General features: G+C 36.1%; 3 protein-coding genes and 1 pseudogene across 3 annotated transcripts; 1 reads left to right on the forward strand and 3 right to left on the reverse strand.

Annotated features, from left to right (window-relative positions):
* The first annotated feature begins 12,999 nt into the window (after positions 1–12,999).
* LOC131597776 (calcium-dependent mitochondrial ATP-magnesium/phosphate carrier protein 3-like) lies at positions 13,000–21,235 on the forward strand (annotated as a pseudogene).
* Positions 21,236–22,872: 1,637 nt separating this feature from the next.
* Positions 22,873–25,168, reverse strand: LOC131597777 (uncharacterized). The gene is made up of 2 exons (XM_058870449.1): positions 24,267–25,168; positions 22,873–24,100 (listed from the first exon to the last, which is right to left on the reverse strand). The coding sequence occupies exons 1-2, from the start codon at positions 25,166–25,168 to the stop codon at positions 22,873–22,875; spliced, it is 2,130 nt and encodes a 709-aa protein (XP_058726432.1).
* A 435-nt stretch (positions 25,169–25,603) lies between these two features.
* On the reverse strand, positions 25,604–26,410 carry LOC131597778 (uncharacterized). The gene has a single exon (XM_058870450.1). It carries the CDS (start codon positions 26,408–26,410, stop codon positions 25,604–25,606), a length of 807 nt encoding a protein of 268 aa, XP_058726433.1.
* Positions 26,411–27,447: 1,037 nt separating this feature from the next.
* LOC131597779 (uncharacterized) lies at positions 27,448–28,428 on the reverse strand. Its single transcript, XM_058870451.1, has one exon. The coding sequence runs from the start codon at positions 28,426–28,428 to the stop codon at positions 27,448–27,450; it is 981 nt and encodes a 326-aa protein (XP_058726434.1).
* Between the last annotated feature and the right edge of the window lie 43,661 nt (positions 28,429–72,089).

The raw sequence follows: 72,089 nt of genomic DNA on the forward strand, positions 1-72,089 counted from the left end.
ATATATGATATGGACATATTTTTGAAACTTAAAACGTGAAACCATTACAATGCAATTAATCTCAAAACCAATCCCCAGCAACGGCGCCATTTTGTTGAAGCGGTAAAGCGGCAAGCAAAAAGTAATAGGTTTATTATTACTGGGTGATTTAGGTTATATCGTATCGTAGTCCACAAAGATTTGTAGAGAAAAACTGTCATTCAACTATCTCACGTTCTAAGTTTCATGATTGGGTTTGCGGAAGGTAAATGCGGGAAAAGTAAATAAAAGCAAATAAATATTCTATTGTAACTTAAGAGAAATCATTTTGGAATCATAGTTCTACATAACCCGTCGAATACTTAAATATGAAGATCTTATCGCAACACACTCACAATACGCATCAAAATTACCAGGCATCATTCGAGATGCCACATTAGTGTCCATTTCTAAAACACCAACAAAGGCTCAACTGTACTATTCACATCAGCGATTTCCCAACCGACACAAATAACACAGAGGCATTAAACTCGATACCCATTACGATTATTAGCCCTAAATCCATGTATGAAATCTAGAAACTAACAGATATCATTCCTACACAAGAGCTATAATGTCCATTTCTGAAACAACATAAACCCGAAGCATTCAAGCAAAAAGATCAAGAAAAACACCAATAATGATTTGTAAAGCAAATATATATACGATCCCAAGATCGAAAAATGTACACACAAGAGAGGAATAATATTAATACAAACCCCACCATTGGAATGAGTCATAGGGAAGAAGAAGAAGAAGAACAAATGGAAACTTCTCGTGTTGTCGGCACAATCGGAGACCACCCGAGCTCTATCGACATGATGAGTAACCCAAAGATGTTGCTTGAACCTCTAAACTATAAAGAATGGATCAGAGCTCAACTTTGTCAAAGAGATGATAAAAACTAACAAAATGTGATTTTACAACATATATACAATTCTGAACTCGCAGACCTCGCTAAGCGAGCTTTCACTTATCTATACACTATTCGTAGATATTTTACACTAAATGACAAAAATGATCTCGCTGAGCGAGCTATATCTTGCTAAGCGATCTTGCGAAGCTTCATCTACTGCCAAGGGAAATAGAATCAGGCCATAGCTCGCTAAAATTTGCGCTCAGCGAGTTTGACAGAACTTTGGCTCTTTATTTCTTCAAAATGCGCATCCGAAGCCGTGTCTTCGACACTTTATTACTCGAGCCTCCAAATTAACAAGAATACCTACAAAAAGACATTAAAACTATCGAACAGTACATAATTACACTAAAATACAATTATCGGTAAAGTAAACATATTTACAAAAAAATCGATGTTTATTCAAACGATATTGTCAAAAAGAATAGATAAGTGTAACAAAACTTATACACAAAAATAGATACAATTTGCACTTATTAAAAACCTGATGGAAAAAGTGATGAAGAAAGGTATTTATTGCATAGATAACTTTGTGGTTATATTCGCCAATGGATGGATGATAATGTTTTGAATCACGTGAGGTCGGTGAATCATGCTCGCTTTCTTTGGACCAAAATTGAGGAGTTGTATGAAAGAAAGACAGAGAACAATAAGTTGTTCTTGTTCATGCAATTGATGGTTCACCAATGACCGATCACTTGAACACTTATCAAGGGATTCTAAATCAATTGTCAAAAATAAATCTTACTTTTGATGATGAAATTCAAGGTTTGTGGCTTCTTGGTACTTTGCCTAATTCTTGCAAGACTATTAGGACATCCTTGTCTAACTCCTCTTTGAACGGTATCATCTCGATGGACTTGGCTAAAAGTAGTGTGCTGAATAAGGAGTTGAGGCGAAAGTCACAAGGTTCTACTTCACATTCCGAGGTGTTAGTTACTGAATAAATGGGGAGACATCAAAGTAGAGGTTCAATTAATCGCGGTATTTCGCGTGGTAAATTACAAGGAGGATCTACTAGATTCTCTCATATTGAGTGTCATCATTGTGGGGAAAAGGGGCACATAAAGAGGTATTTTCGTAAGTTGAAGGGAAAATAAGAAGAAGAACTACAACATCGACAAAAAGGAAGGTGACAATAGAAGATGATGTTATTGTTGATGATTTCTTTATTATTTGTGATAGTTGTGTAGAGAATGTAAATCTATCATGTGATGAGATGGAATGGGTGGTTGATATTCGTGCTTATACTCATGCAAGATCAAGACGAGATATTTTTTCAACTTACGAGATCGGCGACTTTGGGGTTGTTTGTATGGGAAATAATGGGCAAGATAAGGTCATCGGAATGGGAGATTAGTGTCAAAACTAGCAATGGGACTACTCTAGTTCTCAAAGGTGTGAAACACATTCCGAAACTTTGATTCAATTTTTTATCCGTTGGAAAACTGGATAATGAAGGATATGATAATTCGTTTTGGGCAATATGAATGGAAGTTAAAGAAAGGCTCAATGGTGGTTGCTAAAGGAAAAAATAATTTGAACTCTTATGTCATCCAACTTGGGGTTTCGAAGGGCTACATCAACACTTGTGACATTGATAGCTCATCCAAATTATGGCACGAGCGTTTGGGTCATATGAGTGAAAAAGTTTTAGTATATTGGCTAAGAAGAATATGTTGTATGGTGTTTCCGATGCAAAGTTGAGAAAGTGTTCACATTATTTGGCCGGTAAGAAAAGGTGAGATTCATTTAGGTTATCCGAACCAAAGAGGAAATCAGAAGTGTTGGATTTAGTATATTATGATGTGTGTGGTCCGGTGAAGACACATTCACTTGACGGTGCATATTAATTTGTGACCTTTATTTATTTTTATTCTCAGAAAACATGGGCTTGTACCTTAAAGACGAAAGAACAAGTGTTAAATACCTTATAGTCATTTCAAGCATCGGTTGAAAGAGAAACGAGTAAAAAGCTCAAGTGTATCCGAACCGATAACAAGGGAGAGTACATAGGACCTTTCGACAAGTATTGTCAAGATCAAGGTATATGTCATCAAAAGTCTCCTCCAGAGACACCATAATTGAATGGGTTAGTCGAAAGAATGAATAGAACTTTGGTGGAAAGGGTGAGATGTTTACTTTCTCAATCAAAGTTGCCGAAATACTTTTAGGGAGAAGCATTGAGCACAATTGTGCATCTTTTAAACCTGAATCTATGTGTTCTGTTGAAGTATCATATTCCAAATCATGTTTGGAGTGGTAAAGATGTTTCATGCTACCATCTTCGGGTGTTTAGGTGCATGACTTATGTGCATATTCTGAAGGATGAGAGATCAAAATTGGTTGAGAAGTCAAAGAAATGTGTGTTTGTTGGGTATGGACTTGATGGGTTTGGGTATCGATTCTTTTATCCGGTTCAACGGAAGTTTGTGCGTAGTCGTGATGTCGTATTCATAGAGGATTATACCATTGAGGACATCGACAAAATTGAGAATAAAGATCTGATTTTCGAAGATGAAGAAATGGTTGATACAGACTCAACTACTATTGCTCCTACCCCTATCACTTTCGAAGATGTTCAAATTGAAAATCAAGGTATGGATTTGAATGTTGGTAATGTTTTAAATCCTAATGATATTGTTGATGTAGGTGCTACGAAAGACGTTTTTGAAAATGAGGTTTATCAAGAGATTGAAAGACTGCTTCTAATGAGTTGAGGCGGTCTATTCGTGATAAAAGGCCTTCCGTTTGATACCCCTCGAACGGGTATGTTTTTCTTACCGTCGATGGAGAACCATAAAACTTTAAAGAAGTTTTAGAGGATGAGAAAAAAAAGGAGTGGATGAATGCCATAGAGGATGAAATGCAATCACTTAGTGAGAATAATACCTTTGAGTTATTAAAGTTGCCAAAGGGTAAGAGAGTATTAAAGAATATATTAGTTTATCGGATTAAGCAAGATGAGTATACTTCTCAAAGAAGATTCAAGGCTCGTTTGGTGGTAAAAGATTTTAAACAATTCGAAGGTGTTGATTTTGGCAAAATTTTTGCTCCGGATGTGAAGATGCAGTCTATTCAAATGGTTCTTGGTCTGGCCGCTAGTCTTGATTTGGAAGTAGAGCAAATGGATGTGAAGACGTCTTTCCTTCACGGTGATCAACATGAAGAAATTTACTTGGAGCAACCAAATGGATTCGTAGAAAAGGGAAAAGAAGACTATGTTTGCAAGTTGGTAAAAAGTCATTATGGTTTGTACAAGACCCATATTGCTCATGTCGTGGGATTTGTGAGTCATTATTTCTCGAATCCGAGAAAAGATCATTGGGAGGTCGTGAAGTGGGTGATGAGATATTTGCGTGGCACTTTAAATTTGGACTAACTTTGGGATGCAAGAAGACTATGTTGGTTGGATATACAGATTCAGATTTGCCCAGAAGCTTGAATGGTCGAAAAATCTACTTCGGGATATAGGGTGACTTTTGCCAGGGGAGGCGTGGCTTGGAAATCATTGTTGAAAAAGTGTGTTGCACTCTCTACTACAAAACCGAGTTTATAGCTGTCGTGGAAGCGCCAAAATAGTTGTTATGGTTGTGGAAATTTGCAATGGAACTTGGTGTGAAATAAGAAAATAATGTCTTATTTTTGTGATAATAAGAGTGTCATTCACTTATCGAAGAATTCCTCCTTTCAATCGAGGTCGAATCATATTGAAGTTCATTACCATCAGATCATATGATGGAGTGTGGTTGAAAGAAATTTGTATGTTTGTAATAAAAACACATAAATTTTTTTATGATTGGAGAATGTGTGTTAACCTTTGATATTTACATATTAAACTTAAATTATTGGAACGTTTTACCGCTCGCGTGTTTCGAGCCGTAGGTGTTTCCGCTTGTTGTATGGTGGTTGGAGTATCCCCTATACTCCCTTGTTTAATTCCATTGCTTATTGAAAAAAAAAATATTAAACTTTAAAAAAAAATGGCCAATTTGACGCATTTTTTTTGAACCAGCTAGTTTACAAAACTGGCTCCGGTTATATGGTTCGTATTGTTTAGGATGATTCAATCCGGTTTTTTCGTTTCTACTCCAGTTGTACCCACTAGCGATTTTGAAAGGTTGACCCAAACAGATTCATCTCTGATTCACGGTCCAACCAGTTGAACTGGTTGGTTTTATCTGGTTTTTAAAACATAGATTTAAATAGCTATAGTAAATCAATGTTGAAAGAACAAGCTATAACGACCAAAGTGGGTAGATTTTTTTTCATAGGACAAAATAACTCGTTGACGAAAATAGGTTGTCCAATTTTTTTATTTTGCTACTAACTGTTTTGCATCGCATATTGGACTCGGAAATATGCATGAGTCTGTAATAAATAAGAATTATATTTCAAACAAAACCAACAACCGCATTAGATAAACACAAAGACAATAATATTCGGTATTCAAAATTGGTCCCTATGGATGATAACATTTTATTACTTTGATATTGCAATACATATGCATGTTCAATTGCCCGAGGTGAAAAGTGGTGTACTGGGTCGTCGTTACCTCGCACCCCCACCTAAGGTAAAATTCTTTTTTAAACCAAGGTAAAAATTCTTTTTTGTAATAGTGACTAGGGGTGATAACAGTGCAGTTTAAGTGGTTTTGACGTCAAAATCATCTGAACCGCACGAGAAAAATACACAGTTCGATTTGGTTAGATTGACTTTTAAAAATAATACTAAACTAAAACAAACTAAACTAACGCGATTTGATTTTATTAGGTTGCTTCAATTTCTTTACAAGACTTTTATTGATCACACATACACTTACAATATATATTTGTATTTAGTCATTTATACTTTGCTATAAAATAAGTTTATAATTGTTAAAATAAGTCTGTAATTTCATGCATAAATGTGAATTGAATTTTACAATTTTATCTTATATATAGAGGATAATATACATGAAATTGAATTCTAACAAATTTAAAATATTATATTGCATAATTATTAGGAATTGAATGCATGTGACTATCTAACTTGATAACACTATAATCTTTTTTTATCAATATTTTTTTTTTAGTAAGCAAGAATTCATTAAAAGGAGAACTAAGGGTTCTCCAAACCGCTTACAAAAGAACCGGGAAGACCCGACAAAAAGGAAAGATTACAAACCAATTACAATCACGAGAGATAATACAAAGGGTCCATACTAAACTCGTAGAAAGAATAATTGGGATGTGTAATTTTTCCATAAAACGACCATTTCCACACCAAGAGCTTTGATGTTCCAAACCGTATTGTTTACATTCCAAGCCTCCTTCCGAAAACAATTACCATTTCTAACCAAGCAAAGAATCCAAGTAGTCGCAACTCCCAACTTTCTATCCTTCACCTTTTTACTACGAAAAAATAGGTGCCACTCCATAAAATTCGACCGACACTCCTCTTCAAAAATAACCCCTTTACCCATCCAAAAAGCTATCTCCCTCCAAATATTTTTCACCACCAAACAACTAAAAAAGAAATGGTTCCTACATTCCATACTATATCCACAAAATATGCACTTCAAAACATCCAAGGGAAAAGACATACCTCGAGCCATGAAAAGATCTTTCGTCGGAAGCCTATTATGAAAAAGTCTCCACCCGAAAGCTTTTATCTTAAAAGGCACTTCCATCCCCCACAATATACCGAACACCTCCGCGTGATTAATAGGAGGACCATATGGTATACGAAGCCTCTCATAAAAAGCATAACAAGAAGCTACCGAAAAACTCAAATCCGGATTTCCGGGCCAACTGACGGAATCATGCCCACACGACCACCTACTAAAAACTGCTACTTTTTCCTTCAAAACCAAGACCTCCTCCATTCGAACCCCATTATCCCCAACATCCTCGGATAGCCCAAAATCAACCCACTTCCACACACCATGCACCCACCCTCCCATGGCCGCTACCGAAACATTCTTTAAACGGGAAACAAGAAACAAATTCGTGAAACATTCTTTTAAAGCGATGTCTTCCAACCAAATAGAATCCCAAAAAGGAGTATTATAGCCATTATGAACAATAAACTTACTACAACTAGCAATAGGATCACGAGAAAAAGAAGAATTAATCCTTACTATATCCTTCCACAAAAAAGAACAAGAAGAGGAAACTTTCTTTTCCGTGCCACCACCAAGCACTTTAGAAGCTAAATCACCATAACGTGATTTCAACACACTTAACCACAAAGAACTTTGACCTTGAAGAATCTGCCACCTCCATTTGTTAAGAAGAGCCAAATTAAACAAAGCCAAAATTTTGACACCTAAACCGCCTTTGTTCAAAGGTAAAGTCACATCCTCCCACTTTAACCAATGAATTCGCTTTTTATCTTCCGATCCGCCCCACAAGAAATTGCTTTGAACGCTTGTAAACTTTCTCACCACCTTTTTCGGCATCTTGTAAAAAGACATAGTGAAAATACTTAAGGAACTAAGCACGGATTTGAGAAGTATGATTCTCCCTCCAAAATTTAAGAAACGATTCGTCCATCCTTCCAACCTATTCTTCATTTTCAACAAGAGTGGATTCCATGTGGTTTCCTTCCTTGGATTAAAACCAATTGGAATACCCAAAAAATAAAAGTTGCTATCTTCCAACTTACAAGAAAGAAAGTAAGAAGCCGCCTCTAAAAAACGTAAATTAGTATTAATGTCAATTAACTTACTTTTTTGATAGTTGATTCCAAGCCCCGATACTAATTCAAAAGCCCGAAGAACCGCTCTTAACGCCCAAACATGCTTCCAATTACCATTACCCACAATAAACAAATGTAATTTAAATTAAACATTTTTATAATCTTATCCTTATCAACATTAACAAATTAAAAATAAAAACAAAAATGAATATATAGCAATTTAATTTCAAATAAAAATAATAGAATTTATAAATAAGTATTATTTTATTTTTTGTTGTTATATAAATTGAATTAAATATTTCGTATATGATAAAATATATACTTATACTTTTTGATTTCTATAAAAGAATTAAAAATATCTATAGTAATGAATAAGATTTTGTAATATAATGTGTTTTGAAAAATATAATGTGTTTTGACTTGGTTGTATGGTTTGCAAAATGTATATTTTCATTAAAACTACCTGTACATTTCCTGTCATTACTTTTTATCTTCTATCATCAAACAAATTTAATTCAAAGAAGTTTAAGCCACGGTAACTGGTTGTACAGTTTAAAAAATTTATTTCTAATATTTGAACATTTCAAAATGGCAATAACTTCTATCGTTAAACAAAATAAAATAAAACAAATCATAGCAGATATAATTTTCTCTGGTATTTTCAAGATAAATGTCCAAATACCTAAATACATGTGACCTAAACTTCCTAAGAATTGCATGTTACATTCCTTGTACAATACACGATGTCACTCTGTGTTATATATATATATATATCGAAGACCATGAACTATGTCTCCTAAGAAAGAATTAGAACGCATATTTGTATTTGGATACTAAAACAATTTCATAACCCAAAAAAAAATTACAAAATGGATGGTATGGCTTACGATGGTGGTGCTCCTTCTACTCCTCCGGCAGATGGTATGAAGAAAAATCAACTTCAGATGAATGGTATGATCTATGATGGTGGTGCTCCTTCTGCTCCACCGGTGGCTACAGATAGTGTAAAAAAAACTCAGCCACTAAATGCTCAAGATGCCAACCTATCTTATAGCAAAACTTGATATGACCAACACAAACTTGTTTTTAAACTTTCTACGAAACCTTGAAAATGGACGGGTGGGATTTGTTGTAAGAATATATATTAGCTACAGTTTCTAATTTGTGGTGTTTAATAATAAATGATGCTAGTATGCTTATCTGGCTTGGTATAAGAAGTAAAAGATTGTAAAAGGAGTTTGTTTTTTTTTTTCTTTCTTTTTCACTTTCAAGATCTCTATGTATTTGTACCAAAAAAAAATTCTCTATGTATATAATATAATGATTATCATTGTTTAAGGTTTTTTTTCACCTTATCACTTGATGTTTTGATGTTTTAAGGTATACTTTTATAATTCTTCACTTTATTTTTCACCTTATCACTTGATGTTTTGATGTTCTAAGGTATACTTTTATAATTCTTCACTTTAATTTTAAACGAATGATGATATCAATTTATCCATCAATCACGTTGTTGCATTCTCTAAATTAGAGATAATTTAACAATTATGATCGAGTTCAAGTTATACGCACGATCTTTAGTCTAGCCACTTGAATCCACTTTCAACCATCCATTTTTTCTTGCTAAGATAGTCTAGCAAACACATAAGTAAGATTATTCAACCATCTTTGACTCCCCTTTCTTTCAAATGATTTCGTGAAGGTTCTTGTATCTGTGTTTTGGAACCTTCTTTATGCATATTGTTGAGCTTTATGTTGTCTTTTTACTTTTCAGCACCTCCAATTGTTATTTTTCAGCACCTGTAATTGTTACTTTTCAACCTCCCTTTCCTAGAATAACTCATTTTTATTGGTTAGAAAGAATTGAATTTGATGAGTCCGTTATAGGCTTATTCATTCAACTGATCATTTTAGATCATCAATTTGAGATATTCTTAAATATTTTGCTTTGATTACAATGGTTGAGATTTGCCATCATCGTTCATCTTGGGGATCAAAGGCTTTCATAGATCGTGTATACTTCTAGAGCATACTGATGCTTTGTACAATTTTAAAAAATAATCATTAAAACTTCAAGCTGCAAAGCATACCTGCAAAACGCTTAAGGTTTCACCTTTAGTGCTCATATCATCTTCTTGGACCCAAGTGTATTAGTTGCATTAGATCAAAGGTAATTAATTACCTTTAGATCTTTTTGATTCAAAGAAAAATGATTTCAAGTGTCCAGTTTTCTTACAATGAGTTCATTTATATACTAGAAACTTCTTTTCTTTAAGATATTTATTTTCAAGTCTTGAAAACCTATCTCCCTCGTTGGGTTCCTTTGAGCATATTTTATCTTCTTCTTCGAAAGGCAAATCTTTAATTCATGTTTCTATCTGAAGTCAATGTATTTCCTCCTCTTATTTGTTCAAATGTTAAAAAAACTTCCCCATGCTCTTTGTCGTTCCTTGAACAATAGGATCCTTCATTTGATGTTGAGTTTTCTGAAGATCATTCAACTACTGAGCAAGTTCTTTCAAAGGAATAAATCAGAGTTGTATGATAGGAGAAATATGAGGATGATGATTCTTCAGTTTGGATTTGTTCATCCTTAAGTAGTTGAATCAGCTCTTTTATCTTCTCTACGATTTTCCTAAAATTTATGAAGACTCGCATCTACTAAATTAAGAATTTGATTAAATTTCCAATTTTTAATTCTTAGATATTTATTAGTTAAACAGTTTCTAATAAAATTTTTTATATTAGAAAATAATCCTTGACTAATATTTGAATATATTTCACCTCGGGTGTTCATCTTCTCTTGTTTGATAATTGGAGAAACTCCATATATCTTTTCCAGAGTATCCCATATTTCTTGGCAATTTTACAATTGCGAACATCAAAAATTTACTATCATCTAAAGACATTTTTTGGTTTTAAGATATATATATATATATATATATATATATATATATATATATATATATATATATATATATATATATATATATATATATATATATATATCTTTCACTTTTCTTCTTTGGTCTAAATAGAATACGGATTTCCGCTCCTTCATCATCTACTTGATGAGTAGGGTAGAGCTGACCATTGACTATTGCTTCCCATGATTTATGATTAAAACTTTGAAGAAAAAATTAATTTTGGCTTGAGAAATATAAAACTGCTATTTTCAAAAAAAGGTGGTGTATTTAAAAATCATCTTGTGTCGAAAGTAATCTTCCTGTTTAGACGATTAAACCTTAAACATGAGTTAGGCTTTAATGCTACTTTTGAGACTTGAGACTTCACACATAAGAGGGGGGTGAATAGTGTGGTTTGGAAAAACTAGGTTTTAAAAACTTCTGACAAGCAAAATCAAATTTAAGAACATTTTATAAGACTATGCAGCGAAAAGGATAAATGCGTAAAATAAATTGCAGAAAATAAAAAGTAAAGGCAAAAAACGATCTCCAAGAATTTTAGAGGTTCATTCAAATCAAAAGAACTTACTCGTCTCCCAGGAATTGATCTTGAGTGTTTCCAGAAATAGTTGATAACTTTTAGTATGAAAGACTCACGAACGTCCGTATACAAGGAAATGGTGGTTTATCTTTAACCAAATATTACAAGACGATAGATGTAGGCGTTTGCGTCTTTTCTTAAATATGTTGTTGAGAATGAAGCGGCCAGTCTTCATTTCCAATAGTGGGCTAAAATTGTTAGTCCTCTTTCCATGAACACTGACCTTATAGTGGTCAGTCATTAAGTTCAAAATATTCTGAGCTCAATACTTTAGTTTTAACCGGACTAACCAAAAACCTGTGAGATTTTAGTCGGGCTGATCTCGAACTTATGAAGCTTTTAATATAAGGCTGAGCTTTAACATATCTTGGTTTTAGCTGGGCTAACCAAAACCTAGAAAATTTTTAACACTGACTAATCTTCAACTAAACCTATGATTGATCACACAATCCTCAAATATAATCTTTTTATAGGATAACCTTATAACCTAAATAAATCGCAAAATAGATAATATTTAACCAAGGTGTATACAAAAGATCCCCTTGATAAATTTTCAAGTCTACCCTTTCCAGAATTACAAATATATGCTCACTCACAAAGGAACTTTTCTCACAAAGGTATTTGTCTAAAACATTTAGTGAGATAATGTTAAAATAAAATTTCACAGAAAGATAGAGAGAGTGTGAGAGATGAAAGTGTCAAAACACAATTATGTATTCTTTGAAATGAAAAATGAGACTTCTATTAATAGACAATAAGTTGGCTCAAAAAAGAATTTGCATTTAATGAACTGTATCGTTAGCTAATCGATTAGACCAAGTTGTTAATCAATTTAAAGATGCAAATATATGTTGGTAAGTTTTCCAAATGGAAAGTTAAGATATCTAGTCGTTGCACAGAATCAAGGTGCATACAAACTAGCTTAGGCCTTATGTTTGTGTATTTCTAATTGATTGGGTGTATGTTATAATTGATTAGAAAGTCAAAATTTCCGCCCATGGTTTATTTTACTGCTCCAAATTCATTTGATACAACTTCCAGATGTTTTAAAAAGGATATTCTTTTGGTAAATCATTTTAAAAAAGGTTTTAGTGCGTCTGTGTATTTTAGCCTCGTGCTTTTATACAAAATTTCATTTGCTTTATGTACGAGGAGATTACTCCTTTTCTAAGACCTCGCACCCTTAATCTAGACAAGAGTCCTTTTTTAACCAATGTAAAAACTCTTTCTCATAAAAGTGACGTAGTGCCGGTGTCTTTGACCTTGTGCTCTTATACATATTTTTTTTCTTAAAATAACAAATGCTAGATAATAATCAAACTTAAGAGAAAGCACTTCCACTAATGTACATTTTCATTGAAACTTGAAAGAAAATAATGAAACGTAAGAGAAAGTAATTCCATTGCTAATGTATATTTTCACTAAAACCGCCTGTACATTTCCGATCATTTCATTTATTTTCTAATATTTGAACATTTCAAAATGGCTATAACTTCTATCATTAAATAATTTAATTAAAACAAGTTTAAGCCACGGTAACTGGTTGTACATTTCCATTGCTTATGAATATTTTCATTGAAACTGGCTAGAAAATAATCATACGTAAGAGAAAGCAAATCCATTGCTATTGAACATTTCAAAATGGCAGATGTAATTTTCTCTGTATTTTTAAGTAAAATGTCCAAATACATAAATACATGTGGCTTAAACTTCCTAAGAATTACATGTTAGATTTCTAGTACAATTCACCATGCCACACCAGGTTATATATATAGATGGCCATGAACTAAACTAAAGTATCATCTATCTCATTTTGCTTTAACCTCATATGTATTTGCATACTAAAACAATTTCATAACCAAAAAACTAAATACAAAATGGATGGTATGATCTACAAGGGTGGTGCTCCTTCTACTCCTCCAGCTAATAATACGAGGAAGAATCAACTCCAGATGAATGGTATGACCTATGGCGGTGGTGCTACTTCTCCTCCTCCAGTGGCTACAGGTAGTGCTAAAAGAGTCCAAACACTAAGTGCTCAAGATGCCAAACTTTCTTACAGCAAAACTTGATATGGCCAACAACATCCAATAGTGATATTTTATTACGAAATATGAAGAAAATTCAAAGCATCAGATTCTATCGATAGTTAAATATTTAGTGTTTGTTTCAAACTTGTTTTTAAACTATAGGCTTACATAATTTACTTTTTTTTTAAACCTAGAAAATGCACGGGGTGAAATTTGTAGTAAGAATATATATTAGGTACAGTTTCTAATTTGTGGTGTTTAATAATAAAAGATCATAGTATCCTTACTTGGCTTGGTTATGTAAAAGGATTGCATAGGGGGTTTGTTTGTTTTTTTCAATTTGAAGAACTCTATGTATATAATATAATGATAATTATTATTTATGGTTTTCTTTTTGTCTTCATCACTGTTGTGCATCTTTGTAAGTACAACTATACACATTCAAATTGCTAATAAGTGTTAAAATAAGAGTATAATTCCACAAAGATTGTGTTAATAAAAGTTGATTTTTAAATAAGAAGTTGTGAATAGTCATGAGCAAGAAAATAATAATAGTTGTTGTCATAGGTTATCATTAATAGTATTAGTAATAGAAATTGATTTGTAAAGTGAATATTATTTATCGTACTTTTGTTTTAAATTTAGAATTATTTAATATAATTAAAAATCTTGGAATTATTTATCATGAATGCATATTGGCCTAGCGGTAAAGTGTGGTGGTCGTTTTCTTTTACCTCCCCGTTTCACTTGGGAGGACGGCACGCTAAACCCTTCACGCGAAATTTGGAAGGAGAATGCGCCCGTGGTGGGATGAATTTTGTTTCAGTTCTTCCTACGATATCACACGAACTTTCTTATTTTGTCCTACGAGTAGGAAAGGGGAAAAAAGATCTCAACTAAACCCTAGGAGTTTGCTAAGTGTGGGGATTTCACCTAGACTAGAAATTCTGGAGTCCGGGAGGTCGGTTATACATAGGGAAGTGTTTAAACACCCTACATATCTGTAGTACTCTACAGGAACCTTCTCTGTGTCATTGTGTTTGTGTTTGCTGCTAATGATTGGGAAAGTTTCTCCTTTGTATTAGGAGAAGGAATTGAATTGATTTAAGAAAGACAGACATATAGACAGACTGACTATTTTTGGTATTTTATTAGCTCGCTGAGATTCCTTGTGAACCTCATGCCTACATATCCCTAGTGGAAGTCAGAGCTTAATGTAGTTCGGGGAACTAACTAGGGAAATTAATTATTTTTGGTGCCTTGCTTAAAGCTCAAGGTTGAAGCTTGGAATTAAATCTCTGTTTACAGTAAAGAGACATGAAATCATCTTTACAGAGAGTTATTTGTACTATTCTACCACAAACATTTAAAGGAGTGACAGAATAACTGAATTCATTTCATTCAAGAGGGGGACCTTACTTGTGTATGTGCAAGTATACCAGTCAAATGCCTCTTAAATGAAAGAAAGATGCTCATCCAAATTAGGGAAAGTTACCACATGTCTGGGTTTTACTGCCAGCTCATGCCTTTCAAAATCCTAAATGGGAGACTTGATTAAAATTGAAATGAAATGTTTGTTTGTTTGAATGTGGTAGAGTAGTAAAAATATCTCTCTATAGAGATAAGCTATGTCTATCTACTGTATAAAAGATTTGACTTTAGCTGGCTTGTATGAGGCCCAAGCTTGAGGCTTTTTGATTGATTTATTAATTATTATTGACTCTGGGAGATGACTCCACTGGGGATTAATTACAGAGTATTTTTGTGTTCTGTACAAAGCCCAGAATTGAGGCTGACTCTACTTAGGGAGACTCTATTTATGTGCCTTGTACAAAGCCCAAGGTTGTGGCTAACTGTTGAGGATAATTGAATGAATGACTCTATTTTATGTGCCTTGTACAAAGCCCAAGGTTGTGGCTAACTCTAGCTAGGGAAAACATTATTTTCTGCCTTGTACAAAGCCCAAGGTTGTGGCAGACTCTTAAATAAACTGAGTATGGATGACTCTATGGGGAAAAGATCCTAGGTGTTAGGAATCTTTGACACATGAAAATATGGTTTATCTGCCTTGTACAAAGCCCAAGGTTGTGGCTACTGAATGATGAAGAACTCACTGGGGAGACTCTATTATCTGCCTTGTACAATGCCCAAGGTTGAGGCTGACTCTTGACAGGGGAGTTTTATTGTTTGGGTGCCTTGTATGAAGCCCAAGGTTGAGGCTAACTGTTTTTGTTGGTTTTGACTCTACTGAGGAGATTTTATTTGTTAAAAGACTGTTTTTCTTTGGAAGCTAACCCTTTCCAGGGATTTTGACTCAGCTCGTGAGTTTGTCTGTTAAAAGACTGACTTTATCATGTTTTTGGAGGCTGACCCTTTCCAGGGGTTTTGACTCTTTTGGGGAAATTATCTCCTAAGAGAAATGAATCTTTATTTTTTTTGACATTTAATGATTGACTTTGGAGGCTAACCCTTTCCAGGGATTTTATTAAAAATGAAAGAATGTGTGGAAGCTAACCCTTTCCAGGGATTTATTGAAATGGAGGTTGATTTTAATTGACTTTGGAGGCTAACCCTTTCCAGGGGTTTAATTGAAATGAAGGAATGATTTGGAGGCTAACCCTTTCCAGGGATTTAATTGAAATGATGGATGGCAGAAAGATTATCTAATGGAGACTTCTTGTTTAAAGCCCAAGATGAAGGCTGACTCAATGCTGAGGATGACCCAAAGCATGGATCCTAGACTCTGCTAAGGAAGATTGATGAAGATAAGGGTGACAGAGACTGTCCATGTCTCTCATTCCAAAAGGTGTACTCAATGCAAAATTGAGACAAACTTAGCTTGTTTAAAGTCTGGTTTAAATTGGAAGAAACTCACCAGGGTAGGCTAAAAGGTGACTAAAGACCTGTTCCTATGTTTATAAGAAACCTGACGGGTCCTTGTATACAAGCTCAAGAGGAAGTTGGAAATGCTTTTAAGAAGCCTGTGGGTCCTTGTACAAAGCCCAAGAGGAGGCTAATCGAGGGTCCTTGTTATAGCACAAGAGAAAGCTATGTAGTTTTGAACTTATTTTGGCTCTAAGCAAATGGGTAAGAGGTTTCACCGGGAATAATTCCTCTTTGGGTGGATGTGTCCTATTATTTTGGATTCTAAGGTTTTTGCCAAGATGTTTCACCGGGAATAATTCATCTTGGGGGTTTGAACTACAGATCTCTAATTAGGAAAGAGCCTTCACCGGGAAGACATTCTCAATCCTAGGCCATATTCCTATAATATATATATAGTTTAACTGTCCTAGGGTTTATACTCAAACGTAGTTCTAAACTAATATATGCACAGTTTATATTTGACAGTAATTTAAATAAAGACTGTAAATTGAAAACTTGTAAAGCCTAACCTGGATGGAGTGGAGGCCATTGAAGAAGTATGTACAGAGCCTCAACAGTATTTGATGGATAACAGTTGAATATATATATGATAAACAGTTAATGATTTTTGAAAACAGAAGAAGTGAAGATGGACAAAGGTCACATAGGTATCTGAAGAGTTTCACCGGGAATAATGCCCTTCAAATACCAGAAGAATGTTTTGAAAACAGAAAGAAGATTTTGAAAATACAGTTTTGAAAACAAGCTAAGAAGAGAAGGTTTTTGGGACTTACACTCTATTAGAGGCCCAGTACTTTACAGTACTGGTGTAAAAGCAATTGAAAATGATTTTGAATGATACAAGGTTTTGTTGTTTGAAAACCCTAATCATTTGATTTATTCGGAGATTGAAAACAGTTTTGAGAACTGACAAAAGTCAACTTAATTAAAGTAAAAATAAAGATTTTTTACTTAATTAAGACCTAAACAATTAGGGTTTTATCATAAACTTTATTTACAAAATGATTTAGGTTAAAACAAAGTGAAAATATGTATTAAAGTATTTAAGAAAACACCTAAAACATACTATTTTAAACCTAATAAAAATACATGAAATAAATAATATTTTTATGATTTTTTTGATTATTCACAAAATAGATATGTTAAATAAAAAGTGTGTGAAAAATGAAGTGAAAATGATTTAATTTGATAAGTGAATTAATTATGTGAAGTTGTGAAGAAAATGAAAAGGAAAAGTGATAAAAAAAATATTTTGGCCTCACCATGGTTTGAACCCACGCCCTTGAAGCCAACAATCAAAACACACACCAACCAGCCAACGCGCGCATGGTGTTATAGAGGGCATTTCATTGCAATATGTGTGTTGTCTAGTGCATAGAGTGGAAAAAAGAAAATAAAATCAAAAGGTCTGAGGCGAGGGGGATTCGAACCCCAGACCTTGGGCATGAGGAGACTAAGAGCGCATGTGTGGCCACTAGGGCAAGTTATTCATTCATTAAGGAAACGCCTATCATTAAAAATAAAACAAACTTCGCTCAGAGATTTGAAAAATGGCGCCACCCTCCATCTTCGTCTTCAACCTCAAGCTCCATCAATTCAAATTTCTGAACTCTCTCAACTCTCAACCATTTGCAATGATGTAAACATGAAACTTGCTCTAAATTCACTCACGATTCTAAATATGTAACTAACATGAATTAATATTAACTACATCTAACTAATTTACCAGAAATCGTGAAGAACCCTAAAATTTCAAAATCAAATTAAATGACTATACTGAAAGATAAATGGATGATGATAGAGGGTTTTCAATCCTCTGATGATGCTGAACAAGATAGAATCGAGCTATTTCACAAAGAGTACTTAAATTAGAGAGGTGGAGTTCAGAAACTTACCTCTGAAAATGGAGGTCGTGAGGATGATTGAGAGCACCTGGGCTTGAATGAATGATCTCAATAGCTTCCCTGAGACTCAATGATGCTAACTGAATGCTTATTGCAGCCTGAATCCTTCTGAATTGTTCTATGGACCTCCCTCGATTTCAGCTTCAAGTGAATGTGGAGGGTGTTGATTCTTGAGTTACAGATGAGCTGCAGCCATCTGGTTAGCTCCACTATGACCTGAGGAGTGTGCCTGGATGATTGGCTTGGCTCGGAACCTCCAGAATTACTCCATGGACCTCCAACTGCAAATGCTCCAAAGTGAGAGCAACAATGATGTTCCTCCACTTACAGAAGTGATCCAGGTGCTTGGATCACCTCAAATGACCTCCCTTGAGATGTTAGAATGTTCACTTCACAAAGATGAGCTTTGGTTTGAAGAAATCGATTCTTCTTGCCAAAGAACTTTGAAAAACAATGAACATGAGAAGAGAAAGAGAAAGCAAGGAATATGGTTGCTTTGGTGTGTTTTTGAATGAGGAATGCATCTGTATTTATAGGCAAATGGATCAGTATAGCTGCAGAGGAGTGAGCTTCCTTAGTGAAGTTGATTTGCTTTCTTAGCCATGAAGGAAGTTTGCAAGTATCTCTTATGCAATGATGAGAATTTTGATTCCATTTGATCAATCCCCTAGCCCTCGATTTTGTTTAATCTTAGGGGACAATTCTGAGCCAGAAATGAGCTCTAATTGGTTGGTGAGAAGATTCCTTGGGTGATTCATCAATTTGCCATAAATTCACAAATGTAATCATTACATAATCACATGTTCTTGTTTTTAGAATCTTCTTCAATTCTTATGGCATGGTGAAAATGAATGCATGGCATGTTTTCAGATGTGTTATGGGTCGTGTAGCATCCATAAGAGAGGTTATTTGCACAAAATTTGCAAAGTCCAAAAGTGTCCATGACCTATAATTTTTCTTCATGAGGCCAACTTTGAACAAGCATAACTCTTAGCTCAAATTGAATTTGGAGAAGGTTGAACACAATTTGGAAAGCCCTAAACATCTACTTTAAACCATTAGTTTATGTCTTCTTCATAATCATTTGGGAAATTTGTGAAAAATGAGCCCAAAGTTGGATGAAAACTAGGTTAAAACACTTAGAAAAATTTCTAAGTGTTTATGACCTAAACTTCAAAATTTCCAAAACTTCATAAATGATTGATCTTTTGAAAAAAGTTCCTTTGTAAGATGTTGTTTTATTTTGCAAGATCTACAACTTTCATATTGGAAGTTTTTTGAGTTGTGTAGGTGAAATTTTGAGTTCTCACCATGCCTTCAAAAACCCTAATTCCCGACTTTTTGCTCCTTGATGAATTTCTTTGAATTTCTTTGGTCAAATGACTTTAATATCAATATATTGATGATATTGATCTTTGAAAGTCATTTTTTGACCAAAAACCTTAAAAGTCAAAGGTGATCCCATACAGTTGACTTTTGCCTGACAAAGTGAATTTTTGGACTTTTGTGTAGAAACAAGATCTTATCCTCAAATGAATGATGTAAATGGATTATATTGAGGTAGTAGAGACTCTTGAATCATGTCTTGAGTTTTGGATTCATGCCCTGATTAAAAATCAACTATCTTGGTGAATTAGGTCAAAAACCCTAATTGTCGACCAGAGGACAATGATGACTGTAGACTTTGAACTGAGGTGTAATGTCCAGTGGATCTTGTCATATGAGTTATTTGAAGATGATTGATGTCTTTGAATGGTTCCCTGGGGCTTTTTAGGGTTTCCCAAAAGTGATCCCTGATTTTAGTCCTTGATAAGGCTCAAAACCCTAGTTTGTGGATCTGAGTAATTTTGTACTTATATGACTGGGTGTCTAATCAATCATAGGTGTAGTAATGAAGCTCTTGAGTCTTATGATTGTATTAGAGACTAATCCTCCTATTGATTGATCCTTTGCCTGAGTTTTCCTGTCTTTGAACACCCTCGATTGAATGTCAGACTGCTCTAGGTACTTACTCTGACTTGATGAAAATCCTGAAGATATGTCATCTCAGGGGGGGTCAAAAATTAGGGTATGACATAAAGACATAAGATATTGTTTAAAAGTCTTGGTTCGATTCCTTAGAAGAAAAAATTTTAGCTTTTTTGATATTATTCAATCAAAATTGTTTAAAAATAAAATTATAATTAAAAATTACTTTATTATCCACAAGATAAAAAATAAAAAATAAAAGCCAACGTGGCAGCTACTACTCCTATCGGTAGTCTGAAGGTGGTCTTGCAAGTCTAGACTACTTGTTCTTCCACCATATCAGCAGTTACGACAATATGGAAGCAAGATAGGCTAAGGTGTTTTTTCCACGATAATGGATTGAACATTGTGAAGGTAGCACAAGAAAGTGCCATCAAATTCTATGCTTTTGAAATGCTGAAAAATGTAGTTGGAGATGCTTAAGGCAACAAATCCGATGTCGATGCTGCTGGGAGGCTTTTAGCAGGTGGCATGGCCGATGGAATTGTGCATTACTACAATCTATCTGTTGGATCTTATCAAAACTAGGCTAATGACTTGTGCCTCTGAAGGTGGAAGAGCTCATAATCTTGGAACACTCGAAAAGAATATATGGATTGAAGAGGGACCTCAAGCTTTCTACCGAGGACTTCTTCCATTTATGATCGGAATGATTCCTTATGTTGGCATTGATCTTGATGTTTATGATACATTGAAAGATATGTCTAGAAGATATATTATTCATGATAATGGTTTGTTATTACTGCAACCACAAACCTATTGATTAGTATTTTGTTTAATAACAACTTAACATTGCTATTAAAGTTTTTTCCTTTTGATAAGTGAATTAGTTTTTTTTATCTCTTTCACAGATCCTGGACCTCTAATACAACTAGGATGTGAAGCAATTTCTTGAACCCTTGGAGCTACTTGTGTCTATCCACTACAGGTTATTCGTACTAGGTATAGTGTCGCTTCTATGCTATTCTAACCCGAATTAAATGACCCCAATCATTTGTGTTTTTTTGGAGTTGGTTTTTCTTTACTCACAAAATCACCACGATTCAACTCTTTTCAGGCTACAGGCACAACCTTCAAACAGTTGGGATGCATAAAGGGGGATGTTTGATGCATTTTGCAGAACTTTTCAGCATGAAGGCTTTGGAGATTTCTACAAAGGAGTCCTTCCAAATATACTTAAAGTTGTGGCAGCTGCTAGCATTACTTACATGGTCTATGAAAGTATGAAGAAAAATCTTGATCTGTATAATTTATATGTCATGTAGAGATATTTCGAAAATAATAAGAAAGACATGCTATGTAGACATATTTTTAACTTTATTACAAACTTAATGAAAAATCTAAAGTCTTGCGAAGTTGCACCTGTTAAAATTTGTTTGATTTCAAGGTTCTGGTTTTAACTAGCGAGAAATACTTGCATGGATACGAACCTAAACCCATATTTTTAGGCACAACCAATGAAAAGAGAGAGAATATAAATTTATTTAAATTTTAATTTCTTTTTTAATTGGCATCATGAGGGTGGTTGAGATAAAAGAGGAGAGAGACAATTATACTTTTATTTTTTAATTAATAAAAAAAATGTGATTGATTGTGTGTAAGTACAGGTGTTATGGTTGTGTCTATGTAAGTATTTTCCTCAACTAGCATAGTAGTTTCTAAGTTACTTTTATGCATTGAGATCTTGCATGGTCTTATAATTGAACTTTGCTACTTATAAATAGAGTGTAGATTTTGGTGCTTGGTTGCTTTTGTTCCTTATGTACATAAGCAATATGAATTCTCTACTATAAACCAGTTCAAGTATATGAATTCTCAACTATAAACTATTATATTTTTTGTTACTTGAATATCAATAAACCAGTTTAACTTATTCAAATAATGTTGCATGCTCTTTTTTACAAATATTAAAGTGAATTGTTTTAAGTTTTATCATAATCATTTCAGTTTGAGATCTTATCAGAGTCACCAACAAATTTAATTGATCAGATTTTAATTTTTTTTTAATAGGCAATGATATATAACGGGAGTATAAGGGATTCTCCGCCCAATTACAATAGTCGGGACTCTCTAACTCCGAACAAACGGAAGCCACAAGAGCCTATACAATAACAAAGCCTAAAATAGCAAAAGCAATAATAATAGCTCTGCTGCACTTTGCAAACAGAGAAAACAACACTAAAAAACACTCCCACGCCAGAAATAGACAACAGCCACCAAGGGAAAAACAAACCAAAACCAACACCACCCCAACAACACAAATATTGCACCTCCGGCCCACGAACAGCCAACAAAAATAGAACAATCACGACGAAAAACCAAAGACAAACTGCTGCCACGGCAAAGATAGAGAGCCACACAAGCCAGCCATACTGCAGAACAAAACAAAACTGCCGCCAATAGTCCGAAGCAACAACAGCAAAAGGTTACTCTGGAAAGCACCACATCAGATTTTAATATAATCACTAATATATGTTATTAATTTAAATAAGAGAAATATATATTTTTTAAATTAACTTAAAATATTTTAAAATTAATAAGTGAATCTTATTTTATTTTATTTTTTGTAAATGAGAATAATTTAATTATTTATCCAAAGTTTTTTATAATTTGTACATACTATTATTGAAGTCTTTGTCACTTGCCTTATTATCAGGAAAACTCTTTATACTTTTTTTTTCACTAAGCAAGAAATATATTAAACACGAGAACCCAAGTTCTCCAACATAATACAAGGGGCTCGGAATGAGTACCGGCCAAAGAAAAAATTATACTCCAATTGTGCCTTACGACATATAGGAAAGAGGATCCCTACTAAATTCATAAAAATTACAATTGGGATGTATAATATTCCCGATAAAAGACCAACGCCAAACTAAAGCTTTGACTCCCCAAACGATGTCTAAAATGTTCCAAGTCTCGCCTCTAAAACTATTTCGTTTCTAACTAGCCAAATGTGCCAAACCACCGCTAACCATACAAGGTCTTCCTTTCCCTTCCTAACTCTAACCCTTCTCCCGAAATTGAACCACCGCAAAAAGCTATCCTTTATATCCTCCGCTTTATAATTAACAAAGCCGACCCATTCGACTATATCTCTCCAAACCAAATCCGCACATTGGCACGACAGAAATAAATGACCCGAGCGTTCTTCGGTACTATGGCAGAAAGCACAAAAGGAATTAGAAGGAGGAGGAGGAATTATACCTTTCCGATAAAGGGCTCCTCTCGTCGGGATCCTGTCATGGAAACAGCGCCAGCCAAAAGCTCTTGTTTTCAACGGGACATCCATCCTCCAAACTAGAGAGAAAACTTTATCGAACTCACCCTCCATTCCATACGGTAAATGAGCAAGACCGAATGATGCATAGCAGCTCCTTACTGTAAAAATTCCCTCATCTTCTAGCTTCCAGACAGCTCTGTCTTCCCTAAAAGGATCTAATGAAATTCCTTGAAGATCCAATCTCAGACTGTCCACCAAACTAGCTACAAAACTTGCCGCCTCCATATCAGGAAGGGACCTCACCTGTACAGACAGAAGAGAGGCATAGGTCGCTGAAATCCCTCCTTGGGTTGAAGTTGAAAGCTGCTGTCCCAGGCCTGGAGAGTTCTGCTCCAAACTGGACTGCTGGCTGGCAGGCAAAAAACTCCCCAAACCAAAGTCTCCCCACCTCCATGAATCGTCCCTGCTACACCCCATAAGATCAACCGAAACGTCCTTTAGAGAAGAAAGTGAGTACAACAAAGGGTAAGCATCCTTAAGAATACCACGACTATTCCAATTGGAGTGCCAAAAAGATGTCGTGCTTCCGTTACCTACAGAGAAAAAACAGTTAGTAATAAAAAAGTCCTTTGGTTCCAATGATACTATGTCCCTCCACCAATGCGACGATGTTTCCTCCCCCTTCCTTAAAGCTCCCCCGTGCGCCACACAAAGATTAATATCTCCGTAACGCGCTTTCAAAACCCCATACCACAACGAATCCTTATAATCCACAATTCTCCATTTCCACTTAACCAATAAAGCTTGATTAAAATCAGCCAACCTTCTAATTCCCAATCCTCCCTTCTCTATTGGTAGACACACCTTGTTCCACTTAATCCAATGTATGCACCTTTTAGAATCCGTCCTGCCCCATAAAAAGTTACTTTGAATGCGATTAATATCCTTAATAACTTTCTTAGGGGCCTTGTAAAACGAAAGAAAGAATATAGATAAGCTACTAAGGACCGCCTTGACAAGAGTGATTCTTCCTCCGAAGCTAAGTAACTTTCCTTTCCAACTAGCCAAACGACTTTTGATCTTCACCACCAAAGGCTCCCATCCTTCTTGGGTTGCTACCTATTGGGAGACCTAAGAAGGTGAACTCCTTCCCTTCCCTCCTACAACCAAGGAAGTTAGCGGCTATCTCCAAAAAATTATCACTAATATTGATCCCAATTAACTTGCTTTTATGAAAATTTATGCCTAACCCCGAGACCATCTCGAAGGCTCTCAAAACCGATTTAATCGCCCATAAATGAGACCAACTTCCGTCTCCTATAAGGATGGTGTCATCCGAAAATTTAAGAACATCAATGAAACACCTTCTCTTGAAATTGAAGCCCTTAAAATCTCCGTTCTCCACCGCTCTATTCACTAACCCCTTCAAACCTTCCGCTACAATCACAAAAAGAAAAGGAGAAATTGGATCTCCTTGCCTCAGTCCCTTTTCCACCTTGAATTCCTTTGTAGTAGACCCATTGACCATCACCGACATGTGACTCGAAAAAACAATTGCTTTCATCCATCTTAACCATCTATCTCCGAAACCCATCGTACTCATCATAGCCCTAAGAAACTCCCAATTAACTTTATCATAAGCTTTCTCGAAATCGACTTTAAAGAGGAGGACTTCCGATTTTGCCTTAGTTGCATAGTCAACCAACTCATTCGCCACTACAACCCCATCCAACAATTGTCTCCCCGGTACGAAAGCGCTTTGGCTACTAGAAATAACTTTACCTATCACCTTCTTTAGTCTTTCCGCCAACACTTTAGATATGATCTTGTGTATACTACCCACCAAGCAAATTGGCCTATATTCATCTAATCCTAACGGGTTGTTATTTTTAGGAATCAAAGCCAAAAAGGAGGAGGTTATGGACTTAGAGAGTAAGGCTCCCGAGTGGAAATCCCTAAAACACATAAAAACCATCCGGACCCGGGCTTTTTTCCCCGTCACAGCTCCAAACCGCTTGCTTTATTTCCCTTTCCTCGAAAGGAGCTTCAAGATACCTCATATCTTCGTAATTAAACTTGTTGAATAATTATCCTTCAAGACCCGGTCTACTCTCCTCTCTCTCCTTGAATTTAGACTCAAAGTGGTTAAAAATTTCCTCATTCACTTCCTCCACCTTTGCAAGAATCCCTCTATCCGAACAAATATGACCGATGTATTTGCGCCTCATTCCCCTCTTCATAATAGAATGGAAGTATTTACTATTATCATTTCCATCTTTTAACCATCTAAGTCTCGCTTTTTGAATCAACATGTTTTCCTTTATCTTGAGATTAGTCCAAAACTTCCTACTTGCGCTCCTTCTTTCCCCCTTATCCACCTCCACTTCCGAAATGTTGTTGTCCAACTCGTTCATCTCCTTAACTCCCTCCTCCAAATCAAGATTTTACCAAAAACATTCGAATTCCACCATCTCAACTTGAACTTAAGAAGTCTTATCTTCTCTTTCAACACGAAATCACCACGCCCTTGGATTAGCATTCCTCTCCATTCCTTCTCGACAAAATCAATAAAATCCTTGTGATGAAACCATTCGTTATTGAATTTGAAAGGTTTCGGACCCCAATCCATTTTGTCCACCACTAACCAAATGGGAAAATGATCGGATATGTCCTTATCTCCGATTTTTTGCGCGACAACACCCCACAGGTTAACAATGTTGCTAGACACCAAGAAACGATCCAGCCGGCTTTTCGACCCTCCATCGCTACTGAACCAACTAAATTTTTTCCCTTTACACGGCACATCTTCTAACCCAGTATCACTTATAAAACCTGCAAATTCCTCCCACTCCGCACGGTTTTCAATTTCAGACCTCCCTTTCTTTTCACCTCCATTTTTAACCGAGTTAAAATCTCCACCAATTAGCCACTCCCCGTCATTGAATTTGTCTTTAACATTCAGCAAATTTTTCCAAAGAACCCTCTTAGTAGAGAGGCTACAGGGAGAATACACATTACAGACATAGAAAACCTTATCCATCGACAAAACTTTTATACCCAAAAAACCAGTCCCCTTAAAACTACAAACCACTTTCAGTTTCGAAGAATTCCACAAAGTAATAAGACAACCAGACATACCTTCAGAGTCGGACACTGAGAAATTTATACCTTCTTCCCTCCAGAAGCTTTTAGCAGTTAACTCAGAGCAGCCTTTCATTTTAGTTTCTTGGATGAGGAACACATCCGCCTTCCCTAACGAAATAATCTGATGAATTCTTCTTCTCTTAATCCTGCTGCAACCCCCCCTTATATTGAAAGACCCGATTATCATTGGATAATAATCACTTTCGCCTTCTCTCCTTCCCTTATTTGGCTGCCCGATTCAGATGGCGGAACCATAACTCCAAGATGAGAATCTAAAACCCCCAATTTGCTCAAATACTGTCTTAGCTTCACACCTCCTGTTCCCTGATGGAGAGAATCGCAAATACGCTTGTTACATCTTATTATGTCCGTTTCTTCAGAGTTATCTCCTTCTAAACATCCAATTCGAGATTCTGAGTGAACAGAAAATTGGGAGATTGGGTCGGATAGAATGGGCTTTAGAAACGAAGACCCACTCAATACATGCTTTTCCGGATTCTTCTTGGGCCTTCCTTTACGTATTTTACCTGGCCCAAACAAGCTGTTAATTTTTTTGTAACGAGTTCCCTTCCTTACGAACTTACCATTCCCACTATCTTTTTGAATCCCCAAAATGGAGGGCCCACCTTGACTAGCTGATTCTGGTACACGTGTACCTACCGATGTAGACTCACCCCCTCCTTCATTTAGACGGCTGTACACCTTTCCGCTTTCACTGTTCAACCCATGCTTTCTGCAGTTCCCCTTCTCCTTCGCACGCTTTACCTCTGAATCAAAAGATTTGTGGGTCTGAAAAGGTTTCTTTTGTCTTGGGACTACTGAATCTTGATTGACTGCAAAGGAGTCGCCTATATCCATATCCTTCTCCGAAGCTTCTTTTGTACGACAAGCCCTTGAGGAATATCCACTGGATAAAATGTCATCCGAAAGGTAAAACCCCCCGTTCTCCTCCGAACCGCCACCGTAGCCAATCTCTGTGTCCTCAGAACTGGAATCGTTCACCGGATTGCAATTCCCCTCCAATTTAGTTCTGTTTATCCGCATTGGACCCCAGGAGTCCTCCCTAATCACCAGAGCATGATCCACTCCATCTATTATCACCTTCAACCTCTACGGCAAGTTAAAAGATTCACGCACCCTCATCATGACTCGAGCAATATCCATGCAAGCCTTATTAGCGGTATTTTCATCTATACAAACAAACGAACCTATGGAATTAGCCAGCTTAACAAAGAACTCTGCATTCCACGCATGACAGGGGACTCCATATATCCGAAACCACACCACTCTTTCAGAATCAACCTCCCTCGCTGACCAAGGGCGTACCTCTTTAAACCACTGTCTCCACCACGTTTGGCCATCTCCGATCAACTCCCTTATAAAACCCTCCTCCGTTTCTTCAAGCAAACATAAGTTTGCACCCAACGGTGTGACCTTGATAGAGAAGATCCCTTCCACCTCAAAATGAGTTTGTATATTGTACGCTGAGCCAGGGTTGTGGACCTCCCCCACATAAGCCTTACTGAGTCTAGAACTGTCTTCCTCCTTAGATTCGAAGGTCAAAACAGGCTTCTCATCTCTCCTCACATTCTTCACAACATCAACGAAAGAGCACCCATTGCCATACCTCGGAATGACACCTCTTCTCATGTTATCCTTCAGCGCCTCTCTGCTGCCCCCTTCGTCACCTCCAGATGCTACTTCCCCTCTTCCCCTTCGCACGTCTTTTCCGCGTTTCCAGCTATACCTCTCGAATCTAGGGATGTTCGCACGTATCTTATTACCATCAATCAAAATGTTGTCCAACCTAATCGCCATGGTCATAGCGTCCTCTACTCCGACAAAGCGAGCGAAACCGAATCGCTTCCCAAGGTTATTCTTCCTTGGAGGAATCACCACCTCTACAACTTCCCCATGGCAGCCGAATAGCTCAAATATATCCTTAGCAGTAGATCTGTTAGGAATATCAGAGAAGAAAATAGAAACGAGAACCTCCTTAACACCTATCCTCCTTCCTCCATTAAAAGGAAAACAGTCCCACCTAAGATTGACTCCTCGAAAATGTTTCCTCTGCACTGACTTCCACTCCATAGCTCTAAAACTACAACACCTTTGCCGGGGAAAACCGATGAAACAGGAAACAAAAACTAAGAGAGAAGGGAGAGGAAAGAAGTGTCTTTCTCTCTCATGTTAATTTACCTTTGTAATTAGTTTAACTGTTCATTTTGATTAAAGGGCATTACTTAACTCTTTATACTTTTGAATATTTCAATTTTAATATATTACAGAAACTTTGTATCAATTATTTATGCATCGAATAATTAATTGATTACACGTGAAGCTTGATAGTAAGATGAATGATGAACTTTTGAGTTTCAATTGAAAAGAGAACGTGATTGTCTTGCCAACTCGAAGAAATTTTAATTTCGACTTATTTGAAATAGTTGACTGGCTATTATGTAAATATCTCTATCCATTTAAACTTAAATTGACAATTTAATAGTAACATTTAAGCTAAATTATTTTTTTCAAATATTGAAATATTAATTTGCCGTTACATATTTTTTTAAATAATAACGAAAAATTGAAATTAGGAAACACAGAGTTATTCATCTAAATATTGAATATTAACGAACCAAATACAATTTATATGAGTTCAACAAAGATCCTATGTTGTATCTTTCTTAGGTGTATTTGGTGTTTAATTTTCCCGGTTTCGGGTGTATTTCGCCTTTTGTAAGTGTGTAAGAACTTTTGGTTCTTGTTATCTATAATATCTTGATTATTAAAAAAAAAAACGAGTACATGAAATTATTGATTAAAATATTTAATATTAACGAGTTTATTATTGATCAAATATTTTTTATCTAAAAGTGATTTACGGGAAAGAATTTATTATTGATCTAAATATTTTTTATTTGCTAAAAATTTATGATTGATATCAATTTTTTTTTTAATTTTTAACCTTCAATTTTAAATAAATATATTAAGTAAACAAATGCGCGTAACAGATCAGAACTCGTGCGTATGCACGGGTTTGTTACTACTTTATTAGTTAAAAAAGAAGAATTTCAGTTGGGTTCACAATCCACTATTTGGAAGATGGAGATTCCTTTTAGGATTAAAAGTTTCGGTTGGAGGCGTTTTGTGAATAGGCTTCCCACAAATGATCTATTGGTGTATAGAGGTATTGACTTAACTTCTACTAATTTAAAGTGTGTTTTTTGTGATTTGCATTTGGAAGATAGAGACCATATTTTCTTCAAATGCATTGTGATTAATTATGTTTGGAAAGAAATTGCTAAGTGGGTGGATTTTCCGGGTTGGAACATGGATGAATGTATTCCTTTTTTTATGGAATGGTATTCAATGAGCCGTAGAAAAGGTATTAAAAAAGGCAAATTGGGGGTGTTTTGGTTAGCCACTTCTTGGATTATTTGGTTGACAAGAAATGGTTTTTTTTGCCTTAGGAATGAGCCGTGGAATGTTAATAATATGATTTGGAATATCAAGATTTTGATATGGAGATGGTCTTCTATAGGCGATATTGCTCATCCCAATTGTTGTTTTTACGATTTTGTCAAGGACCCGGTGTCTTTTATGTCGTAACTGTAATTGGTTTGTAATATCGTATTTTGACGGTTTTATTTCGCCTCCTGTGTAACAAGGTTGGAGAACCCTTAGTTCTCCCTTTATTAAATTCTTGCTTACACAAAATAAACAAAAAAAAAATACTAAAAATAAAGGATTTTTATCGGATAAATTCACAACCGAAAAAAAATATGACGCATCCAAGATAAATTATTTTTTAATCGGATAAAACTCTTTCTCATAGTTGTGATGTAGTGATGGTGTATTTGATCCTTGTCATCTTATATATTTATATTTTTATTTTCCTCTTTTAAAAAAAAAAGCTAGATAATAATCAAACGTAAGAGAAATCATAGGAATCATAGGAATGGGATCATCTTCCGTAATGATAGTTGGAGTGTTTCCGACATTGTTTGGAGTATTAAGGAACTTTGGTGGAGATGGTCCTTCATCGGTAAAATTACCCGCACCAATTATAATTTCTTTGAGTTCACAAATGACCCTTTTTTGTATTACTCTTAGATTGTATTTGGCTTGTAATTTTCTTCCGGGGTTTTTGTTTGTGTTGCCCCGTTCTTTGTAATCTTTTCGATAGAACTTTTGGTTCTCATTAATGAAAGCTTGATTAAAAAAAAAGAAATCAATTCCGCTATGTACATTTTTCATTGAAACTGGATAGAAAATAGTCAAACGTAAGAGAAAGCAATTCCATTGCTAATGTATATTTTCGTTAAAACTGCCTGTACATTTCCAACCATTTCTTTAATTTTCTATTATTTGAACATTTCAAAATGGCTATAACTTCTATCATTAAACCAAATAAAATAAAACAAATCATAGCAGAAATAATTTTCTCTGTATTTTCATGAAAATGTCCAAAAAAATTTCTCTGTGACCTAAACTTCATAAGAATTACATGTTACATTTCTGGCCTTATTGATCTATGGTTTGGTTCTATTCCCCAACATTAAACAAATTTAATTAAAACAAGTTTAAGCCACGGTAACTGGTTGTACATTTCCATTGCTTATAAACATTTTCATTGAAACTGAATAGAAAATAATCAAACGTAAGAGAAAGAAATTGCATTGCTAATGTACATTTATTTCCAAACAATTATTTTATTTTCTAATATTTGAACATTTCAAAATCTCTATAACTTCTATCATCAAACAAAATTAAATAAAACAAATCATAGCAGACATAATTTTTTCTGTATATTCAAGAAAAATGTCCAAATACCCAAATACATGAGGCTTAAGCTTCCTAACAATTACATGTTACATTTCATCTACAATTCAACTCCAGATGAATGGTATGATCTATGGCGGGGGTGCTACTTCTCCTCCTTCAGTGGCTACAAATAGTGCTAAAAAAGTTCAGACACTAAGTGCTCAAGATGCCAAACTTTCTTACAGAAAAATTTTAATATGGCCAACAACATCCAATAGTGATATCTTATTACGAAATGTGAAGAAAATCCAAAACATCAGATTCTATTGATGGTTAAATATTTAATGTTTGTTTCCAACTTGTTTTAAAACTATAGGCTTACAAATTTTACTTTTTTTTAAACCTTGAAAATGCGCGGGTGAATTTGTAGTAAGAATCACTACAACACGGAAGGCCTACGAAAGCGTTTATTTTGGGCTTTAAAAGCGCTTAAAAGCGCTGTGAAAGCCAGCGCTAGCGTAGGTAACAAAAGCGCTTCTGAAAGCGCTCTGGTAGACCCCCCCTATAAGAGCGCTTTTCTGGAAAAAGCGCTTTGGTAGACCCCCCTATAAGAGCGCTTTTCTGGAAAAAGCGCTCTGGTAGTTCACCCTATAAGAGCGTTTTTTCCAGAAAAGCGCTCTGGTATCCCCCCTATGAGAGCGCTTTTTCTGGAAAAAGCGCTCTGATAGCCCCCCCTCTAAGAGCGCTTTTCCAAAAGCGCTTTCGTAGGTTGCATTTTTTTTTTATGTTTTTTTTTAATCTTTGGCAGCGCTTTTACTAAAAAGCGCTTTCGTAGGTGGACCTTTAAGAGCGCTTTTTAAAAGCGTTGTCGTTGCTAAATGAGGTATTTTAATGTGCAGCCTGTAATTTAAGCCTCCTAGTCGACCTGTAATATTTTCGACCTGTAATATGTTTTCAACCTGTAATATTTTCGACCTGTAATATGTTTTCAACTTGTAATATTTTCGACCTGTAATATATTTTCGACGATATATTTTCAACCATAGGTAGGACAATATATATATACTAATATAATACCATTATAATATCCAAAATTATATATATATACATCATTACAAACTAAATCAGTAACATCAACATTATTATACTTCAAATCGACACAAATCCTACATGAAAAGTTGCTGAATATAAAATTGACACAAATCCTCTTTGATTTCTTCCAACTTAAGTCTCGAGTACGAAGCAGCACGGAATTCGTCAAAGTACTACAAAACAAAAACATAATATGAATGATTTAGTTAAATGTAATAAATTATATGAAATTATCTTAAGTTATAAATTCATACCGAGAGCGGAATCTCTAATTGATTCGCCTGAAGGATTTCTTTCATAAACCTCAAAACATAGTATCCGCAATCTGAACTGTTTCGTTGTTGCGGACACTACATAGAAAAACAAATAAGATTTTATAGTTGTCTTGTTTTATCAAGTAGCATAAATATTATAAGCAAAATTGTGAAAAATAATGTACCTGCACTTTGATCCAAGTAATGATGTTTGATTTAGTTCGGGATACCTGTGCGTCTCGTTGACTTCGGAACACTTGTATTGATCTAACAAATATATAAAAGTATATGTTTAGATCAATCTCACAAATAATTAAATATATAAATTTACACGAATATTTAGAACGATCCCACTTACAAATCAATGATTTCCTTCATAGCCGGATAATTGGTCCAGTCACCGTTTACCGAATTCAGATAATACACCACTTCTCTTATAGGGTTGATAGCAAGCAACAACCAGTGTGCTCTATAAATTAAAACAATAGGTTATATGAAAATTTTGCTATACACAAAAGAAACAGAGATTAGATGAACCAAGAATGAGAAACTAACCCTACTGGTCGGGTATTATACGCCCAAAGATGCAGACTTTCTGTATTGCCGGTGGACATGAATCTATCGACTAAGCGCTGTCTAACTGATTCCGGTTCCGAAGCAATTGTCATTCCGCTGCAATGGGCGGAAGACACGAAACGAAATCTGTTTGACAATGTAGTCCCGCGCAACACTCTGTCATACAACAACCTTAAATAAAAACATAATAAACATTAGATTATTTTCATTGAAATGTGTAAATAAATTGTGGGACTAATTAAATAATATATCGGATGAGTGAATATTATCAGATGTATGAGTGCATATTACCGACGCCTAGTTGTTCATGCGTAAAAATCTCTTCCAAGTCATCAATTCCAATATTTGACATGAATTCAATACCGAAGACACCTTCATCCATATTGATTTCACGTAAAGCACCATCCTTCAAATCGGACATATCAACAATTGTTCCGAGCGTCGTCCGGTATCGAGGCACAAAAGCACCGCCTTTTTTTGCCGCTGGCTTCGGAGGACCAGTGGGTGGTACGCTACGTACTGACTGCGTCACTTGCTGTGACCCCCAAGCAGATGCCTAAAAATCATATAAGTTAGGTAAAATATAAAATCATGCAGTTTTAGATTCAGATTATATATTAACACTTTAAATGTACCTCTTTTAGTGATGCAACAGACTCCTCCTCCTGTAAAATCCCTTTACCCTTTATGCGGGTTTTGTAGGAGCAGTCTAAAATTAAAATGTAAAAAATAATAAATAAACGGTGCAGAATTGACATTCGAAAACTAAATGATTCATAATCGTTTTCAATATACCTCATCACTAATGGTAATGAGCTCCGAGGGCCATGCAACAAATGATCCTATTGCATCTCGCAGCAATGTCGTCTCTGAGACCATGTCAGGTACCGGTAGCATCGCATCATGATCTAATACAACATCCACCGATACTTTCAGGTGTCCATCCGGGAGCGGTCTATGGTGAAGTAAATCTCTCAAAGTGTTGTGCACTTTTCCCTTGCCAACTAGGCGATAATTTGGTGACGATAAGTATAGTTGGCAAGATGAAATGCCCTAAACCAATAGTAAATATAAAGTCATTATCATTAATAAAATAGAACAATTTGTAAGGAAAAAAATTTATAATTACCTCGGGAAATTTCCTTTGACAGTTGATACTAGCCTTATCACTAGTTTCTTTCACCGATGAAGTGTTGCACTTTTCTCTCATATACATATCTTTATCTCTTTGCAATTCAGAGACTTGTGCTTGCAATTCCTGCAATTTTTGTAACACTTCTTCATTGGTAGGATTTGATCTTCTCCTAGGATGCTTGTAAAAAGAGGTTGGAGTCACACCATGACCTTTACCCCTCACCCGACCGGGATACTCAGGAGCATCTAGTGCTCTACTAAGTACGCTCCTATCATCCTGGTCCTCACCGGTGGATACCGATTGCGACAAGGTCTCCTGTAATTCATTTACATTTCAATAATTATTAGTGGAGATAAAAAATCATTTATATATTAAAAAACATTTGATTTAATTAAAGACACAGTGTTATACTTACACATTCAGCATAAACTCTTTGAACATCGGGATCGACAGCTTGATTCTTGCCCACACGAGCTTCCTTCCACAACACATGTAATGGAAGTGAGGTTTCCTCACTTTTCGTCTCCTCTAACTATGAATTGACACAAATGATAAAATCGTCAAATAAAACACATTTAGACAGTTAATTAAAACGCATTTCTATTTACTTACAATTTTTTCCTGTAAGCGTGCATATCCCAAACGCCCTTTTTTGTATGGGTACACGGCTTTTGATGCTCTCGCACTATTTGTGGCACTCCTTTTCCGAAAAGATTCATCTCTTTGCTCTACAAACTTAGCCCAATCATTATCATTAATGAACATATCATACTTTTTTGGACGTCCCCGGGCCTCTTCAAGAAAGTTTCCTTCTTTATCCTTAAGATAGTTGTTTGTTAGATAAGCTTTCCACCCTCTATATCTTTTTCTGGCCAAACTAAGAATGAAGCGTTTACGCTCATCTGGTATGGTAAAAGACCTCTGCAAGCAAACATACGCATAGAGTGTGTTAGTGTTAGTAATTTAATCAAATTATCGTCAATATAATAACAACAACCATATATGATACCTTAAGCTCGTCCCAAATCATGTCTTTTTTCTCGTCCAACTCTTTGCTTTTCAGATTCCATTTAGCCACGGAGATTGGAATATGCTAACGAACAAGTGTACCAATGTAGCTTGTCAACTTTGCAGAATTAGGACCAATTGGTTGGTTATCAGAATTCCATTCCAAATTATATATCAATCCTTGGTCTCTACGTCGAATGATTCCCTTCGTAAGGGACACACCTCGTGCAACTTCTTTTGATGATGTATCCGGAGCATCTATATCTTGTGAGTTTTCTTGTGGCACATCTTGTGGGTTTTCTTGTGGGTTCTCTTGTGGGTTTTCTTGATTGCTAGCCATTGAACCTGTATCAAACAAACTAAAGCACATTAGTACACTATTAATAAGCTAACAATCTATACAAGTCAAATGGAAGTCAAACCATGCATGTACAAGTTAATCGGAATCGAAATCGGTGAAATCAGAATAAGCGTAAAAAAAAGAAAGTTGTCGGAATTGAACGAAATTTACATGGCTATTGATCGGAAAAATAGCAAGTGTACTATTTTGCCTCTTGTAATAATAGGGAAAATTCCTCGAATGTCGATCTCAGGGACTGCGCAGGAATGATGAGTTCAATTCAAAGTTCAATTAAACAAAAACTTCAATTGGGTTTTGTTTGGTTATTATCACTTAACGAAAAATAGAATAAGCAGTAAATGAAATTGACTTTGTAACAAATATGAGTAACATGCTAAGGATAGTGGATGATTGACAATGTAACAACTCTGAAATTTCTATTGCAACAACTTATTTTCAATAATCAATTACCGGTTCTTAAGGTTGTTTGATCCTAAGTCCTTAGTGAAAAAACCTTTGATCCTTCATCCTAAACCCTAAGTTCTTAGAAATTTACGATGAAATCAAGCAATTAGTTATCAAGAATATCCGGTTGCTATAAGGTATTCCTAGTCCTAGGTAATATCTATTATAGCATATTCTCATGAAAGCATTATCAATGGTGGTCCGCCTAAATGATAATCATAGATCAATTCCAATTTGTCCGAAAGGAAAAGCATTAGAAACATCAAGAGAATAAATCAACAATTAAAAACATGATTGTTATCGCAATTGCAAACGCAGAGTCATTACAAAGTTAAATCAGAGCCACCCCCTAGCATTGGGGGGTTTAGCTACTCATAGTATTCAAAGAAAACATAATAATGAATAAAGACATTACAAGAAATTGGAGGAGATTGAATCTTCAACTGCTTCCGTTCATGAAGATCTTCTTCTCTCCCAAACCCTTGCTTTCTCCAATCTTCTCTTGTATTCTTTTCTCTAATCTGTCAAAAAAGTCCCTTCTCTCTTGCCCTAAAGTTGTTTTTATAATCTCTCTTCCATTCAGGTTGAAGCCAAATACCAAAAGTACCCTTAATGATCACATTGGAGCAAGAAAACATAGAAACACATAATCAGCACGCATCATCAACACGGGCCGTGTTGCTGCACACGGGTGCCCGTGTTGTTCGTCTGCCTATTGATTCAAAAACTTGTTTCTGGCCACTTTTCCACACGGTCCGTGTCTGTGAACACGGGTGCCCGTGTAGATGCTCTGTTTCAGCTCCAAAATTGCGTTTCCAGCCACATTTCAACACGGGCCGTGTTGCTACACACGGGTGCCCGTGTTGACCTCTGAAATCAGCTTTCCCGGCTTCTTTTCATCCACTCGTGCGCGCCACAAGTTCCTATTTTCACATGCATCAACCTGGCCAAAACACTAACACTACCAAACAAAGGCATAAAGAAGATCTTTTGACATAAACTTTAAACCAACAGCAATGCAATACTACAAATTAGTAAATACGATAAACTTAACTTAAAAAGCAATAAAACAACCGAATGTGTTACCGAGATGATAAATTTGTGCCGGATGAAAGACATAACTTACTAGAAATGGTGACCGATCAGCTATGGTAAAACGTCCTCACGGACTCAAAAATGAAGTCGGTTTTCCGAAATTCAGACCCTAAGCCCGACTTTTGATCACGGGAAGAACCAAAACCGATAAAAAAACAGTCCTGCAATGTAAAGATAAGTGAATGAGCAGCTCTGAAATTGTCAAAATAGTATAGTTACATGTAAAGAAGTCGACAAACGGATACATGGTTCAAAAGTTATGTACAAAACGAAAATATGCACCAAAATTGAATAAGTATTGTAACAATCGGAATACAAATTGAAAAAACTATACAAATTGAATAAATAACAATCGGTACAAATTGAATTAGTCGGAATATGTATACTATTTCCTTTTTTACTAACGTCTCTTTCTTTTCTTGGTAGGATTGTGTGCTACGCGTCTCTTAACAACGCGGACGGTTGGATTGATCCAAATACCCTCATTATGATCATTTCTAGTACAAGATTCGTTCTTATCTTAATCGTTTCTTGTACAAGATTCAATGCCAACATCAATATCACCTTGATCTCCAATGTTTTCATCAACTATTTTGTTTGATAAAAGCACTATAGACCATTTCGTACTTGTCGGATCATTGACATAGAACACTTGTTTAGCTTGAGAGGCTAGAATGAAAGGCTCATCTTTGTACCCCACCCTATTGAGATCCACTTGCAAAAATCCCGACTTATCCATTCGTATGCCACTATTATTTTCAACCCACTTGCAACCAAATACAGGAATTTGAAACTTTGCGTAATCAAACACCACAATGCGCTCGATAACCCCAAAATATGACAAATTTGCAAATTTCGGATTTAAGTCATTCGCACTTGATATGTGCATTGCTTCAGCTACCAAGGTAAAACCACTATTTTGCATAGTACTTTTATCATCGTGTTCTTTGGTATAAAATGTGTATCCATTAATTGCGTATGCGCTATAAGAAAACACAATTATACTTGGACCATAGGCTAAACATCTCAACCTTTTTGTTACTGAAGCAGGATCTGAACGATACTTTGAATAAATATGTTCCCTAAACCACGGTATGAAACTTCGATTGTGCTCTCGTACTATCCAGTTCTCATTTCTATTCGGATTTAAATCTCGGAGAACAACCTTGTGCATTTCAACATACGGCTCAACCTCAATCTCATTGTGCAGAATATACAAGTGCGCTTGATCCCGTTCGACCATTGATACTGTCACAACTTTATTTCCAATTAGCCTTTTTCCTTCTTTTTTTTCGACAATATGAGATTTGGGGAGTCCAATTGATTGAACATTTGACAGATATTCAGTACAAAACTCAACCGCTTCTTCAACAACGTATCGTTCGCCAATACAACCCTCCGGTCGACTTCTGTTTTTCACGTACCCTTTTAATATTTTCATATAACGTTCAGCAGGGTACATCCATCTCATATAAGCTGGTCCGCACAGTTGTGTCTCTTTCACAAGATGAACGACTAGATGAACCATTATGTCAAAAAACGAGGGAGAAAAATACATTTCAAGATCACATAAAGTAACAACTATCTCTTTTTGCAATGTTGGTAAGATCGCGGGATCGACCATCTTACTGCAAATTGACCTGAAGAAGAAACACAGCTTAGTTATTGCGCTTCTTACTTTTTCTGGCAGAATAGAACGTATACCTATTGGTAAAAAATGTTCCATTATAACATGGCAATCATGCGTCTTCAAACTCTTTAACTTGATGTCTTTCATGGACACAAGTCTTCTAATATCTGAAGAGTAGCCTTCTGGAACTTTAACTTCACTGAGGAACTTACACAATGTTTTCTTCTCCTTTTTAGATAGAGTGTAAACAGCAGGTGGCAGATATGTTTGTCTTTCTTTCGTCACGGGTCCCAATTCAGTTCTCATTCTCATGTTTACCATGTCCTTCCTTATGTTAAGGCCATCCTTAGACTTTCCTTGTATATTGAGTAACGTACCTATGACGCTGTCAAATATATTTTTTTCAATATGCATAACATCCAGGAAATGTCTTACGTACAATGACTTCCAATATGGAAGTTCAAAAAAAATTGACTTCTTCTTCCACCCACCCTTGACAAGTGAATGTGCAAAAGGCTTGCCAAACTGAGTGCTCACATCTTTCACCTTTTCAAAAATTTGATCACCTGACAAAAAAGGCGGGGCTGTACGATGTTCGGCCTTTCCATTGAATGCTTTTCTCCACCCACGGTAGTGATGATTAGAATTTAAGAATCTACGATGGCCGAGAAAGACATTCTTCTGACAAAGCTCCAATCGTGTCGTATCGGTTTCATCTTCACAAACAGGACAAGCCTTTTGACCTTTATTGTTGTACCCGGATAGATTTCCGTATGCTGGAAAATCATTAATTGTTCCAAACAACATCGCCCTCAAGTTGAAACTTTCTTTCCTATACCCATCGTAAACCTCCACACCGTTCTCCCACAAAAACTTTAAATCTTCGATTAAGGGTGCCAAGTATACGTCTATGTCATTCTCTGGTTGTTTAGGCCCAGAAATTAGCATAGATAACATCATGTACTTACGCTTCATACATAGCCACGGAGGTAGGTTATAAATCATAAGAATCACAAGCCATGTGATATGCGAGATACTTTGAATACCATGCGGGTTCATTCCATCAGTAGACAATGACAAGCGAAGGTTTCTTGCTTCTTTTCCAAATTCAGGATAATCAGTATCAACTTTCATCCATTGTGGTGAGTCTGTCGGATGTCGCAACTTTCCATCAATAATTCTTTCATCTGCATGCCAAGTCAAGTGTCTTGAATCGGTTTCACTATGATACATGCGTCTAAATCTCAGAATTATAGGAAAATACCATAAGACTTTGGCCGGAGACAACTTTTTCTTATATCGAGGGGCACCGCATTTAGGACAATCATTCAACGCTGCATACTGTTTCAAAACAAAACGCAATCGTTTGGACATGCATGTATCTTATCATAGCTCATGCCAATAGAGGACAACATCTTTTTGGCCTCATACGTTCGATTGGGAAGAACATTATCATCTGGTAGCATATCTTTCATAAGGGCTAATAACTCTGTGAAACTTTTATCCGACCATCCATTGTTCGCCTTTAAGTTGTACAACTTTAACACCGCAGACAATCTTGTGAATTTTGTACAACCCTCATACAACGGTTTCTCTGCATCTCTTACCAACCTCTCGAACATTTTGGGACAATCCTCAAGATCTTATTCAAGCGCTTCTGCAATCTCTTCGACTCGATCATAATCATATGTGTCTGTGCAATCGTCGTTTGAAGCATACTTCGTATTACACCTCGACTCAACATTCCCGTTACTTTTCTCACCATGCATTGTCCAACATGTATAACTTATGAAAACTTATTCCCGTCAACCTTAGTAAATGCGATGCCAACTTATTCCCGTCAACCTTACCCCCATAACAGCAACCCAAGCAAGGACACGGCATTCGAATCGGGTCTTCAGAGTGCACAACCGCAAACTTAACGAATTCCCATACCCCTTTCTCGTACTCTTTCGACAATCGGTTTGAATTCATCCATGTTTTATCCATGTCTTAATTAAGCTAAACAAATGCTTTTGCTTCTTGGTTTCTCTATCAGGTACTAAGGAATTCTGTCAAGATAAGAAATAGCTATCATCATTATGTCTTGATCAGAATACCTAATGAGATCCTATAAAGTGTGAATAATAGAAATAAATCTTGTCAAACCACTCAAGTCTTGAAATATAATGTAACTACTGTGAATAAGCAACACTTAAGCAATACCTAATGAGATCCTATAGCTTTCATATTGGTTAAGTTGGTAGTTAGCTAAAGATAGGAAGTTACAGTTGTCTCGATTGTTTGAGTCTCTAAAAGAAGACAGTACCTTATTTCAGCCTACCCCCGATTTCTTAAAGAAGACATTACCTTATTTCAAGGTAATATAAGTCCACAAACCTAAAAACTGGTTGAGAGACACTAAATTGAAATTAAATAGAACCATAAACAATAAACTATAAGCAGAAAACAACAAACTATAAGCAAGAAGAAAGGGCTAGTAACCTGAGTTGGACTTGATGTGGGAGACGGGTAGGTTTGAATCGGCGTTGTACAAGTAGAAACCAGAGCCTTCAAAGTAACTGTAAAATTAAACACACACGATGCAATTAAATACACCACTACTAACACAATATCAAAAAAACCCCAATCTAGAACTCAATTATTTAATATGATCTGAAATCAATTATCAATTAGCTAGTAACTACAAACACCCGAATTTACAAGCTGATATTCATTTGGTTAAAGACTCAGGCACAGGTTTTGTCCATAAAATAAACTTTTCAGATCAATGCTATAGCATTTGAATAACATAACAAGCTGATATTTTCTAATGCCATTGGCATTTTAGTTTAACAGTATACTACTAACTTATTACTACTCAATCCATAAACTTATTGAGTGCAGATAACAGATCACAGAGTAATAATACAGCAACACTTTAAGTTCTTAATGTTCAAATAAAATGTAATAAGCACCAAGAAGTTCTTTGATTTAGATTGACGACGCACACCATTTCAATTATATACAATAATAACTAAAAACTAGAATCACAATTTCACCATTGGACTATTCCCATAACTTAAATGAAGACAATGAAAAAAAAATCACAACAGATTAAACTAACAGATTCATCCCATAAACATTTTGAAATCAATTCTAAGTCATAAAATGAATTCCAGACACCAAAGAAAACTTAATCATCAAACCAATCTCAAAGGACTAAGAGTAGATACAAAATGCAAATAGACACTATTTGTTATCCAACAGCTTAATCAAGTGTTAATCATACAAGTGTTTATGAATAAGCTATTTCCATATCAAAAGATTAAATAAAGTCAAATTGTTCTCATATAAGCTATAAGTTGTTTGTTTTCACTTCTTTTAAGTTATTCCACAGAGTTAAACAAACGAGAGTAAAAACACAACCAAACTCACTACAATAATAGTTACACAACACCGACACATTAATAATTGAAATGAAAATGGTCTTCATCCCCTCAAAGCTATGTCAAATATCGTCGTCGACACAACACCGACACATTAATAACAACACAAATCCGGAAGCATGTCAACATGTCAAACTCACACACAAAGTAGCAAGCAAATGAATGTTAAATTGAGCTCGACACCTTGAGACCCCGACACAACACAATATTAGCATGTTTGGCATCAAAAACTTCGACACGAGTGTAAGTAAGCACCATAGAACTCAATATCCAGCAAATATATCCATATCAAAATTCCAACACAGCAGCATGTAAGTTTATATGCTAGAATTTTGTGTCAAATATCACAAATACAAGGTTCAGATATACAACTTAACTTGTCCCTAAATTGATCATTTTAGCTTTAAGAATCAAAGATTGATTTTGCAGAAAGAGAGAAAATTGTAAAGATGGAAAATAACAAATACAAAGATCAAAGAAAAGGGCAGGCATCGTGAAAGAAGACGGCGGCGCGGTGCTGCAGTTCGAAACAGCGAGGGGAGGGCTGGAAGAAGACGGTGGCACGGTGCTTCAGCTTCAATATCTCCTTCGTCTTCTCTCGGCTTCTTCTTAGCGTGAGGTTTCTGGGCAGAGAAAGAGGAATTCGTGGATTCGTTGATTTTCTGAGTTTTCTGGGTTTCCTGGGTTTCCTGGGCAGAGAAAGAGGGTGGATAATCAATTTCTGAATGAGGTTGAATTCGTGGATTCGTTGATTTTCTGAGTTTTCTAGGTTTCTTAGGCAGAGAAAGAGGAATTAGGGATTATTAGGAAACGCGCGTTAGTATAATTTTGTTTTTAAAAATTTTAATTTTAAAAAGGCTATGACAGCGCTTATGAAAAGCGCCTTCGTAGCCAGGCCTTTACCAACGCTTTTTGGGGCAAAAGCGCTCTTGTACCCCACCCCCTATAGCAGCGCTTCTGAAAGCGCTTTCATAACCCCCTATAAGAGCGCTTTTGAAAAGCGCTTTCGTAACCACCCCTATACCAGCGCTTTTAGAAAGCGCTTTCGTAACCCCCCCTATAAGAGCGCTATTTTAGCGTGTTTTTTAATTTTGTTTTTAGCGAAACCTATGCCAGCGCTTTTTCATAAAAGCGCTTTCGTAGGGGTGCTGCTAAAAGAAAAATTTAGCATAGTGAATTGTGGTGTTTAATAATAAAAGATTATTGTGAATTTAATGCCAAGAACAAAGTATAAAGCAAAGAATGAATAGAAAACAAGATTACATGTTTCCAAGAATAACAAATAACCTCTCTCACCCTAAATTAGGATTTGCAGTATGCAATGATGAGAGTCTAGTATGTTATTTATAATAAAACCTAACATATTAACTAATGGGCTTTTTCCACAAGTCCCACTATACAAGCCAGCTTAATAAACAAGCTAACTTAACAGATTATGGTTTAAACACTAAAACCTAATCTAACATGCTAACAACCCTAGCATCTTCGACACCAGCATGTGAACACCCTTCGACTTCATGCTTAATCCTGTCAAACCAAGAAGCCACCCTTGGACCATACTAGAGTTCGATCCAATATCTCACAAATATCCACCTTGGACCTAACTCTACAACATCAAGGGAACAAACTAGCTTTCTTCATGCAGCTATATCAACTGCATACAATGGAAAAACTTGCAATTCGGCAATGACTTGGTGATCATATCAGCGGCATTGTGATTTGTCGAAACCTTCAGCACTTGGACTTCTCCATGCTCGATTACTCCTCTGACGAAATGCAACCTCACATCGATGTGCTTAGTTCACTCATGATATGCTGAGTTCTTCGACAGGTGTATTGCACTTTGACTATCACATTTAACAGTGATACCTCAACCTTGAAGTTTAATTTAGCTCCTTTGCAAAACCTTCAAGCTACAATGCTTCTTTCACAGCTTCAGTTAGGGCAACATACTCCGCTTCAGTGGTTGATAGAGCAACAACCTTTTGAAGTGTGGCCTTCCAACTAATTGTTATGCCAAACATAGTGAAAACATATCCAGAAATAGATTTTCTGGAATCCATACAACTTGCATAATCAGAGTCGACATATCCTTCGATTACTGCTTTACTATCTTCACCCAAGGCTCAACCATAAATTAGAACTTTGTTTAAAGATCCATTAATGTACCTTAGAATCCACATCAATGCTTGCTAGTGAGCCTTTCCGGGATTCGCCATGTACCTGCTTATAAGACATACTGCATATGCTACGTCGGGTCTATTACATACCATAGCATACATCACAGAACCAACTATGTTAGCATATGGGATGCTATTCATATAGGCTCTTTTGACATTAGTACTAGGACACTGATCTATACTCAACTTGAATTGAGGGTTTGTCGGAGTCACAATTGGCTTCGAATTCGACATACCAAACTTTTTGATAATTTTTTGTAGATATGCCTCTTGAGATAAGCATAACTTCGACTTCTTTCTATCTCTTCAAATGTCAATTCCAAGAATCCTGGAGGCAGCTCCCAGATCCTTCATATCGAACTCCTTATTGAGTTCATCCTCCACCCTCATTACATCTTCGACATTGTTGCTTGCTATGAGAATATCATCCACATAAAGCAACAAAATAAAAATTGAATTACCAGGTCGAGATTTGAAGTAAACACAGTTGTCGAACTGGCTTCCAACGAAACTTATGTGTGCCATGAATTTTTCGAATCTCCTATTCCACTGTCGAGGAGATCGTTTCAGCCCATATAAAGATCTCTTCAGCTGGCACACATATTCTTCCTTCTCCTTTTCGACATAGCCTTCGGGTTTCCTCATCAGGATTGTTTCATCTAGATCACCATACAAGAACGCAGTATTCACATCCATCTGTTCTAGTTCAAGATCGAACTGTGCCACCATGGCAAGCAACATTCGAATGGACCTATGCTTCAAAACAAGATAAAACACATCATTGAAGTCGACACCTTCTTTCTGAGAGAAACCCCTTGTGACCAACCTTGCCTTGTATCTTTTCAACGCCACTCCTTTAATTCCTTCCTTAACTTTGAAAATCCATTTACAGCGGACTAACCTTGCTCCAGCAGGTTTCTTAATCAGTTCCCAGGTGTGATTATCATGAAGAGATTTCATCTCATCATTCAATGCATTCAGTCTTCTTTCGACTCCTCATAACTTCCTTATAGTCTATAGGTTCTTCGTCAAGAACCTCACTTGCAGAGATTAAGGCATAAGCTATAAGATCTACATACCCAAGTCTCTAAGGTGGCTTGATGAATCTTCTCGACGTATATCTTAATAATAGGTAGTCATCGACAATTTCCTCAACTTCCTCATCATCTTCTTCGACTTCATCAGGGATATGCAATTCAACTTCAACATGCTCCACCTCAACAGGATTCTCTACCTGTTCCAGCTCTTCGTCAAATGTTAATGCATTTCGACCAACATCATCAATTTTCTTAAAAGCCAGTCTTCAAAAATTCGCTATCCATTAGGACTATCCTAAGCCGTGGGTAGCTCATTAATCTACATAATTATAAACTTTTAAAAAATGTATTTATACACACTATATTTTATACAATTTGAACATATATTATATTTAGAAACACATTATACTATTTATAAGAGACAAAATAGTACTTAAAAATGTATTATGTTAAAATAACATAACTTTTAATTTTATTTATATTAAATATTATGGAGTTTTTATTTTAATTTATTTAAATAAAAAGCCCATTTAAGACCGGGTAGTCCGAAGTTCATCTAGGGCTAGGCTCGGGTAGTAAATTTCAAGCTCATATTACACATCGTCTTTTTGATCCAGTCTTAAAAAGCCCAGGGTAGGGTAGCCTATTTTGGCAGCGCTGGTATAATAATATAATCCTAGATTGGGCTCCGCCCAATATGCGGGACATGGATGAATTTTTTAAGTAATAATATATATATATATATATATATATATATATATATATATATATATATATATATATATATATATATATATATATTAATTTTATTTAATAATTAATAAATTTTGTAGTTGAAATGATAAGATAGAGAGTCGAAAATATAGAATAATTTAAAAAAATTAATTATAGATATTTTAAATAAAATGCTGCTATTTAAATTTTAAATTGTCAAATAAATGGAATATTTTTAATAATTTTGTTTTATATTTCTTTTTATTTTTTCTATTATTTTTTGAAAATGTTTAATCTTTATTATTTCATGGATGGGAGAAATTTTGCATTCGAACGACTCAGATTCTATACAGTCAATCATTACAATAGAAAATTTCAATAATTTTATTTCATATTTCTTTCTTTTGTTTCCAATTATTTTAAAAATGCTAAATCTTCATATTTTTATGAATGAGAGAAATCGTAGATTTGAGTGATTCAGAGTCTATGCAACAAATTATCATAGTCAAAATTTGCAATAATTTTGTTGTTTGTTCCTTTTTTTTTACTCCAATATTTTTAACAATGTTAAATTTTCATCATTTTATGGACAAGAGACAAATTCACCAAAGATTAAAAGATAAAAGATCGTCATTTTTATAAGGTTATTCACGTCATCTTAATAAAGTATAATGATATAACTTTATAATTTAAGGAATAAAATACAAAACTAAAAATGTATTCTTCAAAAAATAGAGAGGTTTATCTTAGATCTTAATTTTGACTGTGGTGATTGGTTACATAGAGTCTTGGTCGCCTGAATATAAAATTTTAGTATAAATCTTTTAAAGTTCATACTTTATTTTTTATCTTACTTTATATGTTCATCTATCTGCTAAGTTTTTGTAAGTAGCTAATATGACAAAAGGCCAAATGTATCCTCTATCACCATCATAATGTCAAAAAATGATAGACGAAAACACATCTCAAACTACCACAAGATTATTGCAGGATCATCTTCTAATTCAACTAACTTTTTGAGATTAAGAACTTTATTACATATAGCATTGAAGAATAAGTAAAATATGGCTATAGTTACTCTTATATTTTTCGCAAGAATGTCACAGATAGCCGCTGGTAGAAGTTGTTGCATCAAGACATAATGATCGGTAAAATAGCAAGTGTACTATTTTGCCTCTATAGTAATAAAGGGAAAATTCTCCGAATATCGATCTCAATGACTGCGTGATGTTATTGAGTTAGTAGGAATTCAATTAAACAAAAAGCCTTGGGTTTTTGGTTTGGAAATTATAATTGCAAATAAAAAGCCTTAGGGTTTATGAGTAATCTGCCAGGGTAGGTGTGTGCATTAACATGTAACAATTCTGAACCCTTGTTTCATAACAAAATTCAACTTATCAATTACCAGTTCTTAAGGGTGTTTGCTCCTAAGTCCTTAGTGGGCAAACCTTTGAACATTCAATCCTAATCCCAAATTCCTTTGATATTAGTGATGTATTCAAGCATTATTATTATCAGGAATGTTCCTGTTACTATAAGGTATCCCTAGTCCTAGGTGATATCTACTATAGTATAATGGTATAAAAACCCTAACAATGGAGGTCAATCCTAATTGTCAGTAGGTCCGACCAATTCAACCCTAATCCGGTTGGTCCGACGAGGAAAGCGTTAAAAACCTTATACCATTAAAGTGAACGTGAAAGAGAAATATGTTATTGAAATTCGGAATTCAAAATCATCACAAATGTTAATCAGGGACACCCCCTAGCATTGGGGGGTTTAGCTACTCATATCATCCAAAGAAATTAAAAAGATATCAAATAAAGACATTACAATAGAGATGATGAAATTTGATCTTCAATGGCTTCCGCTCATGAGAGTTCTTTTTTCTTCTCCAATTGCATAGGCTTCTTCTCTCAATCCTGCAATTCTTCGTGTGGCAAAAAGATCCCTAATTCATCTTCAAAACTCTCCTAAATAGTGCAGACTCACTTAAGTTGGTTGGAAATCCCGAAAACACCCTTTTAGGGAAATCACTGAATAAAATAGGAAAAACCACTTAAATCAGCGTTGCCACCCAACACGGGTCGTATTGAGCAACACGGGCACCCTTGTTGGTCCATTGTTATTTCTCTTTTTATTGTTTAGTCGCAGGACGTGCAACACGGGCCGTGTTGTGCAACACGGGCACCCGTGTTGCTTTACTGTTTTCCTTTCTTTGGGAACTTCACGCCCATCTCCCTTCCTGACACGGTCCATGTTGAGCAACACGGCCACCCGTGTCAGGCCTCCTGCAACATGCTTTCGGAACTTCCTCGAACTCCGAGTCTTGCACTGATTTATTTCGATTTATCCATATGAGTATGAAAATAGTAACACATACAACCAAAGCATAAAATGACGAATACTGCAATAAAACACTAAATAACATAACTTAAAGATGCTTAAAAACAACGGTAAATATGTGTGAAAACCACTGATCAAACTCCCCCAAACTTAAACCATTGCTTGACCTCAAGCGACAAATACAAAAGTTAATGACCTTCAAAGCACACTGGTGTTCATACATGAGATATCTGTTTGTATTAATCAAGAAACAGTTGGTTCGACATTCACATGACGCGACGAGTTTCTGTTACAACATTAAACCTTAAGCTCCCCTTTCGGATACCTCTCCAACTATGCTTTGCACTTAAGTCTCTTTCTGATTTTCCTCCTCTTTCATTCGGACAATCATATTAAGGCACTGCATTTCTTATAATAATCATCACCTGCATGAGACGAATCAAGGCTTTTTATTTTCTTTTCCTGCCACCAAACTAGCAGCATTTACTACTTTTAATTACCGATGAAATTTTCAAACTTTGCAGTTATGTATTGTCCTTTTGGGCGACGTTTGGGGATCAATCTCCTTTGGGCTGAATAACCGGGTGAGGGTTACCCATCTTAGCGAGCCAATTGCCTTTTACCGCCTTTTCATCATTTGGTGCCAACTTTATATCTCTTTTTTTTCTCAACCAGTCATCATGCACGTGAATCTGAATTATGCCAGACTATATCAATAAACTACTCGAGGAGTACTTCTCAGGAGACAAGAACTATGGTGCAAATATACATGTTAGACTCGTATTTCTTTTAGGGAACCAAGGGTGTTTAAACAAACCTCTTCTTGTCACATTATTCCGAACTTCTTGTCCTCAAACAATCCCCCCTTCATCTCTATATACTATTCCCGATCGCTTTTTTTAAGATCAAAACTCTTCAACAAAAATTAAAATTTCGGACAAAATTTGGGAAGAATTCACTTTATGGTTTCACATCATACCAATAACATAAAAATATAAAATTCAAAGAGAAGAGCCTCCCCGAAACTTGAACTAAACATTAGCCTCAATGTTTCAGAACGAGCCTGAGAGAGGTGACTCACAGAGGGTATTGCACTCCAATGATCACTTCCGAGATTTCACTAGAGACGTCCTCTTTTATTTCCTGAAAATAAAATAAACAAACAGAGAAATTAATTATTGAAACCGTGGGTTGCCTCCCATGAAGCGCTTCGTTTAACGTCGCATGGCTCGACGGTCCATTACCCTTTATTATGGAGGGTATTTCCTTTTCCAAACCTTGTTGCTTATCACTTCCGCAACCACGAACTCATGAAGATGAAAAGCATGGATAACTTTTCTCTTCAGTTTACTTCCCACATTCTTCTTCTCACCTTGCTCTTTCTTTTCCACCTTCTTCTTGATTTCCTTAGCCTTCTTAGGAATTTTGACAGCTACATAAGTTGGTTCCATCCGAGAGGTTGTGCTTGAAACTTTTTCTTGGAGATGGTCAGGCCTTTTGTCTTTTGCCTCACTTTCCGCCATATCCACAGAAGTTTGATCATTTACACCTGTCCTATGTTTCTTAACTCCTAACATCTTCAAGGTTACCTCTTCATCAAATGATTTCAGCGTTAGTGTCCCTTTTTCAATGTCGAAATTGCAGCGGCCTGTCAACAAAAATGGTCTCCCGAGAAGGATAGGAGTTTCTTCATCTTCCAGAATGTCCATGATGTGGAAGTCAACAGGGAAAACAAACTTATCAACCTCCACTAGTACATCTTCAGCTACCCCATATGATTTCTTAACGGTGTGAACAGCGAACCGTAACTCTGTCTTACTTTCACTAATCCCTCCCAATTCAAGCTTTTTGAAAATAGATAGTGGCATTAAACTCATACTGGAACCTGAATAGATGAGTACCTTTTTAAATTTTATATTCTTGATAGTGCACGGTATCGCCACTGCTCTAGGGTCTTTCCTTTTGATTGGGATCTTTCTTGCTGACGAGACTATACCACACTTCTCATTTGCAATTTTTGGTTCTCCTCCTAGTGATCTCTTTTTCGCCAACACCTCCTTCATAAATTTCTTATACAAGGGCATGTGCTCAAGTGCTTCTAAGAAAGGTAGATTTACCTCTAACTTTTTGAACAATGCAATAAACTTCTCAAAGTCTTTCTCTCTTGAACCCTTCTTTGTCACTCTGGAAGGGAAAGGTAGTTTTATCACCGGTTCAGCGTCTTTCTTATTTTTTTCTTCAAATGGTTTAACCGGTGGTACCACAACTTCTGGCTCTTTTGGATTCTCTCTTATTTCCAGATCCACCTCTATTACCATGGGGTCATCTATTTTCTCTCTCTTGGTTCGATTCTGAGAACTTTTTACTCCTTGTTGTAACTGCATTAATCTTCTCTTGGTCTTTCGGATTTTTCACAGTTGAGCTCGGAAGGGTACCTTATGCCTGAAGAGTGAGATGATGTGCTATTTGACCCACTTGAACTTCCAGATTTTTAATTGAGGCGGTGGTGTTTCTGTGGTTGTTTCTTGTTTCTTCTTGTAACTGAGAGCACTGCCCAGCCAATCTTTCAATTGCCACTTCCCACACAGCCTTCTGGGGACCTTGTTGTTGTTGATCTTTCCAAACAAAATTTGGATGACTCTTCCACCATGGATTATAGGTGTTAGAATACAGATTGTTTTTCCTCAGGAATTTGATTTCTTCAATCTGCTTGGGAGTAGCAACACAGTATACAGTTTGGTGTGGCCCATGGCAAATTTCACAACTTACAGGTTGAGCTTGTTGAACTTGAGCCACCTGCTATGTACCTATGTTCATAGCTTTCAGTTTCTTTTCAACTTTTGCAGCTATAGCATCTTCAACCCGAATTTTTGAAGTTTCCAGCTTAAGATCAATGATTCCTTCCGGTTTGCCAGCACACCTGTCATACAGCTCCAAATACTCATTTGCCGCTATTGCTTCAATGATTTTTATGATGCCGGAAGCTGTTGTGAAATTTGTTGAGCCTCCAGCTACTATATCAATTAACTGTTTTGTTTTCATTCAGAGCCCATTGACAAATACTTGCATCTATTCAGTCTTGTCCATATTATGAGTGGGACATGCTACTAGAATTCTTTTGAATCTTTTGTAGGCATCTCCTAAGGGTTCACCCTCCTTTTGCTTGAAGTTCAGGATGTCATACCTCTTCCTTATAAATACAGATGCAGGAAAATACTCATTCAAGAAAGCTTTTTCCATCTCTTCCCATGATGTAATGATGTCCGCTGGAAGAGAATAGAACCACTTTTCGACTTCTTCTGCCAAGGTGAATGGGAACATTCTCAGTTTCTTTGCCTATTCTGTATGACCTTCAATTTTTAAAGTTTTACTCATGGTCAGAAACCTCTGTAGGTGCTTGTTTGCATCTTCATTAACCTTTCCGGTGAAAGGTTTTCTTTCTAGCTAATTTATTGTGCTCTAATGCAATTGAAAAATGGCCGCATTTACCGGTTGGTTGACAATTGTTAGTCTACCACCCGGTGTGTTCGTAGCACCATAGTCTCCGAGAAGCCTCTCAGGTGGAGGTGGATTCTCGCCCATAACTTTTTCTTCACTTTCAGAATCTGAATGAACTGTCACAACTTCTTCTTTAGATTCCAATTTATCTTGACGAGCTTGTCTACGCCTTGCGTGTAAAGTTCTTTAAATTTCTGCGTCAAAAAGAAATTCAGCTGAGGCCTTAACTCGCATACACAGATTAGACAAATATTAGAATTAGGGAAAGAAAAATATAAAAAATTTTGAAAATAAAATTTTAGTCGCAGAGCAACAAATTCTAATTGAAATAAATCTAAAAACTCTATAATTTCGGCAGTCCCCGGCAACGGCGCCAAAAACTTGATCGGTAAAATAACAAGTGTACTATTTTGCCTCTGTAGTAATAAAGGGAAAATTCCCCGAATATCATTTTCAAGGACTGCGTGATATTATAGAGTTAGTAGGAATTCAATTAAAAAAAAGCCTTGGGGTTTTTGGTTTAGAAATTATAATTGCAAATAAAAGTAAAAGTTGTATTTGGCCAAATATCAGTAATCTGCCAGGGTAAGTGTGTGCATTAACATGTAACAATTCTGAACCCTTGTTTCATAACAAAACTCAACTTATCAACTACCAGTTCTTAAGAGTGTTTGCTCCTAAGTCCTTAGTGGGCAAACCGTTGAACATTCAATCCTAATCCCAAAGTCCTTTGATATTAGTGATGAATTCAAGCATTATTATTATCAGGAATGTTCCGGTTACTATAGCGTATCCCTAGTCCTAGGTGATATCTACTATAGTATAATGGTATAAAAACTCTAACAATGGAGGTCAATCCTAATTGTCAGCCAAGAATCAATCCAGTTGGTCTGACGAGGAAAGTGTTAAAAACCTTATACCATTAAATTGAACGTGAAAGAGAAATATGTTATTTAAATTTGGAATTCAAAATCATCACAAATGTTAATCAGGGACACCCCCTAGCATTGGGGGGTTTAGCTACGCATATCATCCAAAGAAATTACAAAGATATCAAATAAAGACATTACAATTGAGATGATGAAATTTGATCTTCAATGGCTTCCGCTCATGAGAGTTCTCTGTTTTTCTCCAATTGCATAGGCTTCTTCTCTCAATCTTGCAATTCTTCGTGTGGCAAAAAGATCCCTAATTCATCTTCAAAACTCTCCTAAATAGTGCAGACTCACTTAAGTTGGTTGGAAATCCCGAAAATACCCTTTTAGGGCAATCACTAAATAAAATAGGAGAAACCACTTAAATCAGTGTCGCCACCCAACACGGGTCGTGTTGAGCAACACGGGCACCCGTGTTGGTCCACTGTTATTTCTCTTTTTATTGTTTAGTCCCAGGACGTGCAACACGGGTCGTGCTGTGCAACACGGGGACCCGTGTTGCTTCACTATTTTCCTTTCTTTGGGAACTTCACGCCCATCTCCCTTCCTGACACGGTCCGTGTTGAGCAACACGGCCCCCTGTGTCAGGCCTCTTGCAACATGCTTTCTGAACTTCCTCGAACTTTGAGTTTTGCACTGATTTATTCCGATTTATCCATATGAGTCTGAAAACATAAAAACATACAACCAAATCATAAAATAACGAATAATGCAATAAAACACTAAATAACATAACTTAAAGATGCTTAAAAACAACGGTAAATATATGTGCGAAAACCACTGATCACATAACAATCATGAGATTTTAAGCCAATTAACTTGAGATCTTTCTTTGATAAAAGTTTATTGATGCTTGATCAGTAACCTCGGGGAACTTTTTTACCATGCAAAAATTTGCCAAAACTTTTCCTTTTCTATTTAGATAGTGTGACACTATTTACGGTGATTTCCAGTAAACAACCGCTAGTCCTCCAAACTATAAATATACTTTGGTTACTCGCAGGATCGACTAGATTGATCCTAGGACATAGTCAAATAGTTGTCTTTCGAGATAATTTGGTTCATGTTTGTTGGTCTCTTGTTATGCCTCGAAAACTTATTAATGGTATGAACATATAAATACTTGCGAAATAAACTAACAAAGTACACAACTAAAAATAAACTAGTTATGAACGTAAATATAGCTTTGACGAAAATGTAAAAGAAATGTAAATTTCAGAGATGTAAAGTGCAAGAATGTAAAGACTTGTCGAAGAAAATAAAGAAACTTGAATTAAAGGAATGACTAGGCGAAAAAGTAAAGGAAATTTATAGATACTTTGATTCTGTAAATAGAATACAAACATATTTAAAGTGTGGTGTCATACGTACATTTCTCAGCGAACTCTTTCTCTTAACACTTGATACTTGAGTGATTTGTGAGTGACTTGTACAAGATGAACACACTAGATCCTGATACTAAGACCCTTATTTATACTAATTCGACCCTAACGGTCATACGCTAACGAAATGCCACGTTGCTCACATGCATGCGTTTCGAATCCCTGGGGCGCCATCTGTCCTCGCTGGGTTATACAAAATATTTCGAATTTCAAATCCTCCCTCCTGAATCCTCTTTCGATACATGGCAACGTGTTCTTTAGTTAGAATGCAACGAAATACTACAAGCTTTAGTACTTTCGTTTTTCAAAAACGTTTAAGTCTCGAAAACAACCTATCTCGATTCAGCTTCAATTTTAGGCATTTTCACCATAAATGACATTCTCGGGAATGGCCATTGAAAGCCATTTATTCTCAGGAATGGCCATTGAAATCCATTTTTCTCTTCGAACTCTAATTCTTCGAGAAGCACATTCTTCAGTCGAAATCCCCAGCTAACAAATTGCCCCCAATAAATGCCTGTTTCTTGTCATAATGAGATTTCGCTTTACTCATACCTTTTAGAGTTCCAATACATCTGACTAATGTCACAATCATTTATGACTTATCTTTCAAAACGTCTTGTCATTTTCAAAAACGTCTCTTCAAAACGTGTGTTCCCACGTTTTGTCATTACTTGTGATCATTGCTCCTAGATACTAGCAGTAAGGCTAATAACTGTTCGACCACCGTTAGATTAAATCAGCTTTTGCCGTGTGTCCTTTTGATCTTTATTCAAAAAGATTTGAAAAGCTCTTACTAAACCTTTAAATACCCAAGCTCTGGCCTTCAGGGTTTTTTCCTCATTACATAACCTTGGTCTCCATCCTTCTGAATCTAAACACACAAAAACCCTCTTTAGGTTTCAAACCTAATTCTTGAAGCAACTTCATCCATGGCGTCTTCCACCATCCAAATCCCCACATCGGAGACTTCAAATGCTCTCCAACCTGTTCAACAGTTTCAACGCCCTACACAGGTGGGTAACCATCAATACATTCCAGACCCAAACTTAGCAGAAACTCGTGCTATTTATGCCTCTCATGTAATCATCTGGAAAAACTCACGCTTTTATGGGTCCTTTACCTGGGGATAGTAGTTCTTCTCAGAGTAAATTCTTTCTTGTTTATTATAAGATTAGGCCCTTAGTTAGCAAGAACCAAATAGACAAAGGGGGTAACCTAATCTTAGCTAACACCACCAGTGCGAATGATGCTTCGGCTGAAGCCGCCGCAGTTTCGGAGAAAATTAGATCGAATTATATGACCAATTTCCTCAAATTGTTTAGATCAATCCCTCTAGCAAAGGATCCTGAACTTTATTATGCTTGGTTGGTTAAGGTAGAAACCAAAAAGCTTCATTCTGGAAAGAATTAGGGATTTATGATTTGATCCAATTATCTAAGACAGGCTTAGAATACAACCAAGCCATGTTAGTAGCATCTGTATATTTCTGGGATGCTTCCCATAATACCTTCCATCTTCCTTGTGGGATGATTACCCCTACTCTTTTCGACATAGCCGCTATCACAGGGCTTCAGCCAACAGGGGAAGTTTTTGATCCCAACTACATGGACACCGATACCATTCAATTTAATGAAATCAAAGCCACTTATACTCCGTTCATCCTGAAGCATCACGATACCTCGACTGATGAAGTAACAGATGAAGAGCATATTGCATTTCTGGCACTTTGGCTCTCAAAATGCGTTTTTTGTTCTAGATCTCTCCAAGTGGCAAAGAGGTACCTTTGTATGGCTAATGTAATACGGTGAATTGACTTTTTAAATTTAAGCAACAAATGTTACGGTGAGCAAGAGTCGCGACCGACTTTTATTATATCCAATTTTTAGGAAAGACTAAAAGAACAGAAAAAGACCTTTAAAAAAGATTTTGAGTTCGGAGGGTAAGTTATACAAAGGGAAGGTTTAAAGCACCCTTTGTATCCATGGTTATCCATGGGCTGTTAATTGCTTAGCTCACTTTTTGTTTTCAAAAATATTTGAAGTGTCGTGTGTGAATAGTAAAAACTTTGAAGAAGAGCTTTAGCTTGTAAATAAGCGTAGTCTTTTTGAATTTGATTTGAAAAAAAAGTGGGAAAAGAGTTTTGAATTTAAATTTGAAGAAAAGCAAGCAATTAAAAAGCAATTACCCTTAAGTTATAAAAAATGTTCTTTTAGCTTTTCAAGGCTATCCATACCATAGGAGGGTAGGAAGTCCTTGTATTAGATGTAAAGGGTCATCGAGGTTTATCGTTCACCATAAGATTGACCCTACCATGAAGAGGACAGGTAGTCTAAGGGAAGGATATACTAGTCATTAATCTTTTAAGGCATCATGCGAGGATACCTTAGCAATGGGGACAAATCATCATTTACCGAGGCAACGTCAAGGGACAAACTTTATGATGAATGAACTGAGGGAAACATTTTCTTTAGGTACCCTCGGAATCGAGGGACTTGACTATTTTTCACAAACAAAGGCAACAGGTAACAAGGCAACAAGAAGGGTTACCCTAAAGGTGTGTGGGTGCACAATCACGTGATTCAATTCGATTATATTATCTTGTAATTTAGGAAAACTAAATTTATTAGCAGGCTTGCACTCCTTAGGATTACTAACCACGCAGTTTTAAAAAAATACAGAAATTAAAGGCAGAATTTAAAAAGTCCTACGCTATTACAATAAACACCTGTGGGCAGAAAAATAAAGGCGGAAATATAAATCTAAACTATTACAATAAACACCTGCAGGGAGATAGAGGCAAAATATAGAAGGAATGCAATAAGCCATTACAAGGCTTTGGGGCAGTTACATGACAGAGGAAGAAATGAGCGCAAAAATGAAAACCTGATTCAGTGTGGTGGAGGTCTATGGTGGAGTCACGCGTTTTGGTCCTTTAGATATGGAATTAACTAGATCCAGTGGAAGAGATTGATTGAGGATGAATTTGCGAATATCCACGAGAATAGATAAACAGCTAGAATGTAACTCGCAATAAACAAGAAAATGTTAGTATGAATATATAAAAGAATGCATAAAAAAATGATAAAGAAATATTAACATTTAATGAAGAAAATAACAAAAGATGTCTAAAAAATGTTAAATTCTAAAAGAGAGAATAAACTACAATATGTTTGGTAATTTAAAAAACAATGGATTAAAAGAAAAGAATTTTAATATTAGTGTTAGTTAAAATCTAATCCTAAGTTAATTAGGAAAATAATTACCAAATGGAATTTATGCTAATCAAATAAAAAATAGTGTTTAAAATTAAAAGGGCTCATAGTTTCGATTTTCACGATCACTGTATCTTGGATATTTAGAAATAAATAAAACAAAATACAAATTTAATAACAACTAGATTAACAAATCAAAATAATACTGATTAAAATTATCTTAAATACTAGAGGTGCTACTAGAAGTTAGTAATGGAGAGAAAATACATTGAAGCCCAATGATCCAACTACCAAAACTTTAATAACCTAAAAAACAACTTAACAAAACTCTAATGCTAGCAAGGGTTGTACCATTATTATTGATATTTCTCCACCTATTATTGTTTTGACAAGGACTTAGATGAGATATTATAAAAAAAACAAAATAGAATCCTTACCAATACTACAGCGACAAGTCACAAAGGGATACGATCCATATTATGCTATCAGTGGAAAATTAATGATAGAAACAAAACAATTTCTCTTCTCTCATATTGGAAATTCTATCAGAGCTTACGGAAAAACAAAAGCAACATCACAAAACAAAACAAATTTCTTTCTCATCCATTCACAAACACAACAAAAGCAACATCACTCAAGAGCTTACGAAAACAAAAGAACTTACCGAAGAGAGCTAATCACGGTGGGGGATGGGCGTTGAAGGTTCTCGCGGTTGTGTCTATGTCGTGTTGAATCGAAGCGGTGGCTTGCAGATCTGTCGTCGATTTGCGGTGTTGTGATGGATTTGAAGCTTACCAGTTCAAGACGTCAGCTTTGCTCAGATGTGTTGTTGTTGTTTCGATCGTGATCCGTGAGTTGCGTGGCAGCGATCTGAATTTTTGAGGAGTTGTTATGTTGTTTGTCGGCGTTGATGTCGTTGGTGATTAACAAAAGGCCTTCGGATTCGGATCTGCGGGTTGGCTTCCGTCGTGTTGCTCTGATACTTCTGTACAAACCAAACAAAACAAATAAACATTAAACAGTTAGATTCGACCTTTGGATCCTCTTCGTCTCCGAGTTCTACGCGTGTGGTAGCTGCGGCTGAGTTCGATCAAAATGTCAGTGGTGGATTTGCTGCCAATACGAATCTTGACTCAGAACTGTGATGCGCCATGGCCGCAGGTGATCGACGCGATGTGTGTAGAGGGTCTCGCGTCATGAGAGAAAAAAAAGCATAAAAGTGTTGAAAAAATTACTTTTTCTTCTTCTACAGGTTTTCGTCGACGCGTGGGAGTGTTGGTTTGATAACGATATTGTTGATATCGTCGGTTCGATATGTTTGAGCGAGGATGGATAACATACGTGGGTAAGGTGAGTCTTGTGGCGGTGACGATTTATGTTATTTTGAATACGCCTCACTGTGGTTATTGATAGAGAGAGGAATTAGCTCAAGGCTTTGTTTGGTCAGATGAAAAATTTTTCTATGAAAATTTAATTTCTTTTTTAATTGGATTCATGGGGTGGTTGTGATTGAGTAGGAAAGAGAAACAAATATTTCTTATTTTTTAATTAATAAAAAATTGTGATTGGTTGTTTGTATAGCCACCTGTTATGTTTGTGCTCATGCAAGTATTTTTCGATAGTTGTATATGGTTGTACGTCGTGGGAAGAAAAAAGAAGAAAAAAAAGGTAGAAGACCGGTTGGAACCATGTACAAGTGAATGAGTTGATGGTTAGGAGAAGGTATAGAGGTCTTTTGTATTCAAACTAGGATTAGTGGTGAGGGTTTATACATGTGAATATGTACCGTCTCCTTAGGTTAGGGTTGGAACTTTTTTTACTTATAAAGAAAAAGAAATAGGTTAAAAGGTTTAGAAAAGGAAAAATATTATGAGATTAAGACTATTCAATCAAATTAAAATTAATGATTTAATTGGTTTAATTTTTGCTATAAATAAGAAAATTAAATTAAAATAATCAATAAAATTAATTTGTTGGGGTAATTAAATGAGAAACTACCATATATGTATGTTTTTCTATTTTTTGACGGAAATATGCATAAAAATAATAAATTAGAATAAAATAATATTTTCAAAAAATAGCCTATGATAAAAACAAAAGTTAAATATATAAAATGATAAAAATGCAATTTTTGATGTTTTGTGAAATGCATAATAAAATGAAGTTAAAAACAAATAGAAAAATGTTAGAAATGTGATTCGAACCTGGAACCTTGTATCCGTAAGCCTTACACTCTTACCAGCTGGGATATGTCATTTATTTTGAAATAAAGTGACATTAGCAACCATATGAGGGAAAATTTTAGGGTATGACAGCTAACCAGATAGATGCTGGAAAGAAATTAAATTTAAGCCAGCTAATTTTAGGGTACCTTTATCAAAATCTTGGCGAAGAAACAGATCTCGTCAAAGATTATAAAAATGGACCTCTTCTCTTTGCTGGACCCTTCTGGCTACTACAGCTATGGCTCAATGCCACCTTCGAAGCTTATCTTCCACGTAAAGGCATTGTGGATGAAGAAGATACGGCCATTCGAAATCGAATAGTCGAAGGGATTAGATTAGCCCGTCTAACTCCCATAGAAGAACCAGGAAAACTGCGTGAAACTTTTCGAGCATACATGATGATGTTTTCTAAATGTTATCACTTTAGTCCTTCTATGGCTCCATTTGTGAAAAGAGAGGTGGGTCCTGAACGGTTCACACGATAATTTCCAGCAACATCTCCAGACCAACAAGCTAAATCGATGGTTATCTAGGAGGCTTTCTTGACGCCTAAACTGTTGTACCATCGACTACGGTCCCCAAAGAGTCACTGTTGTCTTCTTTGATACCAACCTAATCTCGTATCAAGACAATTTGGGTTGGTTCAACTCAAACCAAAATGTATGTACGAAAAGAGAAATCATATGTGTCTGCACACTATGCACGCGTCTGAAGAAGATTATGAGTCTAAGATCTCTAAATACATTGGCATCACGACCCTCTCTCCCATTTCCTTCGAACCTGCCTTCTATTCTACCATATATTTCCATCAGTGGTGGACAGAATATTATAACAAGCAAATCTTCGATGCGGATAGTCTTTTGCAAGAACTAACTGAAGCTTTTGCTGATGTGCAGGCGAACTTCAAAAAAGGCTTTTCAACCCATATTAGAGAAATTAAAACCTTTCAAAAGTTCTTTGAAACTATCTACAGGCCTGATGACCTTTGTCGGACCGTTCGTGAAGCTGCGGTCACTTTGCGTGAAAAATTTTCCACTAAACTGGATAAGCTGAAATTGCCCACGTATGTTCGACCTGAACAACGTTATGAAGTGGCTTTCAAGCTCTATCCTCCAAAATTCCCTCCACTACCTAGTGTTGACTTTGGTGTGGTTCTAAGCCCTCCTTTTCCAGACTGGTTTGTGTTTGGGAATGTCCCCAAAATCCTTTGCGAACAATCCAAAAAACGCGGTGAACGAGTGGTTCCGACTAAGCATACCTTGGATAATTTAAAAGGACATCTTCATATAAGCCTCGATCACGTCCGTGTTCTGACTCCAATACCTGAAGGTTGGGACTTGGATAATCTTTCGATTACAACCCTTTCTTCGTCTGTATACTAATTTTGCTTTATTTACAGCTCTAGGTCGAAAGAAAGTTATCAAGGAGTCAGCGGCACAAAAGGACGTTGAAGCTTCGAGAAGCAACAAGGCAAGTGGGGATGACTCTGTTAACACTGGCAAAAAACCAATGGTATACATTTTCACACTCTAATTTGTGCTTGTATTCTGGACATTACTCAAGTTCCTTATTATAAATATTTTCAGAGTTTGAAACCCCCACCAACTCCGAAACGGAAACCTTCGAATACTAGTGCTTCAGATGATGAAGATAGATCTCCTCCTCATACCACACAAGCCGCGAAGAAAAGACAGAAGGCCACCATTTCTTCAGCTAAGGGAAAAGGATCTGGGACTTCAAAACCCACGTCATCAAGCGATAAAGTACTCTCTGACGAACAACTTTTGAAGACCAGTGGTAATGCCCCAGTTGGCGAAATTCATAATTCGAGCCTGGATAATATCCCACCCAAGGTATCGAATCTTGGACTTTAACAATTCCTTATGCTTAACTTTTCATGCTAAGTTTACATTTTACCTTGCATTTGTAGGACGATGCAGGCACAGCTACTTCTGATCTCAAAGCTTTAAATCATAACCTTGACCTTGATAATCCCCAAGGTATACCTTTATATGCCTTGAATCTATCAATAATTTTTCGTAGCTTTTATCTTAACGTATCTTGATTTTTGTAACAGGTGTTCCTCAACAAAAATCTCCCAGCCTTTCTCCAGTTCTCGAGGATGACGAACCTAGCACCAAAGCTGCTTCCCCTGAGCATACTGAAGATACTCATCCGAATGATGGATCCCGCGTTATCAATCAAGACGAAGATATAGAGGATATTCCTCAACATTCTAACACTGGTGAGGTATCTGAGCAATCTACCAGGAATGAGGATGTAGCAACCTGCCCTAAAAATTAAAGATTAGAGTCGCCACCTATTCTACCAAGGCGAATAGGAAACCTCACGCAGTTAAGAGATCAGGGTAAGATACTATATTCAGGTCGAGGGAAGGTGTTAGGCACCCTCAACCCTTTCCCAGGGTTTGCTCTACAAGGTTAACAATTATGGCTAAACATAAAGAAAGGTGACAGAAAGTTAAATAGGGTTAAAAGCTAATTATTTGAACATGATTAGAATTTGGAGGAGAGGGACTCGCCTTGGTTATCCAAGTGCCTATGTATCTCCTTATGGAGAATCAGAGTCAACGTAGTTCGGGGAAGAGTTGTACGCCCTTAGGATTAGAATTTGATTTGATATGGTTTGAAGGCTTTTTGAATGGCCTATCGTAGTTTTGAATAAGGATGAAAATCCGTAGTTTGATTTGAAGCGTTTTGAATGTTTTAGATTTGGGAAGTGTTTTTTAGGATTGGGCGTACAACCCTGATTTTAATTTGTTACCATTAGTTAGGATAATCAATAGGTTTGATTACCACGGCTAACAGATTGAAGGGAGGATTGTTAACCACAATAATCGATAGATTTGATTAACACGAATAGCAAATGAATATGTTTTAATTATCGTTACTCCTCATAATCGATAGATTCGATTACAAATAGTAACGAATTTTGATAAAGGGAAAATGCTAATCATCGTAACCAATAGCTTTGGTCAAAACCATTTAGCAGAGTAATATGGATTTTTATTTTAATTTAATTAATTATTAACCATTGTGACCAATAGATTTAGTCGGAGCGAATAATAAATTGAATCCTAATTTGGCCAAGTGGCCAGTGGGATTGGGCGAACTCTAATGCATGTATAATCTATCTAGGGTTTTTGTGATCTAATAGTTAAAATAAATAAATTAAATTAATCGACATAATCGAATAATCGGGAAAATAATTCTAATATTAATCATAACCCAAATCCTAACTTATATTCTATCCTTAATTAAAAATAAAATAAACTAATTGAATTAAAATATAATTACTTAAACCTAATATAAATAATCAAATAATAAAAACAACAATAAAAAAACCTGGCACCAATCTTGTGTGGCATAGGCTGTGGAGACGCATGGTGCACCCTCAAGCTCTGGTGCGTAGGATCTTGCTTGATGATGATCCAATGGCAGGAAAATGAGCGCTTACCGTGTGCTTGCATTGATCGAAAGGTACTGAATTTGAAAGCCTACTGATACAAAGAATTGTCTAAAAATAACGTTGGACGCTGGGTCTCGAACCCAGGTCTTATTAGTTATTAGCGTCATATTCCTCACACCAGCTGTGCCACACCTTTTAGTTGACAACAAACCCAGCATGAAATATTAAATATTAAAAACAAGTTTCAAGGAGAGATTCAAAATAACAGTCAAAAGTGGGGCCCTTGTATCATGCAGAGACCAATCGTATTCGGAGAGAAAGTCTGCCAGATTTGACCATCCAACCATAACCGTACGCGTGGCCCAGGAGGGTCTTCATCGTCTTCTTCAACCTGCAAATAAGTGGCTACAGTTCTACCGCGAATTAACTACGATTTCGGCCACGGTATTTCGTAACTAACACTGCAAAATATCAAAAAAACTGTAAAACGATAATGGCCGTAATCAACAAAACGTGGGTGTTGTGCTCTTGTGCCCTAACAATGGCATGTCTTGGTTTAAGGCTTAAAGCTCCAAGTTAATGGCTCCATCCTGCTCTAAACAATCTCACGAACACGTTAATACCTTTATATTTAATTAAAACGCAGTGGAACTAAGAAAACGAATATGAATCAATATGAGTGCAAGGATGATTAGGGATGAGTGTCTTCGACGTACGAACCTCCTCTTTTGATCCCTACTTACCCTTTGACGTCTTAGAGAGAGCCTGGAATGATCACTTGGATTTGGAAAGGGCTGCACCAAGGAATACGAATTCTGCACCTTCCTTTGATTTTTGTGACCTTTAAACCCTTGTTTTTCCTCTTATTTTTCGTCCCCCCAAAAAACCTCCTTGCATCTGATGTTCTTTTCCTATTTATATGGGCTAAATTAGGTCAACAATATTGCCTCACATCCCCATGATTTTCTTGATTGAAATTTTATTAAAATTTAACTTTAAATATTTCTAAAAATTAGCCAATTTTCTCCTTCTCTTTCCAATCTCAATTTCCACGAAATTTGAGTGATTGATGAGTTATTTTGTGATACCAATCTCATAGCAAATCATGGTCATGCATCTCTTAAATAATTTTTATGATTTAATTATTTTAAATTGAATTAAATTCAAAATAAAATGAATAAAAATCATGGGGATGGAGAGATAAATTTATGGGCCCTAAATATTGTCACAGCATGTCTAGAAACAAAAACTTAGGCCCATTTAGTGAAAACTCCAAGTTTACTCAATATAACCTTTGTGCATTTTCTCAAAATTTGCCAACTTCACAAGCCATAATTCTTTCAATTTTTGTCACATGAAGGTTTTCTATGACTTTTCGGAAAGCTTAAAGAGTCCTCTAGATGACCTTCCATGCTCAAGTTATGAGCTTTGACTAAAAAGGTGTTTTTTGTTGACTTTTTGGAGGACCTATAATCTCTTTGCCCATATCTCTTGAATGAAGCATTTCTGGCCTTGGCTTGTGAGAGACAAAGTTGTAGAGAATCCAATTTCCTTCAAAATGGGCTTTGAGTGGGGAATTTTTGATGCTCCATGTGAAAGTTATGACCACTCAAAGTTGAGTTGACTTTCTCCTAAAGAAACCCTAATTTGAACCTTTTTGCATTTGTTCATTTCTGAGTTTCTATTGATGGATCATGATCAACCTTTGATCAAGTGATGGATATATTCTCACACACTTGATGTTGACCAAAATTGAGAGGTTTTGACTGTACTTTGACAATAGTTGACTTTTATGTCAACATAGTCGATTATTGATCATCTGCGCCTTTGAATGGGAAAGCCTTGGGATTGAAGTTTGATAATTGACATGGAGATACTTTGATATATCTGAGACACCTTGAGATCCATTTGAGGCCTTGAATATTCACAATCCTTTGATAAAATGGAAACCCTAATTTTGAGACCCTTGATTAGGAGACTGTTGCATGAGAAGAACCCTTGAGCCTTGAGCTATTGGAGATGAATAGAGGAGGGAAAATTTTGGGGTATGACAGCTGCCCCTGTTCAATCTTCTTAAACCTGAAGAATCAGATAGGCACGTCTGCCTATCGTGATCTAAAGGTAGAAGATGATTGAACACGTAGAATGCCCTGAAATTTGCATTTGTTGGGAAGGATATTCTGCGGGAGATGGGCTTAAAGATGCCATCCAAGGTAAATACCCCTCTTTTTCTTGGATGTGAAGCAGATGCTTTTGAAAGGGACCAAATGCTTTAATTGTAGCATAGCCTAAAAAGGCAACCTGAATTTTATGTGATGTTATGATGCATGTAATGTATGATGCAGTGAGCTTCTCAAAATAAATGAGAGCGATGTATGCATATGCATTATGTATGAATGAGGTATGTTAATTGAATGATGCATGATTGTTAGTTATGTTAGTTGAAGTTAGTAACTTTGGAAAAGAAAAATAGAACCTTGTTTGTTATTGTTGAAATCTTGAAGAAGATCACTGCCGAGGGACTAACGTGATAAACCCAATTGAAGAACTGTTTGAAAAATAGGGAAAATAAATCCCTATTTGCAAGGAGACATAGCTTTATATCACTTCCACGGGACTAACGTGATATTACATAACTTATTGCTGCTCAGGGACTAACGCAATAAGTCATAGTTTGAATTGGAATAGGATTTGAAATAGGATTGAGTCTCGGTTACTGCCAAGGGACTAACGTACCAAAGAGACTCAGCGTCATATCACTGCCAAGGGACTAACGTGATAAGACATAACTTATTGCTGCTAAGGGACTAACGCAATAAGTCATGATTTGAATTGGAATAGGATTTGAAAAATAGGATTTTGAAAATAGGAGTTGGGAAATAGGAATTGGAATAGGAATTGGAAAATAGGATTTGGAAAATAGGAGTTGGGAAATCAGTTTGGAATAGGAATTGGAATAGAATCTGAAATAGGATTTGGAAAATAGGAGTTGGGAAATCAGTTTGGAATATGAATTGGAATAGGATTTGAAATAGGAATTGGAAAATAGGAGTTGGGAAATCAGTTTGGAATAGGAATTGGGAAACAAGTTAAGTCTTAGAAAAGATTGGATAAATATTTTAAGAAGGCTACCTAGAAAGGCATGATATGTCTTAAACAAGACTGACCTAGATAGGCTTTTAGAAAGGACACGGAATGTTTTAAACAAGATTAACCTAAAGAAGTTCCTGGAAAGGATATGAAAACGTTTTAAACAAGATTACCTAGACAGGTTATGACACGTCTTAAACAAGATTGCCTAGAAAGGACATGATACGTCTTAAACAAGACTGTCCTAGAAAGGTTAGGATACGTCTTACATAAGAATAACCTAGAAAGGTTCCTGAGAATGATACAATATGCTCTAAACAAGAATATAAGGTTAGCTTAGATATGTCTCAAACAAGACTAACCTAGAAAGGCTCCTAAAGAGGATGAGGAGGGATTGGATACATGTTTTAAAAATATTACCTAGAAAGGTATGATATGTCTTAAACAAGACTAACCTAAAAAAGTCTTTGGAAAGGATGTGATACGTCCTACACAAGACTCACCTGGAAAGGCTCTTAGACAGGATACGGGATACCTTAAACAAGACTTACCTAGAAAGGTTTCTAGAAAGGACATGATATGTTTTAAACAAAACTACCTAAAAAGGTTTCTATAAAGGATATGAGCATTTGTCTTAAGAAGACTACCTGAAAAGGTTCTTAGCAAAGGATGAGGAATGTCTTAAAGAAGACTGTCTAGAAAGGCTGAAAGATATGTCTTAAAAAGACTACCTAAAAAGGTTCTTGGAAAAGATAATGGATGTCTTAGAAAAAGGCCACCTAAAAAGGTTCTTAGAATATCTTAAAGAAGACTACCTGAAGAGGTTATTGAAAAGGATGACAAATTGTCTTGAAGAAGACTACCTAAAAAGGTATTTAGAAAAAGAATGTCTTGGCGAAGACTACCTGAAAAGGTACTTAGAAAAAAAATGTCTTGGAGAAGACTACCCTAAGAATGTCTTGAAGAAGACTACCTAAAAAGGTTCTTGGAAATGACGATGATTGTCTTAAAGAAGACTACCTAGAAATGTTCTTAGAATGTCTTAAAGAAGACTACTTGGGGAGGTTCTTAGGAAAAAATGTATTAACGAAGACTACCTAAAAAGGTTCTTGGAAATGATGACAATTTATCTTAAATAAGAATGCCTGAAGAGGTTCCTAGAAAGGATCGTAGGATTTGTCTTAAAGAAGACTACCTAAAAAAGTGTGGTGTAATGTATCAGCCAGTGTATGTAATGCATGATTTATATGTACTTGCATGATGCTCCAATAATAGGTTGTTGATAACAATAGTTCGCTAATGTTGTAAGGTTGTTGGATGCTAGCGCGATTTCCCAATACCTATTTTTTTTTTTTAACTTTGAAGATCGTAGTTAGGAGAAAGAGTGATTCGAGGTCGTAAAGTATGAAGACGCCTTTTCCTTTGGTTGTGCGTCTTATGGATATGATATCCATTGCCCCAATGTTTTCGTGGGAAAGGATGCTTAGGACCTCCAAGTCATGAGGGAAGTGCCTCGAGGAATAACCTTGTCGTATGCCTCGACGTTTAGATTGAAGGGGTATGCCCTTGATTTCTAGGATATGGAGGGTTATCCAATATGTTCTATCCTTTTAAATTTATCCCATGTTTGACATGCCCCTGATTGAGATTGCTTCGAGATGTGACCCAGGTCGACTGAACCTTAGGATGAATGCCCCTAGTTAATAGGATGTTTGGTTGTATGCCCCTCTTTAGGAAAACCCTCTGGACGTAGTTTCCCCAATCAAGAGTCTTTATCAGAGATAATCGCCTTTGGTTAAACCAAATTTGAGATCTTCTTGAATGCTAAGTGTTTGTTCATAGATGACGTTGTACCCTTTGGTAAGTAACTCCAATGCAATGCGTATGCACATTTTGAAATTGAAGTCCGTTATGAGTTAGGATGATCAGAAATGAATGCTTGAAGAAGCGTAGTGATTAGAAATAGTTTTAACAAACCTAGGAGTCAGTATAACAAAATCCTGCTTAATATGCTTTCGTAGTTATCCTTGCCTCAGTTAGGACTTTTAAATGTTGTAACTTTGCCTGGTCCATGGTTTAAGAAACAACAGATATAAGGCTCAAAATTTATTTAGCCCATCCCTTTCTCCTTGATGTTCTCCAAGTCCTAAAAATTCGCCTAATCCAATGAATGTGCTTTGTGTGTAAGAGAATCGTTTAAGTTTTGATGTTGAGTGAAAGTCTTAGTAGAGATCTAAGCATCGATGAAAAATGTTTATGGAGATCCAATCATTAATGAGAAGCTTCGATGATTTAGCAGTCACAAGATTATCCTTGGTATTTTGCCTTTGTTTTGTTTTTATCCCTTATTTTTGCATGAACCGATTCCATTGAATTTGGTCCATCGGGATGCCCTAATTTTTGCCTAAGTCTTTTTTGTTTCCTTTTGTGGAATTTTCCATTTTGACTTAGCGGGCGTTTTTCTTTTGAAAGCTCCTTTTGAGATTTGATCCTTGGATATTGAATGTTGTGACTGCCATGTTGATTTGATTTGTAAGCTTCGTATTTGACGCGTCCTCGATCTTGAATGATGCATTGAGGAAGAAGGTATTGTGAATGTTATCTCCATTGCTCCCTCAATCTTGGATGAACGCGAGGAAGAATATATGTTGAACCTTTGCTTGATCTTTATGCTTGAAATGATTGATTCTCTTGACAACCAAAATACACCATTGAATTAGTCAAAATCTACCCTGTCCCTGGTTGAAATCAAGGTTTATTTGAAAAGTAGGAACAAACTCCAACTCCTGGCTCGAGGGGGTAACGAGGGATTAACATCCTTATATCTCCACTGTTTAGGGATTTGAAACAATGCATGTACATCGTCGGTTCGGTCTTACCTTGAAAGCATATATTTAGCTGGACTTAGTTATTTGTATTCGTCATTCTCCCTTAAGTTTGTTAATAATTGAAAGTCGAGATTGAAATAGAATAGAAGAGTGCGAGTGGAAAGTCGTAGTAGCGAGCGAATGACGCGAGTGAATTGATTTCAAAACATGCATGATTATTTTATTGAATCACTATTCGAAAGGTACAACGTTTTACATCAAATAACACTTTGTGATCGTAGAAGTTACAACTTAAAATGATGAACCTATTGATCCTAGAGGAAATCTCCTTTATGAATCTGTTGACCTTGTTTTACTCCTTAGTTCGTGGACTTGTAGGAGTGAAGGGTAATCTTGAATTCTCCTTGGGCACGTCGAATCTGTCGGGAATGAATTGTTAGCGGTGGGTTTTCGTCGTTTCAGAACTTCATGAGTTTCCTTATACTGAACCTCTTTTGCCTTTTCTAAAGGATAGTATCACACTATTTGCAACCTCCAGAGTTTGTAGATTGATAAAGGAAATCTAGGACCCTTTTGCCCCTTGGTGGGGAGTTAACATATATCGCCTTTCCTCCATCGTAGTTATGCGTCTTTGTCTAGGATATTGTCCCCGTTGGAACGATCCTTGCCCCAAGTTATCGAAGAGTGTCCTTGTAAGCTTTGCTATGTTCATAGATGAACCCCTTATGACTAGATACCCCTTGATTGTATCTATGAGGGAACTTCTTTGTTGAACTAATCCTTGCTCGACGATAACCTTCGTTGTATTTATAACCCTGTTTTGAAAAGGCATGGACATGTAACTGGCATGGCGAAAGACATCCTTCTTTTTCCTTAGCAAGACCAAGATCTTTTATTCTCCTTTCTCCATAGTTTCTGATCCTTTTTAATTTCTTTGTGAGTTGTAGGAAACCGGCTAGCATGGCAATTTAGGATGCAGGCGGAAATAGAAATGCAAATGTAAATATATGAATGTATGAAAATGCAAATGCATGCCTATGCGAAAGACTCCTTTATTTTTTTGTATATTATAACTCCTTGTATGTAATGTAATGCGGGCGTGCAACAGATATAATCCTAAGGATAGCCTATGCGGATTTAGGGATGACATTAGACTCTAATGAAATACTTGCAAGCTAGATATTATGACACGTTAATGGGAATTCCTTAGATTAAGGGGGTACGCGGAAAGTAGCAGCTGACGACCGTTCAAGACAGTTGCCAAGTCTCATGGCCATCGAGAGGTCGTTCGACGTGTACTTAGAAGTTTGTCCCTCGTGGGAAGGTTCTCTATGCAGAACATAACCTATCTAAGGACGATATTAGACGAAGTGAAATCCCTACAGGCTAGGGATGAAATATGGAAATCCAAACCCTAGAAGTTAGAGGGTGTGCAGGGATGAGCACAAGATGACCGTTCAAAACAGTCACTAGATTTCATGGCCATCGAGAGGCCGATCGATGTGCGTTGACGAAGATGTCCGTCGTGGGAAGGACACGTAGTTGTAAAAAAAACAAAGATGTAAAAGGAAAATCCCTACGGGCTAGGGAGTGCATAGGAGCAAGCATACAGTGACCGTTCAAGACAGTTACTAGATCTCATGGCCATCGAGAGGCCAATCGACGTGAATTGATACAGATGTCCTTCGCGGGAAGGACGCGTAGTTATAGAAATACAAGGATATATAAGGAAAGTCCCTACCGGCTAGGGAGTGCGTAGATGCAGGCGCGGGGTGGCTGTTTATGACAGCCACCAAGTCTCATGGCAATCGAGAGGCCAATTGACGTGTATAAATGGAGACGTCCTTCGTGGGAAGGACACGTAGTTGTAAAAATACAAGGATATAAAAATAAAATCCCTACAGGCTAGGGAATGCATAGACGGTGATGTCGTTCGTGGGAAAGATGTGGTCTTAGAAATTAGAGTCCCTACAGGCTAGGGACCACGTAGGGATACCTGCAAAATTGCAACGCAGAGATATTCGAAGTATATAAATTGCAAACATATAACAAGCACAAAAGCACAAAAGTCCTAGGTTCATAGGTTTGACGTAGCGGCTTTAGGGAGCCTACCCTTTCCCTTGGTATGTCCTAGACACGGGTCTCATGGGGTCGTTCGTAGCCTCCGAGACTTTTTGTCTCTTCGGATTTTAGAACAACTCATTTTATCCATGAGGTTCAAATTTTTGGGGTAGGTTCTCGGAGATATCAGCTAAATATCCAGTCCTGCCCTCAACAAAGTCAAGCCTCGTTTTGGACATTTTCGAATATTCAACCCACTCCGAGTGGAGTTATCAATGAGACTCGTAGGCGATTCAAGTCCCCCCTGATCTCAAGGATAACTCCCACACTTTGGTTTAACAACAATTTATATTATCCCAGAAGTACGATAAAACAAATACGCAGTTAAATATATATTGAAATTACTGTAAAAAGAGAATTACGGTAATTTAAGACAGTAAATAAATAAATAAATTTAAATATTTAAAATTAACCCGAAATCCAGCCGCTTATGATTTAAAAATATAGTAAAACAGTAATTAAATAAAAATTTAAATTACTGTAATTTAAGGCTGTAAATAAATAAAAAAAATAAAATTTAAATATTGAATGAACTAACCTCAAATCCGGCTGCTTATAACCCAAAAAAATGCAGCAAAGCAAATATTTGAATAAATGAATGTTTATTTAAACTGATGAAATTTTAAATAAATAAATAAAAAATAAAATATTTAAATATTTACAAAAAATAAATAAATCCTAAAAGTGGCAAATTAGCCAAACCCTAAAAAGTTTGCCAAAAACCTAAATAGTTTGCCACAAACCTAAACCCTGCCAAAACCTATAGGAGTATAGTAATTCACCATTAAGTGTTTCCCCAGCAGAGTCGCCAGCTGTAGCAACCTGCCCTAAAAATTAAAGATTAGAGTCGCCACCTATTCTACCAAGGCGAATAGGAAACCTCGCGCAGTTAAGAGATCAGGGTAAGATACTGTATTCAGGTCGAGGGAAGGTGTTAGGCACCCTCAACCCTTTCCCAGGGTTTG

The sequence above is a fragment of the Vicia villosa genome, linkage group LG4 (assembly GCF_029867415.1).
Source record: "Vicia villosa cultivar HV-30 ecotype Madison, WI linkage group LG4, Vvil1.0, whole genome shotgun sequence".
NCBI lineage: Eukaryota > Viridiplantae > Streptophyta > Magnoliopsida > Fabales > Fabaceae > Vicia > Vicia villosa.

Coding starts and splice junctions, on each gene's coding strand:
- LOC131597777 (XM_058870449.1), bottom strand. CDS start 25,168: ATGGTTTTTATGTGTTTTAGGGATTTCCACTCGGGAGCCTTACTCTCT. Junction 24,101..24,266: donor TTTGGTGGTGAAGATCAAAA/GTCGTTTGGCTA, acceptor TTTATGGGGCAG/GACGGATTCTAAAAGGTGCA.
- LOC131597778 (XM_058870450.1), bottom strand. CDS start 26,410: ATGAAAGGCTGCTCTGAGTTAACTGCTAAAAGCTTCTGGAGGGAAGAA.
- LOC131597779 (XM_058870451.1), bottom strand. CDS start 28,428: ATGGAGTGGAAGTCAGTGCAGAGGAAACATTTTCGAGGAGTCAATCTT.